Source organism: Gadus morhua, chromosome 17 (assembly GCF_902167405.1).
Source record: "Gadus morhua chromosome 17, gadMor3.0, whole genome shotgun sequence".
NCBI classification, from domain to species: Eukaryota; Metazoa; Chordata; class Actinopteri; order Gadiformes; family Gadidae; genus Gadus; species Gadus morhua.
In genome coordinates this window covers 1,839,285-1,910,606 of record NC_044064.1, presented here as the reverse complement: position 1 = coordinate 1,910,606, position 71,322 = coordinate 1,839,285, and the positions used below count along the sequence as shown (strand labels likewise).

General features: G+C 43.0%; 4 protein-coding genes and 1 long non-coding RNA gene across 9 annotated transcripts; 1 reads left to right on the top strand and 4 right to left on the bottom strand.

Moving 5' to 3' along the window:
* Positions 1 to 26,495: 26,495 nt before the first annotated feature.
* On the bottom strand, positions 26,496 to 27,804 carry LOC115529854 (uncharacterized). The gene is made up of 2 exons (XR_003973660.1): positions 26,775 to 27,804; positions 26,496 to 26,678 (listed from the first exon to the last, which is right to left on the bottom strand). It is a non-coding gene; the product is annotated as an uncharacterized LOC115529854 (long non-coding RNA).
* A 4,700-nt stretch (positions 27,805 to 32,504) lies between these two features.
* Positions 32,505 to 38,826, bottom strand: LOC115529269 (protein transport protein Sec24D-like). 2 transcript variants are annotated; one of them, XM_030337868.1, is made up of 8 exons: positions 38,455 to 38,826; positions 37,844 to 38,014; positions 37,214 to 37,310; positions 36,620 to 36,765; positions 36,046 to 36,184; positions 34,716 to 34,834; positions 34,119 to 34,208; positions 32,505 to 32,660 (listed from the first exon to the last, which is right to left on the bottom strand). In XM_030337868.1, the coding sequence occupies exons 1-8, from the start codon at positions 38,809 to 38,811 to the stop codon at positions 32,520 to 32,522; spliced, it is 1,260 nt and encodes a 419-aa protein (XP_030193728.1). In that variant the 5' UTR covers positions 38,812 to 38,826; the 3' UTR covers positions 32,505 to 32,519. The 2 variants fall into 2 exon arrangements, with proteins under 2 accessions (XP_030193728.1, XP_030193729.1); XM_030337869.1 differs by lacking the exon at positions 32,505 to 32,660 and adding an exon at positions 33,544 to 33,841.
* A 680-nt stretch (positions 38,827 to 39,506) lies between these two features.
* Positions 39,507 to 42,888, bottom strand: LOC115529277 (la-related protein 7-like). Its single transcript, XM_030337887.1, has 3 exons — positions 41,994 to 42,888; positions 40,732 to 40,891; positions 39,507 to 40,627 (listed from the first exon to the last, which is right to left on the bottom strand). The coding sequence occupies exons 1-3, from the start codon at positions 42,090 to 42,092 to the stop codon at positions 40,614 to 40,616; spliced, it is 273 nt and encodes a 90-aa protein (XP_030193747.1). The 5' UTR covers positions 42,093 to 42,888; the 3' UTR covers positions 39,507 to 40,613.
* Positions 42,889 to 46,053: 3,165 nt separating this feature from the next.
* LOC115529270 (major histocompatibility complex class I-related gene protein) lies at positions 46,054 to 70,472 on the top strand. Of its 4 annotated transcripts, none has more exons than XM_030337872.1 (8): positions 46,054 to 46,228; positions 47,413 to 47,682; positions 51,353 to 51,631; positions 67,009 to 67,308; positions 68,473 to 68,571; positions 68,823 to 68,849; positions 69,460 to 69,527; positions 69,766 to 70,472. In XM_030337872.1, exons 1-8 carry the CDS (start codon positions 46,174 to 46,176, stop codon positions 69,775 to 69,777), a joined length of 1,110 nt encoding a protein of 369 aa, XP_030193732.1. In that variant the 5' UTR covers positions 46,054 to 46,173; the 3' UTR covers positions 69,778 to 70,472. The 4 variants fall into 4 exon arrangements, with proteins under 4 accessions (XP_030193732.1, XP_030193730.1, XP_030193733.1 ...); XM_030337870.1 differs by having other exon boundaries at positions 67,009 to 67,335; XM_030337873.1 differs by lacking the exon at positions 67,009 to 67,308 and adding an exon at positions 53,998 to 54,297 and having other exon boundaries at positions 46,055 to 46,228.
* LOC115529278 (la-related protein 7-like) lies at positions 61,842 to 64,755 on the bottom strand. The gene is made up of 3 exons (XM_030337889.1): positions 64,438 to 64,755; positions 62,514 to 62,673; positions 61,842 to 62,329 (listed from the first exon to the last, which is right to left on the bottom strand). Exons 1-3 carry the CDS (start codon positions 64,534 to 64,536, stop codon positions 62,316 to 62,318), a joined length of 273 nt encoding a protein of 90 aa, XP_030193749.1. The 5' UTR covers positions 64,537 to 64,755; the 3' UTR covers positions 61,842 to 62,315.
* Positions 70,473 to 71,322: the final 850 nt, after the last annotated feature.

Genomic DNA, 71,322 nt, shown 5'->3' with positions numbered 1-71,322 from the left:
AGAGAGACAGTCAGACGATAAAAGAGAGAGAGAGAGACGGTGAAAAAGAGAGAGGGACATTGAAATAGAGATGGTGACAGATAGAGAGGGTAAAAGAGAGAGACGGTCAGACGACAAAAGAGAGAGAGAGAGACGGTGACATAGCGAGAGAGAAAGAGAGAGAGAGAGAGAGAGAGGGAGAGAGAGAGAGAGAGAGACGGTGACATTGCAAGAGAGAGAGAGAGAGGGACGGTGAAAGAGAGCGAGAGGGTGACAGAGCTAGAGAGAAACAGCGGGAGGGTAAAAGTGTCATGGCAGGCTCTCCTCTGGCCCCTAACCTTGGGACAGATGGCTCGCTCTGACCTTTGCCCCGACTAATGAGCAGGTCTGGGAGCGCGGCGCAGGTCTGTGGGTCAGGGGGGCCATGGGGACTCTGTGGGGGGGGGGGGGGCATGGGGACTCTGTGGGGGGTGGGGGGGCAGGGTCTGGCTGTCGGGGGGCCGCAAGGGGGGCGCTGCACCCCCGACCTCAGAGTGGATGTGAAATGGCACACTGTAAACTGTGTTTTGCTTCGTAAAGTTAGGGGCCGGTCCGCTGGCTGCTCACGGACCCACTGGGTCAGAGTGGCAGACTTTTAAACCAGCTTTCCTTAGCAGGACAATGGACTTGATAGATGGAACATCCTGAGCATAAAAAAGCGTTTTTTTGTCCGTAATTCTTATCTAAGTGATTAATTGCCGTGGGCATGAACTTTTATTTCATTCTCACTACATGTCAGATGTTTTCCTAGTACAGAAACACAAGGGGAAAAAAAGGGAAAGTTAAATTAAATGTAAGACGGAAGTTGATGACTCACCACCGTCATCTTTAAACTAGAGTTCAATTTCCACCAGAAACGCAGTAAACACACAATGGTCGTTCCCTCCCGGCAGTGATTCATCACACAGAATGTATAGACGGAAATAACGTACTGGTACCTCAAAGGCCGTCTGTAATCCTACCCTTGGCGATGCGTCTCCGCCCCGGACTCCGCCCCCCCGTCTGTCCGTCTGTCCCGGCGCCGTCTTGTGACACACGTTCGCCGTCGTCGTTCACACGCCGGTTTTACTCGCGGCCGAGCGGAATGAGCGACGTTCCGATCGCTCCCGTGATGTTTCAGCGGACAGGCAGCGCTGCCTCGTTTTTAAGGAGTACAGGTGTGAAATGTGAGGGGAGGGGGAGTGACGGGTACAATCCTATGATGAACGATCAGAGAGAACTACACACAGACCCCCGCTGCCCGGCCCGCTGTACATCAATACTTAATGTGTCGGTGATGCATCGTGTTTTGTACTCTCCGCTCGCGTCGTACCCCCCCCCTCCCTCATCCCCCCACCGGGCCCGCCCCCGCCGCCCCTCAAGTCTGGGGGTGTTTTGGATGCAACTAGCCCCCGGTCCAATCCATGCGAGACGGAAACTTTTTCAACTTTATTGCCTTGCGCCACGTGCTGTTAGTGTGTGTGCATGTTTGTGTGTGTGTGTGTGTGTGTGTGTGTGTGTGTGTGTGTGTGTGTGTGTGTGTGTGTGTGTGTGTTTTTGGTTGCGTGTGGTTGCACCTGCGTGGGTCTGTGTGTGTGTATGTGTCTTTGTGTGTGTCCGTGCGTGCATGTGTGTGTGTGTGTGTGTGTGCACGTGTGTGTGTGTGTCTGCGCGTGCACTTGCGCTTGTGTGTATATGTGTGCGTGCGTGACTGTGCATATGAGTTGTTCCACCTGTGTGCGTGCATGTGTGTGTCTGTGTGTGGGTGGCTGTACCCGTGTGTCTGTCTGCGTGGCCACCGCCGGCGGGGCTGGGGTCAGACCTCGGCAGCGTCTCTGATTGACGGTATATCTCCCGGACGCACGCGTGAGCCCCAGCTAGCTGGGAGACTCACTGCTGGGTGGTGTTGTGACGGTGGTTGTTGTGACACCCCAAGAAGCTGCTTCAAGATCTACACCCTCCAGAGGTATTCAGCGCGGGGGCCGCGGGTAGGGTGGGGGGTTGGGGGGGGGATGCTGTCTTCAGCATGACTTTTGATAGAGAGGGGGTATTTGTGGTCAGGGTTCGCTCGTATGGATTCACTTTTCCGAAGGGGGAGCGTTCCTGGTGATTTCTCATCGATGTTCAATCTGAGAGGGAATGTGGAGTATGAATTGATCCATCCTAAAAAACAGAGCAAGATCGTACAAGTAGCTGAATATGAATAATATCACTGTTCCAACAATATTATGGTATCATTTCCTGCATGAACCTGCTGATGGATGGTTTAAGATCAGATCTTTAATAAGCCCAGACAGGGCAATTGGGTGGTGCAACACAGTGCAGGACTGTAATAAGAGTCCTGTACTTATTAACATTGTGGAGAATTATGATGCTCATTATTATGCATGTTATCATCCTAGTTAACCAGATGGTTGCATCTGAATAAGCATCACACGCCCACAATATGCGCACACACGCATTCACACCATGAAAGACAGCAACCCTTTCGTAAAATTTAAGACGTGCAGTGATATAAATCGAGGTAAAATACAACTTTCAACAGTCATTACGGTGTTGTTTTGTGTTTCGCCATTTAATCTGCGAAATAAGAAAACACCGTTTTTACACACTCTTTCCTCAACTACACGGCGATATACATAAACGTACGTCTAAATTAGGCATAATTTAGAACCTTTTGGCCTTCCGTAGTATCTTTCTTCTATCGAGGACAACTCGATAGAAGAAGGTACCCCAGAATATACTCCTCACTCACAGGATATGACATAAACTGCACCCAACTGGAGGCTTCACAGGCTGGTGTCCACAGCAGCATCGCTCTCTCTCTCTCTCGCCAGCCTCACTCTCTCGCCAGCCTCACTCACTCGCCAGCCTCACTCACTCACTCACTCACTCACTCACTCACTCACTCACTCACTCACTCACTCACTCCCTCTACCTTTTAAGCGATGAAACACTGCCATCTACGGAGCATACATCAAATAGACACCGATGGCTTCAGAAAGCGGTCATGCAGTGCAGGGATTGCATTTATTTCCCCCTATTTAGATAGCACTGCCTGCAGACATCTTAAAGGAGATAAACGGCATGTTCAATAATCATTGGGAACAGGGGGTGATCACAGACTGATGTGAGCAAAAGCCGTTTATTTTTTTTAACATTTCATTTTTTAAAGTGCACCCGATAAATGAACTGTTGAACCTACCGTTTTTGGGATTTATATATGTTTCCCAAGTTGCAGTGTATGAGAGAGAGAGAGAGAGAGAGAGAGAGAGAGAGAGAGAGAGAGAGAGAGAGAGAGAGAGAGAGAGAGAGAGAGAGAGAGAGAGAGAGAGAGAGAGAGAGAGAGAGAGAGAGAGAGATATGGAACAATTAGTTGCATGGGAAATCAACAGCAGAATTTCATCCCGTGGTTGTTGATATTATTTCTGACATTTGAGCGAGGGTTCGACAATAATGTGGGAGAGCTGCCATCTGTCAATCATACTTACTGGATGCAGTAAATATTTTCCACCTTGCACAGTAATCCAGCAACTTGGGATTCTTCACATCTTTCACATTGATTCCTGTAAAAGAAATATAGAAGTATAAGCATTTCACTCAACCTCTGCCAGCAAGGTTGGGTAAAGGCTGGGTTATAACGGCGGTCGGTGAAGGAGCGCCATCTTGTGGTGGGCACTGGTCGCCCTCAAAGGAAGAGATAATTCGCCAGCACCCTACACTGGATACATTGTAATGTCATGGATATGCTCTTTATTGATTATTTATCAGTGTGCAGTGGTGTGCACTCTGTTAATATTAATTTTACAATCTCCGTGGGTAATTGGAGAGAGCTGTGAGCTAACCTAAGGCACTGTTGTTTTTTATCGTCGTCATCATGGAAGCAAACGTAATGGCACGCCGTCGTTTTATTCCGGAAGTCATGAAAAAGACACAAGGGGATAAACTGTCGTTTTCTATCAATTCAAACTTAAGGGGCAAGAGTGGTGTTTTTTTTAGCTTAAAAACATAAGGGATAACGCTGTCTTTTTTTTTATCGGGCGTCATGAAAAAAAACTAAAGGGCTAGCACTGTCGTTTCTATTGGTCGTAATGAAAAAAACTTGAGACATAAGGGGAGATGACGAGACACTGTCATTTTCTATCAATTCAAACTTAAGGGACAACACTGGTGTTTTCTTATCTTAAAAACATAAGGGGTAAAACTTTTTTTTTATTGGTCATCATGGATAAAAAACGTAGGGGTGACACTTGTTTTTTATCCTTCATCAAGAAAAAAATGTATTCTTCGTAAATAAACGGTCGTTTTCTATCAATTCAAACGTAAGGAAAACACTGGTGTTTTCTTATCTTAAAAACATAAGGGGTAACACTGTTGTCTTAATCTTAATCTACATATACTTCCGTACATTCTGTATTTGTATCTGTCTGGGGGACTGGATGGCTGTGAATGAGTGCACTCATTCACAGCCATCCAGTTCCCCAGACAGTCATTCGAAATTAATGTGTGAGAGTATGGATCCCTTCACTAGGCAGATGTTCCCACCAACTACCGTGGAAGAAATAGAACACCTGTCCCCAGAACTACTGCGTGCAGTTCATGTCTTGTCCACCAAAAAGCAAGGTTTGACTGACTGTGGTTATTGGCGTTCGGGAATGTTTTTAATTTATAACTTTATTATATGAATAAAATCAATACTTTAAAAACAGCGGCGTTGCTGTTGTATTTTCGTCTTTAATGTGTAGTTATATGTTTTTAGAGCTTAACCGAAGTTCTCCTCGTATGTAATCTGGCCACAAAAAATATACTGCCCGCAGTTCTCGTTTTGTCCATCAGAGGGCAGGCGTTGACTGACTGTGAAACAAAGCGTGTGAGGGAATGCCTTTTAAGTTGTAACATTATTCCATTAACGAAGTCCAAATCGTAACTTGCTGTTTGGTTCATTTAATTGCATAAATAGTATTTCATGGAACACCAATCTCGAAACGTATGCTATGACAACGACCTACCTATGGGGACGATATATCCGGGGCACCGGTATTGCCGGATATCCGGGGCTAGAATTCCTCATACGTCGGCGTGTAATTGTTTACAGTCCGACGAGCAACTTTATACGCAAGTATTGAGTTGCAGCATATATTTTTATTTGCAGGCAAGTCTAACGTTGCTATAGTCGTTTTATCTATGCATATTTTTTTTTTTAATAGTTTTCTGTTCAAAGATCTCAACCGAAGTTCAACTCCTCTGATTTCGCCTTCCTTTGCCACAGAAATCCAATAGTATCCGGCTGCAGCCCCGGAGAACAACACCCTGGCTTGACAGAACACCCAGGCGGGACAGAAGTACAATTTATTTAACAAATAATCTACAGAAGTTTAAAAATATAGCTTCTTCATGCTAACTGCCATAAAGCCTAAAGAATCAAACAGTCAAATCAATATTAAGCCTATACAATATATTATTTGTATTCTGTCACTGGAAACGTCATTCACTTCTCTTTTTCGCCTCAGTCTGGAGACTGGTGGAAGTAGTCCAGCCGCCATTTGTTTGGCCTCCTCCATGAAGTGTGGGAACCTTCTGCCGGGCCTGTATAAATAAAGAGAAATTATTGTAGGAATTATACATATTTTGTTAATATTGGGGTTGAGGTATATATTCATATTTGAAAAAAAAAAAAAGGGTTAGTGTTTTTTAGTTAGTTGTGATCGCCGATGTCTTGCTTTCTTGTACTTTTGCCTCTGTAGTCTGTTTTGATGCTCGTCATTGTAGTCCTTTGCATAACCTGACCTTCTTTTCTCATATTACTATTCAGATGTAAAGCCGTTCCGCCGAATTCAACAACCGTAGAAACAGAGGAAAGGACACAACATTATCGAGACCAATCTCCTGGGCCCTGACAAACCAGTGAAACGGATAAGTCTGATGAATTTGACCACGGGTCGAACCAATGATGGGGCAAGAGTGGTGTTTTTTTTGCTTAAATACATAAGGGGTAACGCTGTCTTCTTTTTTATCGGGCGTAATGAAAAAAAACTAAAGGGCTAACACTGTCGTTTTTATTGGTCGTCATGAAAAAAACATGAGACATAAGGGGTAACTCTGTCATTTTCTATCAATTCAAACTTAACGGACAACAATGGTGTTTTCTTATCTTCAAAACATAAGGGGTAACACTGTTGTTTTTTATCGGTCGTCATTGAAAAAACATAAGGGGTAACACTGGTTTTTTATCGGTTGTCATGGAAAAAATCATAAGGGGTAACACTGTCGTTTTTTAGCAGTCGTCATTGAAAAAAACATAAGGGGTAACACTGTCGTTTTTTATCGGTCGTCATTGAAAAAAACATAAGGGGTAACACTGTTGTTTTTTAATCGGCCGTCATGAAAAAAACATAAAGGCTAATAATACTGTCTTTTATCGGTCATGAAAAAAACCTAGGGGGTAACACTGTCGTTTTTTTCGATAGTCATGAAAAAAAACATAAGGGGTAACACTGGTTTTTTATTGGTCATCAAGAAAAAAACATAAGGGATAACACTGTCGTTTTTTATTGGTCGTCATGAAAAAAAACATAATGGGTAACACGGTCGTTTTTTATTGGTCGTCATGAAAAAAAAAATTAGGGGTAACACTGTCGTTTTTTATTGGTCATCATGAAAAAAAACAGAAGGGGTAACACTGTTGTTTTTTAGTCGGCCGTCATGAAAAAAACATAATGGCTAATAATACTGTCGTCTTTTATCGGTCATGAAAAAAACCTAGGGGGTAACACTGTCGTTTTTTATCGGTCGTCATGAAAAAAAACATAAGGGGTAACACTGTTTTTTTATCGGTCGTCATGGAAAAAATCATAAGGGGTAACACTGTCGTTTTTTAGCGGTCGTCATTGAAAAAAACAGGGGTAACACTGTTGGTTTTTATCGGTCGTCATGGAAAAAAACATAAGGGGTAACACTGTGGTTTTTTATCGGTCATCATGGAAAAAAACATAAGGGGTAACACTGCTGTTTTTTATCGGTCGTCATGGAAAAAAACATGAGGGGTAACACTGTCGTTTTTAATTGGTCGTCATGAAAAAAAACAAAAGGGGTAACACTGTCGTTTTTAATTGGTCGTCATGAAAAAAAACATAAGGGGTAACACTGTCGTTTTTTATTGGTCTTCATGAAAAAAAACATAAGGGGTAACACTGTCGTTTTTTATTAGTCTTCATGAAAAAAACATAAGGGGTAACACTGTTGTTTTTTATTGGTAGTCATGAAAAAAAACATAAGGGGTAACACTGTTGTTTTTTATCGGTCGTCATGAAAAAAAACATAAGGGGTTACACTATTGTTTTTCATTGGTCTTCATGCAATAAAACATAAGGGGTAACACTGTCGTTTTTTATTGGTCGTCATGAAAAAAACATAAGGGGTAACACTGTGGTTTTTTATCGGTCATCATGGAAAAAAACATAAGGGGTGACACTGTTGTTTTTTATTGGTGGTCATGAAAAAAAACATGAGGGGTAACACTGTCGTTTTTAATTGGTCGTCATGAAAAAATAAATAAGGGGTAACACTGTCGTTTTTTATTGGTCGTCATGAAAAAAAACATAAGTGGTAACACTGTCGTTTTTTATTGGTCGTCATGAAAAAAACATAAGGGGTAACACTGTGGTTTTTTATTGGTCGTCATGAAAAAAAACATAAGGGGTAACACTTGTTTTTTATTGGTCGTCATGAAAAAAAACATAAGGGATAACACTGTTGCTTTTTATTGGCAGTCATGAAAAAACTACCAATAAAAAAACGACAAAAAAAAAACATAAGGGGTAACACTGTCGTTTTTTATTGGTCGTCAAAACTTGTGGTTTTTTATTGGTCGTCATGAAAAAAAACATAAGGGGTAACACTGTCGTTTCTTATTGGTCGTCATGAAAAAAAACATAAGGGGTAACGCTGTTGTTTTTTATTGGTAGTCATGAAAAAAAACATAAGGGGTAACGCTGTTGTTTTTTATTGGTCGTCATGAAAAAAAACATAAGGGGTAACACTGTCGTTTTTTATTGGTTGTCATGAAAAAAAACATAAGGGGTAACACTGTTGTTTTTTATTGGTCGTCATGAAAAAAACATAAGGGGTAACACTGTTATGTTTTTGATTGGTCGTCATGAAAAAAAACATAAGGGGTAACACTGTTGTTTTTTATTAGTCGTCATGAAAAAAACATAAGGGGTAACACTGTTGTTTTTTATTGGTCGTCATGAAAAAAACATAAGGGGTAACACTGTGGTTTTTTATTGGTCGTCATGAAAAAAAACATAAGGGGTAACACTGTCGTTTCTTATTGGTCGTCATGAAAAAAAACATAAGGGGTAACACTGTCGTTTTTTATTAGTCGTCATGAAAAAAACATAAGGGGTAACACTGTCGTTTTTTATTGGTCGTCATGAAAAAAAACATAAGGGGTAACACTGTCGTTTTTAATTGGTCGTCATGAAAAAAAACTTATGGGGTAACACTGTCGTTTTTTATCGGTCGTCATGAAAAAAAACATAAGGGGTTACACTTGTTTTTTATTGGTCGTCATGAAAAAAAACATAAGGGGTAACACTGTTGCTTTTTATTGGCAGTCATGAAAAAACTACCAATAAAAAAACGACAAAAAAAAAACATAAGGGGTAACACTGTCGTTTTTTATTGGTCGTCATGAAAAAAAACATAAGGGGTAACACTGTTTTTTATTGGTCGTCATAAAAAAACATAAGGGGGTAACACTGTCGTTTTTTATTGGTCGTCATGAATAAAAACATAAGGGCTAACACTGTCGTTTTTAATTGGTCGTCATGAAAAAATAAATAAGGGGTAACACTGTCGTTTTTTATTGGTCGTCATGAAAAAAAACATAAGTGGTAACACTGTCGTTTTTTATTGGTCGTCATGAAAAAAAACATAAGGGGTAACACTGTCGTTTCTTATTGGTCGTCATGAAAAAAAACATAAGGGGTAACACTTGTTTTTTATTGGTCGTCATGAAAAAAACATAAGGGGTAACACTGTCGTTTTTTATTGGTCGTCATGAAAAAAAACATAAGGGGTAACGCTGTTGTTTTTTATTGGTAGTCATGAAAAAAAACATAAGGGGTTACACTGTCGTTTTTAATTGGTCAAAACGACAATGAAAAAAAACATAAGGGGTTACACTGTCGTTTTTAATTGGTCGTCATGAAAAAAAACATAAGGGGTAACACTGTCGTTTTTTATTGGTCTTCATGAAAAAAAACATAAGGGGTAATACTGTCGTTTTTTATTAGTCGTCATGAAAAAAACATAAGGGGTAACACTGTTGTTTTTTATTGGTAGTCATGAAAAAAAACATAAGGGGTAAAACTGTTGTTTTTTATCGGTCGTCATGAAAAAAAACATAAGGGGTTACACTATTGTTTTTCATTGGTCTTCATGCAATAAAACATAAGGGGTAACACTGTCGTTTTTTATTGGTCGTCATGAAAAAAACATAAGGGGTAACACTGTGGTTTTTTATCGGTCATCATGGAAAAAAACATAAGGGGTGACACTGTTGTTTTTTATTGGTGGTCATGAAAAAAAACATGAGGGGTAACACTGTCGTTTTTAATTGGTCGTCATGAAAAAATAAATAAGGGGTAACACTGTCGTTTTTTATTGGTCGTCATGAAAAAAAACATAAGTGGTAACACTGTCGTTTTTTATTGGTCGTCATGAAAAAAACATAAGGGGTAACACTGTGGTTTTTTATTGGTCGTCATGAAAAAAAACATAAGGGGTAACACTTGTTTTTTATTGGTCGTCATGAAAAAAAACATAAGGGGTAACACTGTTGCTTTTTATTGGCAGTCATGAAAAAACTACCAATAAAAAAACGACAAAAAAAAAACATAAGGGGTAACACTGTCGTTTTTTATTGGTCGTCAAAACTTGTGGTTTTTTATTGGTCGTCATGAAAAAAAACATAAGGGGTAACACTGTGGTTTTTTATTGGTCGTCATGAAAAGAAACATAAGGGGTAACACTGTCGTTTTTTATTGGTCGTCATGAAAAAAAACATAAGGGGTAACACTGTCGTTTTTAATTGGTCGTCATGAAAAAAAACTTATGGGGTAACACTGTCGTTTTTTATCGGTCGTCATGAAAAAAAACATAAGGGGTTACACTTGTTTTTTATTGGTCGTCATGAAAAAAAACATAAGGGGTAACACTGTTGCTTTTTATTGGCAGTCATGAAAAAACTACCAATAAAAAAACGACAAAAAAAAAACATAAGGGGTAACACTGTCGTTTTTTATTGGTCGTCATGAAAAAAAACATAAGGGGTAGCACTGTTGTTTTTTATTGGTCGTCATAAAAAAACATAAGGGGGTAACACTGTCGTTTTTTATTGGTCGTCATGAATAAAAACATAAGGGCTAACACTGTCGTTTTTTATTGGTCATCATGAAAAAAACATAAGGAGTAACACTGTCGTTTTTTATTGGTCGTCATGAAAAAAAACATAAGGGGTAACACTGTTGTTTTTTATTGGTAGTCATGAAAAAACTACCAATAAAAAAACGACAAAAAAAAAACATAAGGGGTAACACTGTCGTTTTTTATTGGTTGTCATGAAAAAAAACATAAGGGGTAACACTGTTGTTTTTTATTGGTCGTCTTGAAAAAAACATAAGGGGTAACACTGTTATGTTTTTGATTGGTCGTCATGAAAAAAAACATAAGGGGTAACACTGTCGTTTCTTATTGGTCGTCATGAAAAAAACATAAGGGGTAACACTGGTTTTTTATGGGTCATCATGGAAAAAAACAGGGGTGACACTGTTGTTTTTTATTGGTAGTCATGAAAAAAAACATGAGGGGTAACACTGTCGTTTTTAATTGGTCGTCATGAAAAAAAACATAAGGGGTAAGTAACACTGTCGTTTTTTATTGGTCGTCATGAAAAAAAACAAAAGGGGTAACACTGTCGTTTTTAATTGGTCGTCATGAAAAAAAACATAAGGGGTAACACTGTCGTTTTTTTTATTGGTCGTCGTGAAAAAAAACAAAAGGGGGTAACACTGTCGTTTTTAATTGGTCGTCATGAAAAAAAACATAAGGGGTAACACCGTCGTTTTTTATTGGTCTTCATGAAAAAAAACATAAGGGGTAACACTGTCGTTTTTTATTAGTCGTCATGAAAAAAACATAAGGGGTAACACTGTTGTTTTTTATTGGTAGTCATGAAAAAAAACATAAGGGGTAACACTGTTGTTTTTTATCGGTCGTCATGAAAAAAAACATAAGGGGTTACACTATTGTTTTTCATTGGTCTTCATGCAATAAAACCTAAGGGGTAACACTGTCGTTTTTTATTGGTCGTCATGAAAAAAAACATAAGGGGTAACACTGTGGTTTTTTATCGGTCATCATGGAAAAAAACATAAGGGGTGACACTGTTGTTTTTTATTGGTGGTCATGAAAAAAAACATGAGGGGTAACACTGTCGTTTTTAATTGGTCGTCATGACAAAATAAATAAGGGGTAACACTGTCGTTTTTTATTGGTCGTCATGAAAAAAAACATAAGTGGTAACACTGTCGTTTTTTATTGGTCGTCATGAAAAAAACATAAGGGGTAACACTGTGGTTTTTTATTGGTCGTCATGAAAAAAAACATAAGGGGTAACACTTGTTTTTTATTGGTCGTCATGAAAAAAAACATAAGGGGTAACACTGTTGCTTTTTATTGGCAGTCATGAAAAAACTACCAATAAAAAAACGACAAAAAAAAAACATAAGGGGTAACACTGTCGTTTTTTATTGGTCGTCAAAACTTGTGGTTTTTTATTGGTCGTCATGAAAAAAAACATAAGGGGTAACACTGTGGTTTTTTATTGGTCGTCATGAAAAAAAACATAAGGGGTAACACTTTCGTTTTTTATTGGTCGTCATGAAAAAAAACATAAGGGGTAACACTGTCGTTTTTAATTGGTCGTCATGAAAAAAAACTTATGGGGTAACACTGTCGTTTTTTATCGGTCGTCATGAAAAAAAACATAAGGGGTTACACTTGTTTTTTATTGGTCGTCATGAAAAAAAACATAAGGGGTAACACTGTTGCTTTTTATTGGCAGTCATGAAAAAACTACCAATAAAAAAACGACAAAAAAAAAACATAAGGGGTAACACTGTCGTTTTTTATTGGTCGTCATGAAAAAAAACATAAGGGGTAACACTGTTGTTTTTTATTGGTCGTCATAAAAAAACATAAGGGGGTAACACTGTCGTTTTTTATTGGTCGTCATGAATAAAAACATAAGGGCTAACACTGTCGTTTTTTATTGGTCATCATGAAAAAAACATAAGGAGTAACACTGTCGTTTTTTATTGGTCGTCATGAAAAAAAACATAAGGGGTAACACTGTCGTTTTTTATTAGTCGTCATGAAAAAAACATAAGGGGTAACACTGTTGTTTTTTATTGGTAGTCATGAAAAAAAACATAAGGGGTAACACTGTTGTTTTTTATCGGTCGTCATGAAAAAAAACATAAGGGGTTACACTATTGTTTTTCATTGGTCTTCATGCAATAAAACCTAAGGGGTAACACTGTCGTTTTTTATTGGTCGTCATGAAAAAAAACATAAGGGGTAACACTGTGGTTTTTTATCGGTCATCATGGAAAAAAACATAAGGGGTGACACTGTTGTTTTTTATTGGTGGTCATGAAAAAAAACATGAGGGGTAACACTGTCGTTTTTAATTGGTCGTCATGACAAAATAAATAAGGGGTAACACTGTCGTTTTTTATTGGTCGTCATGAAAAAAAACATAAGTGGTAACACTGTCGTTTTTTATTGGTCGTCATGAAAAAAACATAAGGGGTAACACTGTGGTTTTTTATTGGTCGTCATGAAAAAAAACATAAGGGGTAACACTTGTTTTTTATTGGTCGTCATGAAAAAAAACATAAGGGGTAACACTGTTGCTTTTTATTGGCAGTCATGAAAAAACTACCAATAAAAAAACGACAAAAAAAAAACATAAGGGGTAACACTGTCGTTTTTTATTGGTCGTCAAAACTTGTGGTTTTTTATTGGTCGTCATGAAAAAAAACATAAGGGGTAACACTGTGGTTTTTTATTGGTCGTCATGAAAAAAAACATAAGGGGTAACACTTTCGTTTTTTATTGGTCGTCATGAAAAAAAACATAAGGGGTAACACTGTCGTTTTTAATTGGTCGTCATGAAAAAAAACTTATGGGGTAACACTGTCGTTTTTTATCGGTCGTCATGAAAAAAAACATAAGGGGTTACACTTGTTTTTTATTGGTCGTCATGAAAAAAAACATAAGGGGTAACACTGTTGCTTTTTATTGGCAGTCATGAAAAAACTACCAATAAAAAAACGACAAAAAAAAAACATAAGGGGTAACACTGTCGTTTTTTATTGGTCGTCATGAAAAAAAACATAAGGGGTAACACTGTTGTTTTTTATTGGTCGTCATAAAAAAACATAAGGGGGTAACACTGTCGTTTTTTATTGGTCGTCATGAATAAAAACATAAGGGCTAACACTGTCGTTTTTTATTGGTCATCATGAAAAAAACATAAGGAGTAACACTGTCGTTTTTTATTGGTCGTCATGAAAAAAAACATAAGGGGTAACACTGTTGTTTTTTATTGGTAGTCATGAAAAAACTACCAATAAAAAAACGACAAAAAAAAAACATAAGGGGTAACACTGTCGTTTTTTATTGGTTGTCATGAAAAAAAACATAAGGGGTAACACTGTTGTTTTTTATTGGTCGTCTTGAAAAAAACATAAGGGGTAACACTGTTATGTTTTTGATTGGTCGTCATGAAAAAACTACCAATAAAAAAACGAAAAAAAAAAACACAAGGGGTAACACTGTCGTTTTTTATTGGTTGTCATGAAAAAAAACATAAGGGGTAACACTGTTGTTTTTTATTGGTGGTCATGAAAAAAAACATAAGTGGTAACACTGTCGTTTTTTTATTGGTCGTCATGAAAAAAACATAAGGGGTAACACTGTGGTTTTTTATTGGTCGTCATGAAAAAAAACATAATGGGTAACACTTGTTTTTTATTGGTCGTCATGAAAAAAAACATAAGGGGTAACACTGTTGCTTTTTATTGGCAGTCATGAAAAAACTACCAATAAAAAAACGACAAAAAAAAAACATAAGGGGTAACACTGTCGTTTTTTATTGGTCGTCAAAACTTGTGGTTTTTTATTGGTCGTCATGAAAAAAAACATAAGGGGTAACACTGTCGTTTCTTATTGGTCGTCATGAAAAAAAACATAAGGGGTAACACTGTCGTTTTTTATTAGTCGTCATGAAAAAAACATAAGGGGTAACACTGTCGTTTTTTATTGGTCGTCATGAAAAAAAACATAAGGGGTAACGCTGTTGTTTTTTATTGGTAGTCATGAAAAAAAACATAAGGGGTTACACTGTCGTTTTTAATTGGTCGTCATGAAAAAAAACATAAGGGGTAACACTGTCGTTTTTTATTGGTCTTCATGAAAAAAAACATAAGGGGTAACACTGTCGTTTTTTATTAGTCGTCATGAAAAAAACATAAGGGGTAACACTGTTGTTTTTTATTGGTAGTCATGAAAAAAAACATAAGGGGTAACACTGTTGTTTTTTATCGGTCGTCATGAAAAAAAACATAAGGGGTTACACTATTGTTTTTCATTGGTCTTCATGCAATAAAACATAAGGGGTAACACTGTCGTTTTTTATTGGTCGTCATGAAAAAAACATAAGGGGTAACACTGGTTTTTTATCGGTCATCATGGAAAAAAACATAAGGGGTGACACTGTTGTTTTTTATTGGTGGTCATGAAAAAAAACATGAGGGGTAACACTGTCGTTTTTAATTGGTCGTCATGAAAAAATAAATAAGGGGTAACACTGTCGTTTTTTATTGGTCGTCATGAAAAAAAACATAAGTGGTAACACTGTCGTTTTTTATTGGTCGTCATGAAAAAAACATAAGGGGTAACACTGTGGTTTTTTATTGGTCGTCATGAAAAAAAACATAAGGGGTAACACTTGTTTTTTATTGGTCGTCATGTTGCTTTTTATTGGCAGTCATGAAAAAACTACCAATAAAAAAACGACAAAAAAAAAACATAGGGGGAACACTGTCGTTTTTTATTGGTCGTCAAAACTTGTGGTTTTTTATTGGTCGTCATGAAAAAAAACATAAGGGGCAACACTGTCGTTTCTTATTGGTCGTCATGAAAAAAAACATAAGGGGTAACACTGTCGTTTTTTATTAGTCGTCATGAAAAAAACATAAGGGGTAACACTGTCGTTTTTTATTGGTCGTCATGAAAAAAAACATAAGGGGTAACGCTGTTGTTTTTTATTGGTAGTCATGAAAAAAAACATGAGGGGTTACACTGTCGTTTTTAATTGGTCGTCATGAAAAAAAACATAAGGGGTAACACTGTCGTTTTTTATTGGTCGTCATGAAAAAAAACATTAGGGGTTACACTCTTGTTTTTTATTGGTCCTCATGAAAAAAAACATAAGGGGTAACACTGTTGTTTTTTATCGGTCGTCATGAAAAAAAACATAAGGGGTTACACTATTGTTTTTCATTGGTCTTCATGCAATAAAACATAAGGGGTAACACTGTCGTTTTTTATTGGTCGTCATGAAAAAAACATAAGGGGTAACACTGTGGTTTTTTATCGGTCATCATGGAAAAAAACATAAGGGGTGACACTGTTGTTTTTTATTGGTGGTCATGAAAAAAAACATGAGGGGTAACACTGTCGTTTTTAATTGGTCGTCATGAAAAAATAAATAAGGGGTAACACTGTCGTTTTTTATTGGTCGTCATGAAAAAAACATAAGGGGTAACACTGTGGTTTTTTATTGGTCGTCATGAAAAAAAACATAAGGGGTAACACTTGTTTTTTATTGGTCGTCATGAAAAAAAACATAAGGGGTAACACTGTTGCTTTTTATTGGCAGTCATGAAAAAACTACCAATAAAAAAACGACAAAAAAAAAACATAGGGGGAACACTGTCGTTTTTTATTGGTCGTCAAAACTTGTGGTTTTTTATTGGTCGTCATGAAAAAAAACATAAGGGGCAACACTGTCGTTTCTTATTGGTCGTCATGAAAAAAAACATAAGGGGTAACACTGTCGTTTTTTATTAGTCGTCATGAAAAAAACATAAGGGGTAACACTGTCGTTTTTTATTGGTCGTCATGAAAAAAAACATAAGGGGTAACGCTGTTGTTTTTTATTGGTAGTCATGAAAAAAAACATGAGGGGTTACACTGTCGTTTTTAATTGGTCGTCATGAAAAAAAACATAAGGGGTAACACTGTCGTTTTTTATTGGTCGTCATGAAAAAAAACATTAGGGGTTACACTCTTGTTTTTTATTGGTCCTCATGAAAAAAAACATAAGGGGTAACACTGTTGTTTTTTATCGGTCGTCATGAAAAAAAACATAAGGGGTTACACTATTGTTTTTCATTGGTCTTCATGCAATAAAACATAAGGGGTAACACTGTCGTTTTTTATTGGTCGTCATGAAAAAAACATAAGGGGTAACACTGTGGTTTTTTATCGGTCATCATGGAAAAAAACATAAGGGGTGACACTGTTGTTTTTTATTGGTGGTCATGAAAAAAAACATGAGGGGTAACACTGTCGTTTTTAATTGGTCGTCATGAAAAAATAAATAAGGGGTAACACTGTCGTTTTTTATTGGTCGTCATGAAAAAAAACATAAGTGGTAACACTGTCGTTTTTTATTGGTCGTCATGAAAAAAACATAAGGGGTAACACTGTGGTTTTTTATTGGTCGTCATGAAAAAAAACATAAGGGGTAACACTTGTTTTTTATTAGTCGTCATGAAAAAAACATAAGGGGTTGCACTCTTGTTTTTTATTGGTCCTCATGAAATAAAACATAAGGGGTAACACTGTCTTTTTTTATTTGTCGTCATGAAAAAAAACCTATGGGGTAACACTGTCGTTTTTTATTGGTCGTCATGAAAAAAAACATAAGGGGTAACACTGGTGCTTTTTATTGGTAGTCATGAAAAAACTACCAATAAAAAAATGACAAAAAAAAAACATAAGGGGTAACACTAGTTTTTTTATTGGTCGTCATGGAAAAAACATAAGGGGTAACACTGTTAGGTTTTTGATTGGTCGTCATGAAAAAAAACATAAGGGGTAACACTGTTGTTTTTTATTAGTCGTCATGAAAAAAACATAAGGGGTAACACTGTTTTTTATTAGTCGTCATGAAAAAAACATAAGGGGTAACACTGTCGTTTTTTATTGGTCGTCATGAAAAAAACATAATGGGTAACACTGGTTTTTTATTGGTCGTCATGAAAAAAAACATAAGGGGTAACACTTGTTTTTTTTTGGTCGTGTTATGACTATGGTCATTTCTTGTGTTCGGTCTGCTGTGTGCTTGTGTGCCCTGTGCTTTTTTCTCTTTCTCCTGACATGCATAAATGAGTGTGCCGGGACGCGGAGATGATTGGTGGACGAGGTTCGAGCCCTGGCCTGTGGTTGGCTGCAGCCGGGAACTAACCACTACAAAGGAGCCAAGATGGCGGCCGTCTGGGGGCAGCCGGTTTTTCCCCCGTCCTCTTCCTCTTCCAACCGGCCACTTTGTCGTTCGGTCTCGTGGGACATTACCTAATAGTTGATAGTTAACGTGTGTGATCGTAAGGGTGGACTGCCAGTTTTGTTTACGGTGTTTTCTCTTGTTTTACTTAGATAGGGAGGTAAGATTTGTAGTTTGTTTTCTTAAGGCTAGTTTCTTACTTTCTAGATAGGTTTGTGTTATTTGTTATTTTGGCCTTGGTCCGCCCTGAAGTTTATCTTGTATATCTATAGATTTATTTACTACCTTGCATAAATAAATCTTTCCTTCACACAACTGATGATTTGGGTTGTGGCTACTTGGGAGTTGGGGAAGACGGGGGCTCATTCATGTTAGGCCCTAGGCACCCCTAGACTGGGGCGTAACATGAATGAGCCCCCGAAAAAAAACATAAGGGGTAACACTGTTGCTTTTTATTGGCAGTCATGAAAAAACTACCAATAAAAAAACGACAAAAAAAACATAAGGGGTAACACTGTTTGTTATTGGTCGTCATGATATAAAACATAAGATGCAACACTGTCGTTTTTTATTGGTCGTCATGAAAAAAAAAATAAGGGGTAACACTTGTTTTTTATTGGTCGTCATGAAAAAAAACATAAGGGGTAACACTGTTTGTTATTGGTCGTCATGAAATAAAACATAAGATGCAACACTGTCGTTTTTTATTGGTCGTCATGAAAAAAAACATAGGGGGTAACACTGGTGCTTTTTATTGGTAGTCATGAAAAAACTACCAATAAAAAAATGACAAAAAAAAACATAAGGGGTAACACTGTTGTTTTTTATTGGCAGGAGTTATAATTTGTGACGGGGGAGGAGTTATGTTTTGTGGGAGGAGTTATAATGTGTGACGGGATGGAGTTATGTTTTGTGGGAGGGTTTATAATTTGTGACGGGGGAGGAGTTATGTTTTGTGGGAGGAGCTATAATGTGTGACGGGGGAGGAGTTATGTTTTGTGGGAGGAGCTATAATGTGTGACGGGGGAGGGGTTGTGTTTTGTGGGAGGGCTTATAATTTGTGACGGGGGAGGAGTTATGTTTTGTGGGAGGAGCTATAATGTGTGACAGGGGAGGAGTTATGTTTTGTGGGAGGAGTTATAATGTGTTAATTTGGAATTATCAGTGTTGATTTGTGGGAGGAGCTATAATGTGTGACGGGGAGGAGTTATGTTTTGTGGGAGGAGCTATAATGTGTTACGGGGGAGGAGTTATGTTTTGTGGGAGGAGCTATAATGTGTGACGGGGGAGGAGTTATGTTTTGTGGGAGGAGCTATAATGTGTTACGGGGAGGAGTTATGTTTCGTGGGAGGAGTTATAATGTGTTAATTTTGAATAACCAGTGTTGATTTGTGGGAGGAGCTATAATGTGTGACGGGGGAGGAGTTATGTTTTGTGGGAGGAGCTATAATGTTTGACGGGGAGGAGTTATGTTTTGTGGGAGGAGCTATAATGTGTTACGGGGAGGAGTTATGTTTTGTGGGAGGAGCTATAATGTGTGACGGGGGAGGAGTTATGTTTTGTGGGAGGAGTTATAATGTGTTAATTTTGAATAACCAGTGTTGATTTGTGGGAGGAGTTAATCGGTGTTACGGGGGAGGAGTTATGTTTTGTGGGAGGAGTTATAATGTGTTACGGGGGAGGAGTTATGTTTTGTGGGAGGAGCTATAATGTGTGACGGGGGAGGAGTTATGTTTTGTGGGAGGAGTTATAATGTGTTAATTTTGAATAACCAGTGTTGATTTGTGGGAGGAGTTAATCGGTGTTACGGGGGAGGAGTTATGTTTTGTGGGAGGAGCTATAATGTGTTACGGGGGAGGAGTTATGTTTTGTGGGAGGAGCTATAATGTTTGACGGGGAGGAGTTATGTTTTGTGGGAGGAGCTATAATGTGTGACGGGGGAGGAGTTATGTTTTGTGGGAGGAGTTAATCGGTGTTAATTTAGAAGAATCGGTGTTGATTTGTGGGAGGAGCTATACTTTGAGACGGGGGAGGAGTTATGTTTTGTGGGAGGAGCTGTAATGTGTTACGGGGAGGAGTTATGTTTTGTGGGAGGAGTTAATCTGTGTTACGGGGGAGGAGTTATGTTTTGTGGGAGGAGCTATAATGTGCGACGGGGAGGAGTTATGTTTTGTGGGAGGAGTTATAATGTGTTAATTTTGAATAACCAGTGTTGATTTGTGGGAGGAGCTATAATTTGATGTTATGTTTTGTGGGAGGAGCTATAATGTGTGACGGGGGAGGAGTTATGTTTTGTGGGAGGAGCTATAATGTTTGACGGGGAGGAGTTATGTTTTGTGGGAGGAGCTATAATGTGTTACGGGAGGAGTTATGTTTTGTGGGAGGAGCTATAATGTGTGACGGGGGAGGAGTTATGTTTTGTGGGAGGAGTTATAATGTGTTAATTTTGAATAACCAGTGTTGATTTGTGGGAGGAGTTAATCGGTGTTACGGGGGAGGAGTTATGTTTTGTGGGAGGAGTTAATCGGTGTTAATTTAGAAGAATCGGTGTTGATTTGTGGGAGGAGCTATACTTTGAGACGGGGGAGGAGTTATGTTTTGTGGGAGGAGCTGTAATGTGTTACGGGGAGGAGTTATGTTTTGTGGGATGAGCTATAACATGAGTTATGTTTTGTGGGAGGAGTTAATCTGTGTTACGGGGGAGGAGTTATGTTTTGTGGGAGGAGCTATAATGTGCGACGGGGAGGAGTTATGTTTTGTGGGAGGAGTTATAATGTGTTAATTTTGAATAACCAGTGTTGATTTGTGGGAGGAGCTATAATTTGATGTTATGTTTTGTGGGAGGAGTTAATCTGTGTGACGGGGGAGGAGTTATGTTTTGTGGGAGGAGTTATAATGTGTTAATTTTGAATAACCAGTGTTGATTTGTGGGAGGAGCTATAATGTGTGACGGGGGAGGAGTTATGTTTTGTGGGAGGAGTTATTATTTGTGACGGGGGAGGAGTTATGTTTTGTGGGAGGAGTTATAATTTGTTACGGGGGAAGAGCTATGTTTTGTGGGAGGAGTTAGTCTGTGTTAATTTGGAATAATCGGTGTTGATTTGTGGGAGGAGCTATAATGTGTGACGGGGGAGGAGTTGTTTTTATCAAATGAAACGTAAAGGGTAATACTGTCGTTTTTTATCTGTCGTCATGAAAAATCCATAAGGGGTAACACTGTCGAAATGTATCGAATAAAACATAGGGGGTAACACTGTCGTTTTTATCAAATGAAACATGAGGGGTTTTTTATTGGTCGTCATGGAAAAAAACACAAGGGGTAACGCTGTTATTTTTTATTGGTCGTCATGAAAAAAATCATAAGGGGTAACAACAACATGACTTAATTCACAATAATTAATTTGCACAAACAGTCATTCCGAATGAATGGGTGAGTGGGAATGACCAAGATTAACTGGTAGTTGAAGTTAGAATAGACAGACATAAGAACAGGAGGATTTCTGCAACCCACCGAAAAGTGTGACCCCAGGGGGCGCTGTTGCATATGTTCTGCAATCTGCACGAATTTGAAGCGTAGACAGGCACGTAAAAAACATAAATCTCCCCCCAACCCCTTGCCTTAATAAAGGTGCTTAATAAATACATTTGATTTGATTAGCATTTTACAGACCCATACAATGGATAGGGCGTTTAGTACGGTCCATCACCGTTGCTACTTTACCCATAAACAGCTACAGTAAGTGTTAAATTACGCTGATTTACCTTTGAGCATTTTACTATTATAGGCTACTTCGTAAAATGCTGTTTAGAATTAATGTTAGCATCAAGAAAAGAAAGACGTCAGTACTGACCCTAACCAGGCACACATTAACCTATACCGTAAAACCATAGAGGAAACAGCATAATGGTGAAACACCCAACCCATGTATATTTTTAACTTATTTTTCAAATTTTACATACCTATGTATTCCTTTCCAAAAAAAATGTCTTTAACAATGACGTTTCTCATATACAGTGGAAAGAATACGTTTATGCACCCATGCTAAAGTTTACCAAAAAGGAATACCTTAATTAAACAAATGAGGAAAAATCCCACCTTTAAGGCCACCAATTTTCTTTATGAATGAATAATGTATCGTAAGTGGCCTAAAAGGATGGATTTTTCCTCATTTGTCAATCGATTTCCAAAAGATGATTTTTTTATTCCTCTTTTTAGTCAACTTTAGCATGGGTGCATAAACTTATTGTTACCACTGTATCTCACAAAACATATTTACTCTTGGACTTCAGTACACAATCCAACAGAGCCATCAAGCTCCCATTCTCCTTTCAGGAAAAGACAATTGTGTAACCAGGTTGTGTTCTTGTCCATGCCTCTCTCCCCAGACGCCTCGACATATGCACATTTTCTGTTCAACGCCTTCGACACGGACCACAATGGATCTGTGAGTTTTGAGGTGAGATTTGAGTGGCCGTAATGGAAGAACACGTCCAATCCTTAAAGGATGTACAACCTTTTGTATGGTTTTGGATAATTTACATTTAGGGCATTTAGTTCATTTGTCAGAAGATAGGTACAGTAAGCATGTTCATAGAAACAAGTGCCAAGCACTTGTTTCTAGGAACCTGTAATTCCCCGTAAACAACAAAGATGGCTAGGTTGAGTTGCTAAAAGATGCCAAGTACTGTTTGTAGTACTATTATAGGATCATGCTTACATTTTTTTTAAAACATTCTTACTAGAACATCCAAGTTCTGTTGAAGCCAATCTTTATTCAACTGTGCCTAGTATTTAACATGCATAAATGAATTCGTTACTTTGATGGTGAAATCAAGCTCTGTGGTGAGGATATGTGATTAAAAACAAGCACGAAAAGCTAAGTCGTTTTAGTAGATGCCTCGTTTGAAAGTGAGCAACAGCGAACAGTGTGGCACATGTGTTTCATTTATATATATTTTTAATTTGACAACTTGGGACTTCTCTACCTGTTATTTCATCCCGCAGGACGATAACATCATGCGGCCGATGCATCTGTTTGAAAACGTCATCTAAACCGTGGAGATGATATGACCGCCGAGGCTATGGTGTGGGGGGGGGGGGGGGACGCCGTCGTGGTCTTCATCCTCATAATCTTCGCCCGGGCTCCACTCTGCCCGGACTGGACTGTAGGGAGCAGACCCACGTTTCAACGTTTCACGCCCACGGGTCTGAAGAGAGAATTTAAATGGAGCGGCTCAGTGGAAAGTCTCAAAATGACATTATATTAATAATTAACATTTCTAGATCAATGTTCAACACTTTGTTTCATTCCTGAATGGTACACGTGTTGCCTGGGAGGAATACCTTTCACAACAAGGAATAATTACTATGTTTACGGTCACATTGTGTTTCTTTGCAAGCGATAACCCGGGTCAGCTTTCAGCATTATTGACCGAGGAGTTTTATCAATAAGATGAGTGTGTAGTTTGAGAACAAGAGTCATAGCAAGAGATTATTTATTTTTCTGTTGGCCTTAGTATTTGCTTTGAAGGATCAAAATCACTGTGATATAATCCATTCATAATTAACATTAAGGAAATAACTAACGATCATCCTATTCATTTTATATTTGAAACTCAGTTTCCGTCCGATTTTCAACGTTTCTGGAACGTTCTTACCATAAGTTACACGATGTTGTCTGTACTGTGTTCCCCAAAGTGAGCATTCACAGAACTTAGATTGTACAATTTTTTATATTGTACATATTATAGATGATTTAATTTCTTTAGATAAAAACCTCTATGAAAAACTTTTGAACTTTATTCGTGTTTACTTGCCAACTAGAATGAGACCGCGCAGAAATTGTGTGAAATCAGACCTTTCAATTCTAACTGTATCAACAGAAGCACAGGGATACATATAAATATATATTTACCATGAGTATACAATTAAACAATATCTTAACCAGAGATAGGCTGCTTTCAATGTTTTTCATTTAATCTGATGCGTATTACCTTGATGCAATGATGCATACTTTCCGTAATTCCTCTGAGTTTCAAAAGGGTTCATTTTGCTGTTTTTCCCCGAAAGGCAATGGTTTGAGTTTATTTATATGGCATTGTTGCCATTGGTTAATCGATTGCCAGTTGTACAGTATTACAAGCGATTATCTTGCAGCCTTTTTAAATGTTGGCTACACGTACTTATTTGCGTGTTTTAGTGAGCGTGTTGTTTGAACGATTGTTTTCAGTCAGTCTCTTACTATGTGGTAGGCTAGTTTGTATGGGTCTCTTTCGATCTTGGGTAAATGTGCTTTTGGCTTTTTGCCTCATGACCTCTCATCCTTTTTCCTTGCCATGTTGGTATGGAGTACTAATCCGAGCAGAAGGCCTGCTGGCTAAACCTTTACTTTATTTGATACTTGATGTTAACAGTTGACAAATGGCCCTCTGTCTCAATTAGAAAACTGTATTCATATAATTTAGATACCAGCTGTGTTGGTTCTCACAAATGCTTTTAACCACGAAAAGTTAGTTTTTAGGAAATGCAAACGGATAGAACACTACATTAATTTCTGAATGAGGCATGCTCGTTATTGATTAAGCATGCATTTCCCTTTTGAGAGGAGTACTTGAAATTGTGTTTCTGAGCAGAGGTAACGTGTTCATTGTTAAGTCATAAGAGATGACTCGTCTTTTTCATTGGGTTGTTTTGTTTTGTTTTTTATGCCTTGACCCTTAAGGAAATGTGAATTTGATCGACACATCTCTATTTAAAATTTGATATGTATTTGTGTTTGTTTGAGAAAATGGTTGAATCTACTACGGCTGGTGTTTCATCCCATGACTTTCATGTAAGACTGTTTTGGAAATCAAAACATTTCTGGAGGTGGTACATTTAAATATTTAATCATAATACTTTGCGCCTGATTTGTTAACTCATTTACAAAATATTTTCAGGCTGGACAATTTCTTGATAAGGGACTCATTACCAATCAGAAATAGTTGTATAACCACATTTGTCGATATTTTTTTCTAGTTCAGCCCCTCACATGATACGATTTTGCCCTAACAACATTTGTTGGTTTGGGCCTGGGGTTATTCAAGAAAAAACAATTAAAACAGAAACAAAACTTCGTTTTTGGTTTATTATTGTGCTTAAATTAACTAACGTGACGAGACAAAAATTGGTGCGACACTGCCATCTTGTGGTGCTGCGGATATTACACCCAACTGGAGATTGGACTCACTAGAGTTCAAGCTGATGGGGAGCATGTTGAAAACGGGAAATTATTCTGAATAGGGCTGCATTAAATCCGGGGTAAGTTTGTGAATTAGACTACAATACTAAAGGATGTACACCGACAGACATTTATGTCCAGTTGTGTAGAGTACATTTTATAAGAACAACAATAAACCGATGAGAATGTCTCCGTCTCTGTGAAGCCGATCCACAGGGATACTAAACTGTCTTGGGGCCCTGAGCTATGGTCCTTTGGGGCCACCCATCAAAGCCTACAGTAAGCTGTGTCGGGTGACTAGTGTAAGAGTATGAAACGTAAATCGTAAATCTGACCAGTCGACCACAACAAAGAGGAGAGAGGTTATCGTAGCAAGAGAGCTGCAATTTGTCCATCCCAGACAATGGGTTTGAATCCCGCCACGGGTATCGATGGTGTACTGCAGAGCTGTTCTATTAATAAACGTGACATGGGTTTAAATCTCACAGATGGCCGTATCCATCAAAATGCAATCTTCGAAAAGTTGCAATGTCATTTGAATTGCAAAGTCAATCATAACCTCTCACCTTCTTTCAGAGTGCCTCTCAGTGGGGCGGTAGAGCCAGCTGCCGTTGGTCAAAACTGCATAGGCTACCTGGGACCAAGTCCTGTGAAGAGCACTCATTTTATTTTTAACAGGTGAAGTACATGGGTTGCATCCATGATTGCATTAGTCACCACCGGTTCTCCCGTCGGTTTAGTGGTTATAACACACACACACACACACACACACACACACACACACACACACACACACACACACACACACACACACACACACACACACACACACACACACACACACACACACACACACACACACACACACACCCCCCCTTAAGGGAAAAAAATAAATAAAATACAGTGTCAATATTTTTGTTCAGGATTTTAATAAAAACAAAAACTGGATGGGAATTTGATAGAAATGTACATTTGCAAACCATTCAGCTCAGCAGTCCACTATTCTTTAATTCCGTCTTTCCAATTGCACTGAAATCGCTGGGCTTCCTTTCGACGTACAGAAGAGTAAAGGTACTTTTACCTGAGACACGTTTGCATACAACCCCATAGAGTGGACCGTGTTTTTATACCGTTTAAGGCTGGTGGTAATATAGCCAGTGGCGGCGCCAGAGATTTTTTTCTGGTGGTGCTATGGGGGTGCTCGGCGTTTTACTGAGGGTGCTATGAAATTAGGGTGATATCATATGAGTCTCATTTTTCTCTACTACAACACCTCCCCACCATATCGTCACATATGTTTACACGTTTGCTCTCTAACGGGTCTTTGGGGTACATAAAAAGCGCCATTCAAATCGATCGTATTATTATTGTCAGTAGGCTACTTCTGACGGACGCGCACAAAGCCGCGTTCACATCCGACGGTCAAAATGGATGCAGCATGTTATAGATAACGTAATCCGAAATACTTCACTTACTTCAGTGTGTGGATTAAAGTTTGCGCCAGATGACTACCAGGTCACCACTACCATGAGCGACAAATTAAACTAAACATACCAAGTTCAATACACTTCTAACTAAAGACGGCAGATTAGAACGTCAGATATAATTAATTTAAACAGGCAAAGAGTCAGAAATGCTTTCAAATAGATTATATTATTTTAGGTCACAATCAAAACATGAAACCAAACAGTAGGCACTCAAAACCACAATAATAAGATATCAAAAAGTGTATCAAAAAGTGCACACAAAACTATGCTTAAAATCCTTAAGAAAAACCAAAATCCAGGCAAGCCAGCAGATCAGGTGTCAGTTTCCACCTAAACAAGAACAATGTGACAGAAAAACACATTGTAAACCCAATTGCAAAAACCCAGCAGAATGCAACAGACAACACGGAAAAATCGTTCACTTACCTACGTCTTCATAACAGGACAATGCGCCTGTTGTTGTGGTTGAGAGCGAAGGCATCTATGATCCTGTCGATGTCCAAAGCCCGTGCTCGCAGAGGGTTAATCGCCAGAAGTGCAAGGTCACTGGTTCGGCCATCCCCACTGCTATTCCTCAGGTAGCTCTTCAAGCGACGCAGACAAGAAAAACTGCGCTCGCAGCTCGCAGATGTTACAGGCAGGGTCAGAGATATGGAGATCAATTTGTAGAGGTCCACGAAGGCGTCTTTGTAAGGCCGCATAAGGGATAGGAACTCCTGGTTGCTGTTAATGGTGCATCCTTGCTCTTCCTTCCTTTTCAGGAGCCGGCGAACTTGATGGAGTTCTGCACACAAATTCTCCTCGCTGACCCCATAATGGCGAGCCATGGGCAGAATAACTTGCTTGTCAAGGAATGATGGGTGATTAGGGCTTAGGGCTGGCAAGCCTGCCAGTACACCATTTGCTTCGATGGAAAAGCGTCGCCGGAGTTCCATTAACAACCTGTCTAAGACAGGATAGAATGACTGAGTTTTCAGTTCATCCATGCTGCCCATGCCTGGTCTTTCTATCGGGGCCTCCACAATAAAGCCCTCCAGATGTTTAGCTGTTTGGGTCTGCCTTTTCTCACGATGTACAGTAGCTATCCCGGTATTAACGCACATGTCTCCTGCCTGCTTACGGATTGCTGCCCAGTTGTCATCTGTACGTTTCTCCGATATGGCCGTGATCACAGATTGGGCCAGGTCATCCGCTGTCAAGAGATCGAAATTGGGAGACTGTAGCGCATCGGACATGAATTTGGTAGTTCTAAAAACATCCTCAAAAAGAATTAAATGCAGAACAAACTGCTCATCCATAAGGGAACTGACAGATTTAGCCTCTGTCCTCCGTTTCGCATTCTTGTCGCGAACAGTGTCACGCAGGGTAGCGATGATAGCCGGGAGAGTTCTCTTGACTGCACAGATAGCATCATACTGGCATGCCCAGCGAGTGTCACTCAGTCTCTTCAGCTCTATGCGCTATGCCGTTGAAAGTTCCCTTTGTTTCTTCAGAAAGAGATCGTGCACCACTGACCCCGAAAAAAACTTGTACAGTGTTTGCAACGTCTCAAAAAACTCAGCGGCAGCATCTACATTATGCACACAGTCCACCAACACCAGGTTAAGCCTATGAGCATGGCAGTGTATATAAACTGCTTGCGGCACCTCTCTTCTGAAAAGTTCTTGGACTCCGTTGTTACATCCAGACATGACTGAGGCACCATCATAGCACTGGCCAACACAACAATTCAGGTCAATACCGCACCGACTGAGCGTCTGCTTGATGCTTGCAAAGAGCGAGTTTGCGTCTAGTCCATCAGCTGGGGTGAAATGCAAGAATTCCTCCACCACTCTCTCTGATTCCGTGTTCAAATAACGCACGATCACTGAAATTTGCTCTTTTTTGCTGATGTCTTTGCTTTCATCCACCAAAATGGCAAAATGTTCAGCGTCCTTAACCTCATCCCTTAATTGTTTCCTAATCATTTCTGCCATTACATTGATGATCTCATTCTGCACGTCATGGTGCACATACTTTGCATTTGACGGGTTGTTATCTGACTTTTTCTGAACGGTTTTGTCAAATTTTCCAATTACAGACAGCAACTCGCGGAAATTACCCCTGTTTGCTGAATCCTCATCTTCAATGTGGCCTCGCTGTGCGATCCCCTGACAGGCAGTATAGCGCAAGCTTTCCACAACGCCCATCATGTACCTTCTGTTTTCCTGGATCAATACCGAATGTCCTTTATCCAGCATATTTGTTATTTTTGAACCGCTTTTTGCTTTTAGCTTAAACTCAGTCCATGCCTCCATGGCAAATTTGTGTCCCATACTTTCGTGATGGCCCTTAAAAGATGCTGTTGCTTTCCGCCAGTTATGAAAGCCACTGGTTGTATACGTTGGCTCCCGATGAAACCCGTGCCCTCCTCCACCGAGAAAATGCCTGCAGGCAAAGCAAAAGACGGCATCCTGGGATACACTGTATTCCAACCACGGATATGGTTCCATCCAGCCCTTGCAGAAACTTCTTTGCTGGACTCCAAACATCCGAGTTGGATATTTGTGTAATGTTGGTATTTTCGGACCATCCTGGGCGTTCATGCTTAAGTCACCCAGGGTGCTAGCATCATGGCTAGCAGCGGCGCCCTCAGTAGAGGTGAAGGGTTGACTACTTGGACCAGGACTTTCCTCTTCTTGTTCTACATCAGAATCATCCACTACCTCCTGCCTTTTTTCTTCCTCTTGAACGTCTCCTTCAACTCGAGGATTTTTTCGGATCAAATACCGATCCATTTTCGTGATTTTGTGACCACTTGATTTAAAATTAATTGACCGATCGCCAGGATTACTGTTACTTAGCCGTTAGCCTACTACTCATTTGAACAATCACGTTCACGCACGCGGCACGCCACGCCACGTGTCTGTGTCGTGCTACGTGAACAATCTGTTTATTTCAATCTGTTATTTTCTTTTGTGATTAAAATATTATTATCACACAATACATTTTATTAAGAACTCAGAATGATTTTTTTTTTTTTTTCTTATTTTACCATTATTTTCTTGGGGGTGCTATGGGGGTGCTATGGCCAATCTAGGGGGTGCTCTAGCACCCCCTAGCCCCCCCCTGGCGCCGTGCTCAGTGGAGCCTGAACAGAAAACAAAAATCAATCTACCCTCACCTGAAAGCATCCTCACCTAACTGTTATTCACGAAAAACGGTGAAACAGAAAGTAGAATCAAAGGAAAGCTTAGTTTATCATGTAGCCTAATCAATGAGCTTATTGGAAAGTTGTCTCCATGAAGTGTGTAAAATGTGTGCTATATTATATAGCACACATTTTACACACTTCATGGAGACAACTTTCCAATAAGCTCATTGATTAGGCTACATGATAAACTAAGCTTTCCTTTGTTTAGATCAAATGCCTTGTCATATCACTTAGACAGAAGAAACAGCATGTGGAGGATTGCAAATAATAATTAATACCTCTAACGGTAAAAGACATAGCACAATGCTTTAGTTGGAGAAAATTAAAATATATATATACATTATTGGAATGTATAATTGCGTGGTGAAAGTTGTTATTACATTATGGTTTGGCAGTTTGGCACTGATAAGTGATTGGGTTTATAGCTGGTGGGAGAATAACCCATTGCTACAGCAATGGTGCTCAGTGGAGCCTGAACAGAAAACAAAAATCAATCTACCCTCACCTGAAAGCATCCTCACCTAACTGTTATTCACGAAAAACGGTGAAACAGAAAGTAGAATCAAACGCCTTGATTCTTCCGTTTAAGGTTTTTATCTCATTGGAGGAGTTCAGGGCTGAACTTCCTTTCAGGTTCAATAAGCGGACCCCAGGTGTGTCGCATCAGCGCTTAATCAGCACCCAATCAGCCCGGTTCTACGTGCAGTAGCACTGTTTCACCTATGGAGGGAGCCCTCTGCAACGCAAATCAATGTGGCGTTCTGTTGCTACTTTTCGCCTGATAGCTCACGTATATTCAACCGAAACAAATCGTAATACTTTTTCTAAATAAGTGTGCCTCTGGTTGCCAAGGAAAACATGTAATTATCGCAAAAAAGTATTTGAAATACGAATGAATATCTTTTTCAGTCACATTTGGGTCGTCAATTAGTTCCATAGCATTGGATTTAACACTAAAATACATTCTGGAAACCTATTTCCTTTTCCATTCTAGTATCGTCAGAGCCCGAGTCGCGTCACAGTGCTTAAATTTGCATACGCAATCTGATTGGATGACGGAACCGTCGCTGCCGAAAAAGTTGAACATTTTTCAACTTTCTGACGGTGGCGAACGCTCCAACTGAACGGACGGATCCACAATGCATTGCGCGTCCGTCCCCATTCAAAGTCAATGAGCAACGGTCAACTGACGGAGGTAGTGGGCACGGGGCGTAAAGGGTTCGAGAGAGAGAGCGATAGAGCGATAGAGAGACAGAGAGACAGGGAGACAAAGAGAGAGAGACAGAGAGAGACATTCTCTGCCCAAAAAAAGGGTTTTGGTAATCTTTCACAAAGTATAACGTTATATTGCACAAGGCGATTGGCTAGGAGGGCGGCCGGGTGGGGTGAGGTGGGCTCTGATTGGTTCATTATGATGGTCCCGCCTCTCCCTCTTCCTCCTTGTGAATCTCCAGGACGGAAACCAAAACTACAAGGTTCCTCAGTCCAGAGCAGAAATGACCTTGTTCCTGTGGGGTTCAACCAGTAAAGGTGCGGCCACACCAGACGCGTATCTCGCGTACTTCGCGTATGAAATCGCCATTTTCTCCATAGGGAACCATTGGTTTACGCGCGTATTACGCGTATTACGCGTATTAAGCAACATTTTACGCGCGTATAGCGCGTATGTGGCGCGTATATTTACGCGCAATACGCGCTATACGCGCGTATATCGCGTATATCGCGTACATTTCAAGAGTTCAAAAAATTGAACTTTTTACGCGAAGTACGCGAGATACGCGTCTGACGAGACACGCATTGCCCAATCAGCGTTGAGCTTGACCCGACGTCACTGGCAGAGAGTAGTGAGCTTGGACAGAAGCATACGGCCGACATCTTTCTTTATTCTGTGTGGAAATAGTAACATAGTTACGCAATTAAATGCTTTTATGGAAACATTTCTAGGGAGAAATGTGCATTTTACTTTCATAATGTTCACTCGGTGAATGTGAAGGATGTTTGGTTTGATAGTTATGACGAAGAGGGAACGCTCCGTTCACTTGCATGGACAGAGTCTCTGGTTACTAAGCAACCTCAACGTCTTGGCGGACTATTTCTCTGCTGGGAAACACACCAGACACACCATGTGAAGTTATTTAACCCGATTATTGTTATTTATATCCGAGATTATTTAATCTAACCCGATCTAAACTCTATCACCCAAACACGGCGGCGTTGGGGTTTCCTACCTCGGACTCCAGCGCAGCCACGGCCGACAACTTTCTTTATTCTGGGTGGAAATAGTAACATAGTTACGCCATTAAATGCGTTTATGGAAACATTTTTAGCGAGAAATGTGCATTTTACTTTCGTAATGTTCGCTCGGTGAATGTGAAGGATGTTTGGTTTGATAGTTATGACGAAGAGGGAACGCTCCGTTCACTTGCATGGACATGGACTCATCTAGGCGAGTGACGTATGCGCGTATTGCGCGTATGCGACCATTTTTTGACACAAAATGGTCAAGCAACATTTTACGCGCGTATCTCGCGTAAAAATTACGCGAGATACGCGTCTGGTGTGGCCGCACCATTAGAACCAGTAAGAACCAGAGCTTGTTCTCCAAGGCAGCTTCAGTCCACAGTCCACAGGATCAGCATCAACAGGGCTCCCCAGTCCCCCCCCAACCCCGCAGACACCCGCTGTCTGTCTGCTCCTTTCTGAACCCTAAACCGTTGATACGGACCCTGTGGAGGTGGGGTCCCCTGACGTCAACACTCAGTCACTCACACACACATTCTCAGCTACACACACTCGCAGGCACACACAGACTCACAGACACACACACTCTCAGGCTGACAAACACATGCACACACTCGCTCACAGACACACACACCCATACACACACTCAAGCGCGCACTCAGGGGTTGTGCGAACGACGGACGGACAGCCTGGGGTTGCCAGGTTACGGTTGGGTGTGGCGGGGGTGGTGGGCGGAGTTAGATGAGCAGCGTCCTGATCTCGCGGTGGACGTAGCACAGGAAGTCCATGTAGGAGGCGCCGCCGTACAGCCCCTTGTCCTCCACCAGGAACTGACGGAACAGCACCTCCAGCTTGTCCTTGGATCGCACGATCTGCAGCTGATGGGGAGGGGGAGGGGGAGGGGGGGGAGTGAGGAGCCGCGCAGGAGTACATCGAGGACAGTGTGGTCATGGTGGGTCAAACCACTGGTTATATAGGGTTAGAAGGTTCTGGGTTCAAACCCCGCATCCATGAGACGGATGGCCCAAACCCTTATCTTGATTAATTTAGTGGTCAATTAATCAATCGTCATTCTTTTTCTGCATAAACAAATATTGAGGATGCAGAATGTTTTATTTGCGGGTAAGGCTTTCACGTAATGTGATTTTTATTTCATTATTAAATTATTGACACAATATCGAAAAATTATCTGTTCCTGCTAAGCTACTGCAGCAATGTGTTTACCTGCTCTGGCCACTAGGGGGAGGCAAAGAGTCTTCGGCCGTGTTTGATTGAAACGTGATTTCCTCTGTTACAGACCAGCGCTAGCGTTTGTTAAGAGGTAGGCTATTTCATCCCAATCCATTCATGGAAGTTAATCATCGCAATCATGTCAAACACACAGATTACCAACAATCACTTATTGTTATGTTGTCATACACAATTTATATATATATATATATATATATATATATATATATATATATATATATATGTAACGGTGCGGCTGCCCGTTACCACAGGCAATGGACAAAAACAGGACTGACACCGGGATTTACAAGTACCCTTTTATTTAACACACACAGAACATTCAAACACATTCATGACGCCACCTGCAACACACAAAAAACACACGTTATGAGGAAGCCGGTCAGGGGACACGGTACAAACAAGGACAACGTAAAAACACTCACGTTACGGTTGCGCTGGCTTCCGGGTGCCGGGGGCTGCGGGAGGACCCGACGTGAAGTCCGGAAGAACATTTGTGCGGTGTGGGGGTGACGTCAGACGGGCGAGACCAAGTGTGTGCGAGGAGAGGGGTGTGTTGGGGTACTTGGGGAATATTTAAGGTGTCAGGGAAGTAGAGGGTAAGGATAGGTTTTAGACGAATAGGTCTGGGGTAAGGTGGGTAACTAGGGGTGGGTATAGGTAAATCAGAAATGTGTAGGGGAGGGTTAATTGAATTAAGAGGGGTATGGGTCAGGCCGGGTAGGATATATTCAGGTCCACATCATGTAGGTGGGGCAGAAGGGTCTGAGGTGAGCTGGTGACAACACCTGGCCCTTAGGCCAGCCAAGGGCTTCATTAGTGCCGAGGGGAAGACGTTTTTTTGGATTATTGAATGTTTAGATGTTGAGTTATTTTGAATTATTGATTTCGGTTTTTGTTCATTCATTTTTGCCTCCATACGGACCATGTTTTGTACCTGAATAAATTCAGGCCAATGGCCTTGCTCACATCCCACCACTGCCTCCAATCCTTCCACCGCCGCAAGGCTCATCTTGGTAACAATATATATATATATACAATATATATAATAATGTTTTCCTAGTATGGGACAGCACCCAGGACCTTACCTTCATGGAGTTGGGTCTCTGCTGCATCAGGCTGCTGATGATGGCCCGGACCTTCCTGGACTGGGGACTGTCCAACTCTGGCAGCACATTCTGGAACCAACGCACCCCAGCACACATGAGTGGGCCATCCCAAAGAGGTTATCCATCACCAGTGGGTTCAATCCCGTGGGCTAAGCCCGGGGCTTTACCAGGCAGCAGAGACTCAGAGATACAGGTGACGTGTTCAGGTGGGGATCCAGGAAACCAGGAAAGCTGGTATGAGGGTATCGGGGTATGAGGGTAGAGGAGCGGGCTAGGCAAAGCACCTGAACCTCTTATTTCACTGCAGAGCTGACCCGAGCAGACGCACATGGGCCTACACCTGCATGCACTTATCCCGCGGAGAGCGTTTACAGCACTGATTCATTCCACGTCTCGAAAAACAACGGGAGAGAGAGAAAAGCGCGAGTAATCTTCCTGATTCATTATCCGTGACAAGTTGTTTTAGGTTCTGAAGAAGGGGAGGGGGGGGGGGGGGGGGGGGGAGTGGATTCCAGGTGAGTTAAATCGTGAGACACAGTTTCTTGTATTTGAGAGCGAGGTCAGTGGTCCACCGACCTGGCTGGCGGCAGAGGGGCTGGCACAGTTCTTGCGGTAGCAGGCCAGCATGTGGGCGGTCTGGTTGACCAGGATCTCCCGGACGCTCTTCAGTGGCTGCTTCAGGATGGCACGGTAGGCTGGGGAACACCGGGATGATAAACAGTTGTTAGCTTCAGGATGGCGCGGTAGGCTAGGGAACACCGAGATAATAATCATTTATTAGTCATCGGTGTTTATATTATTGACTGTAACAAGGCGCTTGACACCAGGGGAATAGAGACGTTGTAAAACGAAGTAATCTCCAAATGAGTTTAAATGTGTTAAATATTAATAAAGAAAAACAATACATACAATGTGAATAAAAACAACAAACTGAACTTATTCAAGTCAAGTTTATTAAAACCATTCACATGTTTTGTGTAAGAGCCCGCTTTACGAAAAAAGTTAACTGCCTTGGCGTTTTCATCCACCAATTAAAACCGTCGTGGATGGCAGTAAAGGGTTAAACGGACATCGTTGCAGTTTCGCAGGGATTTCTCTCCTGATATTGTAGGAGATGTCATCCGCAGTCATCTTTACGAGGAGAGCATGTGGTCCCGGTTACCAGGAGAGATATTATTCCCAGTGGCTGGTAAGCCGACGAGCAGCCATGTTAAACCAGACTTTATGGTGATTGAGTGGCAAGGAGAAGGAGTAGGGGGGTCAGCCTGGGGCCAAACCCAGGCCCCCGCATTACAGTGTGGGGCTGTCTGTCAGCACGTCTTAGGTATGATGAACGTGCGTCTGAAATAAAGCACTGCTCAGACTCCTTTTCTCATTATTACTGCTACTTGGACAACGTTTGCTAAAGCCTCTGGCAGGTCAACTTGTACTTGTTCTTGTTTTTCTAAACGGGAAGGTGTTTGAGAAGTCATTCCGGCATTGCTAAAACGGCAATATATATCAATTAATACTGTTAATATTGAGATATGATCACGCTTTAATTCATCTGGCATAATGTATCTTCTAACTAAAAACAACAAATGAACATCTCAACTGGCTCGGTTATGACGTCTCGATGACTGATTAACTTCTAATTCAATTGTTGGCGTAGTGGAATATATATCCGTAATTTTATCATCACTATGAAGGTATTAAGGCTGCAAACGAAGCGAACGCATACATTTTAATGACTGGTATTTTCCAACTGACATTTCTAACCGACATATTCAAACTCAAATTGAGGTTCAAATAAGCTGAGGAACGCAGAAGAGTTACTGCGGTGTGGAAACGCAAATGGAAACGCAAATCTTTAAAACCTTGGGTGAGGAGAGGGGTTGGGAACGAACAGAGAGAGTTGGATGGTCACCTGTTTTGGCGAAGAAGTTGATGAGCGAGTCCGTCTCGCAGCTCTTGAACAGCTCCATCAGCTGGGAGCTGCAGTTCAGACTGAGGTTGTGGACGCGCAGACGCCTCTGGCCCCCGGCGGTGGTGTAGAGCAAGGCACACTGGGTAACACGGACAGACGGACACGGGTTTACAACAACAGCGGACGACACGATTGTTATAAACGAAGCGCTGGTGATGTATCGTGTCTGATGATGTGGTGCTGCTGTGTAGCTCAACTGGTAGAGCAAGGCATTAACATCGCCAGGGTTGGAGGTTTCATTCCCACCGGGGCTGTTTTACGCTGACAATGTTTGATAAGGTGTTGTGAGACACTTTTGATCAGATTATCCACCAAATGGTTTAAAAGATAATAACTAACCCATGGCTAGCAAACATTTGCTGGGCGGATTATTATTGTGTTTTGATGCATTCCTGTAACAAAACAGACCTGTAGATTATATTTCCCATTCATCGGTTTGCTGAGCGTGCGTTGTGCGCGCGTTGTGCGTGCGCTGCATGTGCGATGTGCGTGCGGTCCCCCGTGACGCGCGTACCTGCATGAAGGCGCCTGTCTCCTCGCTGAGCGTGTCGTCGTGCTTCAGCTCCACGGTGATGGCGTGGTCACAGTCCACCGCAGCCAGCTCCACGTCCGTCGTGTTGTTCATGTACACGCCGCCGAAGAAGTCCGTCGCCCGGAAGCCTGGCGGGACGGCGACAGAGGTTGACACGTTGAGTTACTGCGGGTTGACTGTTAAACGGGAGGTTGCTAGTTCGACCCCCTGGCTCCTCATAGCTCGGTGACGCGGTGCCCCTGAGCGAGCCTTGCATTGTAGGCACCGACGTGGATGTGTGTGTACATGGATGTAGGTCGCTTTGGATAAAAGTGTCTGCTTAACGCCCTAAGGGTAAGCTATACTTGAGGATGTGGTTTGACCTTGGATGCTTTTTATTTTGAGTTGAAACTCACACTGCTCAAGAGAAACCCTGCCTAAAAAAAATACTTTAACTTTTACTCCCATTTTCACAGTTATTGTTCGCATTAGGGCATTTTATCTAAAATGATTGTTATAGTATCCAGGTTGAAAAATCCTTGGCATCACCTTTAATATAATTCCCATATTTTTTCAGGTTTACAGGTTTTTGCATACCTGTGCTGGTGCGGACGCGCATGATGGCGTCAAACCCGATGGGCTTCTCCACATCCTTCCTCAGGTCCCTCAAGAAGTGTTCCCCGTCGGTCTCCACCTAGGAACCCAAATTAGCGTTCAGGCTGCGGTTAGAGGAGGTGCGTGCGTCTACCGTTTAGAGGAGGTGCGTGCGTGTACCGTTTAGAGGAGGTGCGTGCGTGTACCGTTTCACTGCACATGCTTGTTGAATTTTCATGGAATTCAATTTTGTTTGGATTCTTTTTCATAAACTGTGTTGACGACTGTGATAAACAGTCTTTTGAATCCTAATTAATTACTACTCTTTCTTGATCACTTGAGGCCAACTACTGAGTAAATATAATATTAAAGCAAAGCTAAGCGTTGTTTTTTTACATCTTATCTAAAGTCTGCTTCAAGTGCACATGCCTGGCCTGTAGCCAGAGACAATAGCCTAACTAGAAAGTATCCACAGTTTCATTAATAGATTGTTTTCCCATTTCGGGCCACAAAAACATCCATGTTTTAATAGATTGTAATGTGTTCTAAACGCACAGACACACACGCACAGACACACACACACGCACACACACCCGACCCACCAACCCACCCACACACCCAACACACACACACCTGGAAGTTGCTGTACTTGTAGACGGCGCCCCCGGTGTGCGCAGGCACATCCCCCATGGTGGCGATGTCCAGGTACTGGCTGGAGAACAGGAAGAGGTCCACGCTGCAGCCCTGAGCTACACAGTCCTTGGACAGCTGCTCGTACATGCCCTTCACCGGGTGGAACAGCGTCTGATTGGGCGGCAGACACATCAATCAGTCAACCGGTCAACCGGTCAACCAATCACAACCCTTTATCTGTCCCCGGGGGAAATTTTGCTGAGATGCGTACGGTAAGCAATTTCTGTAACAATGCAGGAACTATTGAGAAAAAAACATGAATCTAAAAATGAGCTGTACACATTTTACCAGTATACCACTTAAAATGGAAAGATCAGCATTCCTTGATACGCTAAATGAATACGCAAGGAGCGTTTGAGGATAATGATAATGATAGAGATACAAATGAAATGGGATAATTATAAGATGAGATGTAAACATGTTTAAAAATAACTTCATAAGTAATTAAGCACATAAGTCAAATACAAAATAGAACAGATATGTTGAATCAGTGCATAACCTTGACCAGCTTGAGCCGAACTGAGAGTAGAAGCAGTGACCCCGAGCCTCACCTTCTCCTTGTCCGTGCTGACCAGCTTCTTATCGTCTCGGTTCTTCAACTTCCCAGGTGCCTCAGCGGTCGGGATGGAGGCGTGGAAGATGAAGAGCTTCCCGCTGCACTCAGCCGCAGAGAGAGAGAGAGAGAGAGAGAGAGAGAGAGAGAGAGAGAGAGAGAGAGAGAGAGAGAGAGAGAGAGAGAGAGAGAGAGAGAGAGAGAGAGAGGCGCCGTGGCCCCGCCCCCGCAGGAGCTGGAGCGGCCCCCCACCGCCCGGACCCCCACGGCGCGCCGCCTCGTACACGCCCAAGGCGGCCCGGCGCTCGCTGCGCTGTAAGCCCCGCCCGCGGCCCCTGAACACCGGGCCCCCCATGGAGAAGGACGCCGTCTACAGGACCAGCTTCACGGCCCCACGGGGCCCCGTGAGGGACGGCGCCGCAACACCCCCCCCCGGGGTTCCCGTTCCACTCGGGGGACCCCGGGGGGCGCAGGATGTACAGGACGGCGCCCGCGGAGAGGGGCGTGGCCGGGGCGGGGCGTGGCCCGGACGAGGAGGCGTCGCCGTCGGGCGGAGGAGGAGGTCGAGGGGTCACGGTGGGGTCTTGGAGGTCAGGCTCAGGGACCGCCGCTCTGCTGATGCAATAAGTAATGAACCAGCTTAGGGGGTCACTGCAGCTGGCGACCTTTGACCCCATGTTTAGACCTTCGCACACGACGGGGTGCAAAGGTCAAATAAAATGACCTTTCAACTGCACTGTGTTGTAGAAGAAAGAAAACAGTTTGTATTATAGACCACACTAATGAACATTTTCATGTGATATTTTAATTATTAACACCAAACTATTCAAATATTGTGTTTAAGCTGACATTAACAATTATTCTTAAAATGCACATATTGTCACAACTTGCACTAACTGTTCAAATAAGTTCGAAGAACGTATTTAAATAAAAAATGTATGAAACCAGTCACTACCAAAATGATACATCTGATGTTTGACGTTTATTGCTATAAAAAAAATTGACTTTTCAGCGACCAAGAAATTGGATGACAAGGCTGCCTCAACAAAGGCAGCCTTGTACCTTATATATACACACAACATGTACGACTGGGAAAACATTTGACAAAAAGGCTCGGGCCATGATGATCTTCTCCGCCTTCGAGATGAGCTACGATTGACAGCACAGGAAGTTATGTTAGAAGAAATGTATGTTAGTGTGGAGAAAAGTCAAACGTTTGTGTTGAAATATGAAACGATGTTACAAGAACATGGCCAACATGTCAAGTATTTAAAGCACAGGTATTAATATTAAGATGCCGTGAACAGGTAAAGGGGTGGTATTGTGCCACCAGGTGTGAGTGTGATTAGCCATGACAAGCCGTTTGAAGACCGGCCGTTGCCTGTGTCTTAGGGACATTAGTGATGGACTTCGTGATTATTTTCCTTGATTCAGTCCACGTCGGTCAGTTCGCCAAGAAGAATCGTTCAGAATCGTTGGTTCAGTCGCGTTTCCGGAAGCAGTCAACCATGGAATGCACGGTTCTCAGCTGATTCAGACTCAGCTCCTCTCCCTCGTTCTCAAACAATCGTGCACGGTCCTCAACGGTCCTCAATCAACACACAACGTTACAATTAAGTTCCCTTCAGCTGAGGAGCGCATCATGTTCAGAATCGGGATGTTGTTGCCCAGGTCAGTCCCTCTTCACCGCTCTGCTAACTTAACACAGTGACCAGTGAGTCAGCGAGTGGGAGTCGCGTCTGGGAGAACGAACGATAGAGACGAACGAGAGAACTGAAACGTGGAATCAAGTCGGTTCGTTCTTCATAAAGAGTCGTTCCTTCAAACTGATTATTTTGCAAACGACCCATCACTAAGTGAAATCACAAGTGGGCGTGTCCACCTAGACTTTTGCTGGATGCACCCCTTGAACGCACATTCCAAGCCGCCATATTGGTGAATCCCATTTGCCCACCATACAATCCCATTGCCCACCGTATAACACACACACACATAACGACAATAGAGAGTGTTAAAGGAGATATCACCTGCATGCATTTCCAACCAGACATGGAGTTCATATTTGTATTTTTCTCCCACCTTTTCTGTACCTTGTTTCTTTTCCCTCGGACGGTTCAACTTCACTTGGCGGTCCACCAAAATCTTCTGCCAATACCTTTACTCATGATCACCTAAAGAAATGACAAAAAACATCAACGCCAAAACGTAAACATGCGAGCGGTGAGCCTTTGAAGGAACCGATAGATCTTTGTATCTCTGAGGAACCGGTTCTCACCGGAGAGCAGATCCAGCGTCCAGCCGTGTTCCTTGGCGACGGCCGAGCGGTCGTTGACGACGGCCTGGGCTTCCTCGGGGGTCTTGAAGCGGACGTGTCCTTCACTGTCTCCCTCCAGTGTGTCCACACAGGCCACCGTAGATATTGTAGAGAGGGCGTCCTGTAGAAATAAGAACAGACAGACACTGGGATGGAATCACCGTGCATGTGGCTGGAGCAAACATTTATTGCAGTTCATTAAAAATAGATATAATAATTGAGAATGATCAGTCGTTACCAGGGCTGTAGTGGGCGGGGCACGCGGGGGGACGCCGGCCACACACTTTTTTCAGCATGTTACAAAAAAAAATTATATATTAAAAATGATATATATATTTGTTTTACTACGGCAGCGCCGTCTGCTCAGTGTGTGGTGACTGCAGGCCCAGCCTCTCTGTAAAGTGGTGGTAGCGTGGCGATGCCTGGAGCTTTGGTTACTTTGGATTTGCTCCATCAATGTGTTGAGTGAAATGGGTGTTGGTCTCTAGACCTGTTGGTAGGCCTATTGTTTTAATACGTGGGGGAATGTAAGTATTATTAAACCTGTTGATTTTTACAATTGAGATTAACTCAAGTTTCCATATTTGGCAAGTTACAACACTGAACTCACTGAACACTGAACAACTCTGAATGTGCGTGAACACGGGATTCCTTTTTGATGACGTCATACACAGTCCCCCCCCCCACTAAAAAAATCCCCTCTACACCACTGCTGCATAGGGTGTTTGATTTAACGACAATAAAAAACATGCATTGGCCGTAGTTTATCAAGATTATTTTACAATGTTGTGTTGCGTTGTGGTGTAATTAACTGTATTGCAAAGGTTAACAACAAACCTTTGACCCTGGTTCTAACTTTAAATTTGGTTTGTCATTGAAGTCAGATCGTTGCGTTTCATTGTGTACTAAAGGTGAGATTATTGTGTTGTGTACTAAAATTCAGGTTGTTGTATTGTGGTGTGTTGTGTACTAAAGTGAGATCATCTTTGTGTTGTGTACTACAGTGATATCATCATTGTGTTGCACAAAGTGAGATCATCGTTGTGTTGTGTGGTTGTGTACTAAAGTGGGATCATCGTTGTGTTGTGTTGTTGTGTACTAAAGTGAGATCATCATTGTGTTGTGTTGTGTTCTCCAGGTGGAGCAGGGTAAAGAGACAACACCATCACCAGCTACATTCTCCTAAACTGCCAACACACTAAATAGCGTCCAATGAGTTTGACCTGTAATGGTCTGTGTCCAAAAAGCGTCTTGTTCCAGCGTCTTGTTCCAGCGTCTGCTTTCCTTCTGTGCGGCCGCTCCCAGCTTCTGGTTGAAAACATCTCGACCTTTCAAAAACGCGCTGGTGTCACAAAGTTAAACTAACGAATCATATGAGATGGGCAGACCAGTCCGCCCAGTATAGTTTGAAACTGGTATACAAACTTGGAATAAGAAGGCCTGTGTGTGAATCACAAGCTGTTTATAGAGGAAGTTCTCCACGAATAGTCAAATCTCCTAAACTGTATGCCTCCTTTACTTAACCTTTGTGGAAAACGGCATCGGGTCAAGGAGAGATTAATAGGTGCTTCCTTTTGAACACAGGAAAAGACAGCACTGCGCGGGCACACACACACACACACACACACACACACACACACACACACACACACACACACACACACACACACACACACACACACACACACACACACACACACACACACACGCTCCACATCTACGTTGTTTCCTGGTAAAAGAGGACCCAAAGTGTGTATATATCTTGAGCAGTAATTGATAAATGTTCAGGCGCAGTAAACCGATATCCCGCCCGCGTCGCCTCGTCTGAACCCACGCGGAGGAGAGTCACTTCTCTTTCAGAAGACCACGTGATTTATTTGATATCACTACTGCTGACCTAGAAAATAAACAAACTACATTTATAGACAATTGGTCAATACATATTAATGAGACGCCTACATGGTTGGGTTCTCCAATGACATGCGAATTTGAAGCGTTCATGAGCGATAACATCCCACAAAATAATATCTCATAAAGCCGCCCCAGTGTAACATGAGCCACTATGGCTCAGATTAGATAAGCCCTCCCACTTTATGACTCAGAGGAGATAACCCCTCGCACTGTCACTCTTCATCCACAGGCCGTGACTGCCCTCTAGTGGATGAAATGAGAGCAGAGGAAGACGGGGTGGGGTGGGCCTACAATTGGTGACCAGTATGAATAAATGTTGCTGTTTAAGATAATGCTTTATAATGCCACTGTTACTGATAGTTACTGATGTTATTATCAAGATTTTGCTGTTTCGGGTGGATAATTCTCTATGTAATCTAAATCTACAGTTGGTTTGTAAAATAACCAATGTTACGAACACATTACAGTTATACCTAAAGCAGCTGTTGCTGTTTTAGGTGGATATTGTGATTGCACCAAACAATTAAATCAATGAAGTATTGTAAAACTTTGTGTTGAATGAAAAGTTGTTTTATTTGCACACTAACAGTTAACGTTAAAACATACAGACGCAGGCGTATTGCCTCCAAATGTATGCTAGGTAATAAATATTTTAATCGCATAGCTGCCCACAGAATCGATGCGTCCTCATCAATCACTTGTCAACAGTGCAGAATTCGGCAAACCACCCTGAGCACTGAGCTGAGTTGACTTGACCTGTGAGACTGGACTCTGACTGCCTGCTGTGAGACTGGACTCAGACTCCCTGCTGTGAGACTGGACTCTGACTCCCTGCTGTGAGACTGGACTCTGACTCCCTGCTGTGAGACTGGACTCTGACTCCCTGCTGTGAGACTGGACTCTGACTCCCTGCTGTGAGACTGGACTCAGACTCCCTGCTGTGAGACTGGACTCTGACTCCCTGCTGTGAGACTGGACTCTGACTCCCTGCTGTGAGACTGGACTCTGACTACCTGCTGTGAGACTGTTCTGGACTTGACCAACTTGACACTTGAATGCTGGGAGACTCGGGTCTCTTTCTCTGGAGACAGAAAGGAAAGATGCGGTCAGAATCCACAAAGGCTGTTTTAAACGATCAGTGTATCATATCATCACTGCATGCATCGTTAGTCTGTTGCATCGTTATTCCAAAAAAACAATGCTTCCAAATCCATCCCTTCTTTGAACTGGTCTGCTGCCACCAGCCCAGATAACGGGAATGAATCCATGTGCCGGGCTAAGATAGGCCTAGTGTTGATGATGAATCGAACATCGGAATAATAAAAAACATGACAAGAGAACGAAGTACGACAGACAAGAAGTGACACAACAACAAGCAAATAAATCATTGACTGAAAAGTGTGTGTGTGTGTGTGTGTGTGTGTGTGTGTGTGTGTGTGTGTGTGTGTGTGTGTGTGTGTGTGTGTGTGTGTGTGTGTGTGTGTGTGTGTGTAGTCCACCGCCCTGGGCCCCGTTTCCCGAAAGCGTCGTTAGCCTAAGTGGATCCTGAAGTGCGTCGAAAGGGCATCGTAGAGTTTTCACCGCGTTTCCCGAAAGCATCGTTGGTCACGAACGTCTTGAAAACGCTCGTAGCTAACGAGTACTCCAGGGGTGCTCGTAGGTACTCGTAGGACGCTAAGAGCATCGTCAGCTATAGCCTCAGTGGCGTCACCATCGGACATTCCGTATATTGGATGCGTTTTATTAAAACGCATTGCGCCTTTATGTTCTTAGTTTGGTAATTAATAAAGATTATTAATTAATTTATTAATAAAGATGTTAAAATGGCCAAAATAAAACGGGACAGTCCAGAAAATGTTTGCGCAGGCAGGGCACTCAAAATGTGTGAGAGAAAGTGGGGGGATTTGTGCAGACTGACATAGGCTACTCATAAAACGTAGCATAAAATAATGTAAATTTTTTTTTCAATTAAACAAATTAAAAAAAATAAAAAATAACGAAATTAAAGAAATTAAAAAAAATAAAAAATAAAGAAATAAAAAAAATTATAAAAAAGCAAACAAGCAAAGAAGCAGGCAAAAGGCTGGGATATGGTGGGGATTGGTCACGTTGACGGGAATGTTTAGTGACATGAGGGAGGGTGGAGGGGGTTAAAAAAAGTCTCAATCACTATTCGACGCGCATGAAAACCAGCCGCGTAGTTATGAGGGAGGCCGTCCTCACACCGATCTTCCTCATCGTCATCGTCCTCAACGTCCTCCGGTTCAAGCAATGCCACCCCAGCCTTAGCTGCAATGTTGTGCAACATAGCCGTCACACATATCACGGCGCATGACTTGGCCGGCGAAAACTGGAGCCCTCCGCCTGACTTGTGAAGGCATCTAAAGCGCAACTTCCACCTCCCGATCGTGCGCTCAACGATGCACCGGGCCAGACGGTGGGCTTCGTTGTATTCCTCATCATGGACGTCTCCCGGGTTATTCACAGGTGTGAAGAGGAATTATTTCAGGGGGGAAAATGCCGTGAAACGCACAGTGCATTCAGGATTAGGACTGATGTATGTCAGTTTAAGCCTAATCAATTGTGTTTTAATGTCTTTAGCATTCATATAATTGCAGTCTATTTTTTTTGTAGGCTACTCTGCTGTTGTCCTTGATGGGGATATATTTTAACCCTTTTTAACACAATTTTTCTGCGACATTCCTGCGTCTCCCCCTCCTACGGAGCCCATTTCAGCACCGTGTCAGTAGACAGTTACAATCCTACGACGTCGTGAGTGCAGCGAATGCGCGTTCACGTTAAGAGGAGTTTCGGGAAACGCTCCAAAGAAATTGACGATGGATCGCAAGATCCATCGGGAGAATGATCGTACGAGCGAAGATCCATCGTTATCGGGAAACGGGGCCCTGACCAGCGTTGCTGTGACTAGAGTTCATATTTCTAATGATCTTCCTCCACTAGCGTCCTGATATCAGATGTCTTATGCTGACGGACAAAATACACACACAAATACACACACACATACACGCACACACTCACACAACTATCATTCTACGCACGTACACTCGATACACATTTAGCTGAACTGTAAATATATAAACATCATATAGATGAGGATAGATATAGTTCAACATTATGATGAACATAAGGTATGTCTAAACATTATATTTCTCTGGCCATTATTTATAAGTGAAGATGAACATGATATTGTAAGAATAATTATTTCAGGGTTACATGAAACTTGATCGCAGTTACAGTGCGCGTGCGTGCGTGCGCGTGTGCGTGTGTGTGTGTTTTTAAGTTAGTTTCACTTTAGGTTCTCCTGGTAACTAATGACGTCAAAGCCGTATTGAATTCCTATTGGTCCAGACCAGCCTCTCCCTCTCGCGCCGTCTCTTGTTCGCAGGTTTCCTGGTCAGTCCGTCTGATGCTGGAGTCGGATTCGCCTCTCTGTGGATAATCGCATCGTGCTATTCTTCTGATTACATCGATATGAAGGCGCTAATAGGGCTGCTGCTGTTGGTCTTTGGTCACGATGTGTCCTCAGGTAAGACTGATTACAGTTTTAAATTTTCGAAATGATCTTTCCAAAGTTTCGTTTCTGGTTGCTGAAGAGACGACGCTTAGATTCCCTAATTTGGTTGAAAAGCATTTGATTATCCTCTCTAATAAATTCAATTAATCCACAGCATAATTCATCTTTTACAATGAATATTTAAACTAATATAAGAGCATTTATTTTGGGTTCAACTGTGAAAACGAAACCAACGCACTGGGTTGATGACGTCGTTCCTTAATGTAAAATCTATTATCAGATCCAAACATTAAACTTCAGTTAGGAGGGAATCCAATGTGTACTTTTAGTCTACTAATGTGTACTTTAAGTGTACTCCTAAGTATTATATTACCACTCTTAACAATCTTATTATTAACTTTCTTGGAGAATCATCGCGCGCGCGCGTAAACAACAAACACACACACACACACACACACACACACACACACACACACACACACACACACACACACACACACACACACACACACACACACACACACACACACACACACACGACGCAACAATATAATTATTATCGTTGCTATCAATATATTATGAAATATAATAATTATTTTGTTATATTAATTATTATCATTCCAATGATAGCAATCTGAAGATAGTTAAAATGCCGTCATTGAATACAGAAATTCACCAATATACTTATAATTATAAAAACATTGGAATAGTTATTTAAATAATCGTTTATTATTATATAATGGATAGTATTAACCTGTCTGTCTCTCTGACTGTCCTGTACTGTATTAACCTGTCCGTCCGTCTAGAGTGATGTACTGTATTAACCCAGTGTTTCCCCCAGTACTGTGTTGTTAAGGCGGCCGCTTAACAACAATAGGGCCCCGCCTTGACTACCAATGTATATAAAGAAAAAAAGCTTCTTTTTTTTATTATAAATATTTTTTCATTATTATGCATTAACAAAGTAGAAAACTCTCGTAGGGAAAGAAAACATACTTCAGTCAGGTGTAAAAAATAAAGATCAATAATGCATCAGTAATACTGAACAATGGTCGTGCCATAAAGCTTTTTGAATGGAATTGAAACGGAGCCCCCCCCCGCTCCTTGACCACCTTGACTGAGACATTTACTGGGGGAAACAAACTACAGTGATGTACTGTATTAACCTGTCTGTCTGTCTGTCTGTCTGTCTACAGTGATCCACTCTCGGCGGTTATTCGACACGGCGTCGTCTGGACTCTCAACCTTCCCAGAGTTTGTGACTGTTGAGATGGTGGATGAGGTTCAGGTTGAGTACTATGACAGCAACACCCAGAGACTCATACCCAAACAGGACTGGGTGGACCAGGCCAACAGAGACAAAGACCCCGACTACCTGGAGAGGGAAACTGAAAGGAGGAAGGGTCACCAGCAGGTCTTCAAAGCCAGCATGGGGATTCTGAAGAGGCGCTTTAACCAGACAGGAGGTACGTTTATATCTAATGTCTGACCTCTCACATGGAGATAGCCATCATTTAACCCCAGAATAAAGTTTAACCACACCCCTAAACACACACACCCCCACACACCCCCACCCCCACACACACACACCCACACACCCCCACACCCACCCCCACCCCCACACACACCCACCCACCCACACACCCACCCACACACACCCACACACCCCCACACACACCCACCCACCCACACCCCCACACCCACCCCCACCCCCACACACACACACACACACACACACCCCCACCCCCACCCCCACACACACACACACACACACACACACACACACACACACACACACACCCCCACACACTCGTATTCATGTAGGTTCTAAGCCAGGGGTCACCAACACCGTGCCCGCGGGCACCAGGGCGCCCCCAAGGACCACATGAGGCGCCCGCAGGCCGGTTCTGAAAACAGCACTACTCATTCCTGAACAACTCTTTCCCACCTTTTTTAAGTCTTGATTTAATCAAAATGTCTTCACATAGATGAGTATCATTAATCAATAATCATTACAAGTAATATATAACTAAAGGCAAACTGAGCAAATTTGTTATTTCAGAAGAGTATATAGAACTGGGTCCCCTTCGTATGACTCAGTGCCCATGAAGTAGTTCTCAGGTTCAAAAAGGTTGGTGACCCCTGGTCTAAGCAGTGTAGCAGTACTCAGAGTAGCAGCACTCAGCGTAGTAGTACTCAGTGTAGAAGTGCAGTGTGGTAGTACTCAGTGTAGAAGTACTCTGTGTAGAAAAATGTGTTTATTAATTGATGAGACCAAGGCCTGCTTTGTGTGTAGTACTCAGTGTAGAAGTACTCTGTGTAGAAAAATGTGTTTATTAATTGACAAGACCAAGGCCTGCTATGTGGGTTCTTGTGTCCAAAATCCAAATATTAAATGAATATTATATAATCACAGTATAATCTACTGCTAGATATGTCTCATCAAAATTAATGAAAATTATTCTAAAATATTGTATTCAAAAGGACAAAATGGCCAACTCCAAAATACAAATAAAATTAAATGCACAAAAAATGTTACATGACATTTAGTTAAAGCAGTGAACGTGTACTAATATTATAAAATGCCCCCGGAGTGATTAATAAAGTCACATCTTCTTTAATCAAGGACACGTTTCGCGGGTCTACCGGCTGCAAATACCGGCACGTAACCAGCAGGTGGTGCTGCTGTGCTGCCGTGTTTCTAAACAGAATATTTGTTGCACTCCGTTGGTTCTTCATTCCCCAATACGAACACACCCACACACACACACATGTCCAGAAGTACGTATATATATATATATATATATATATATACACACACACACACACACACACACACACACACACACACACACAACACACACACACATATATATATACTCTGCTCAAAAAAATAAAGGGAACACTAAGAAATGCCACCCCACACCATTACTGACCCACCGCCAAACCGGTCATGCTGGAGGATGTTGTAGGCACTAGAACGTTCTCCACGGCGTCTCCAGACTCTGTCGCGTCTGTCACATGTGCTCAGTGTGAACCTGCTTTCATCTGTGAAGAGCACAGGGCGCCAGTGGCGAATTTGCCAATCTTGGTGTTCTCTGGCAAATGCCAAACGTCCTGCACGGTGTTGGGCGTTGTAAGCACAACCCCCACCTGTGGACGTCGGGCCCTCATACCACCCTCATGGAGTTTGTTTCTGACCGTTTGAGCAGACACATGCACATTTGTGGCCTGCTGGAGGTCATTTTGCAGGGCTCTGGCAGTGCTCCTCCTGTTCCTCCTTGCACAAAGGTGGAGGTAGCGGTCCTGCTGCTGGGTTGTTGCCCTCCTACGGCCTCCTCCACGTCTCCTGATGTACTGGCCTGTCTCCTGGTAGCGCCTCCATGCTCTGGACACTACGCTGACAGACACAGCAAACCTTCTTGCCACAGCTCGTATTGATGTGCCATCCTGGATGAGCTGCACTATCTGAGCCACTTGTGTGGGTTGTAGACTCCGTCTCATGCTACCACTAGAGTGAAAGCACCGCCAGCATTCAAAAGTGACCAAAACATCAGCCAGAAAGCATAGGAACTGAGAGGTGGTCTGTGGTCACCACCTGCAGAACCACTCCTTTATTGGGGGTGTCTTGCTAATTGCCTATCATTTCCACCTGTTGTCTATTCCAGTTGCACAACAGCATGTTGAATTGATTGTCAATCAGTGTTGCTTCCTAAGTGGACAGTTAGATTTCACAGAAGCGTGATTGACTTGGAGTTACATTGTGTTGTTTAAGTGTTCCCTTTATGTTTTTTTTTTGTGTTTTTTTACGCACACACAAACATCTCATCTGTGTTCGAATGTATTGAATGACCAGGGCACAGTAGCCCGTCTTCAGTCCTCCTGATTCAGAGGGGTCCCTGTCCCTACCCTCAGCTCCTCTGAACAGCGATGCTCCTTTCAGTGCAGCAGTTTCCTGGTGCCGTACGTTTTCCTCCAGATCAGTAACGCGTCTTCCTACAGTTCAGCAGACATGTCTTTAACCCTGGAGGTGATTGGGACTGTCTGGTGATCCGTTAAAGATAACCTCTGAACTGCTGAGGGAAGCCTCCTCTATATATCCACGGGTAGGGGCTGTAGGGTGGTGTAGGGGGTGTAGGGTGGTGTAGGGTGGTGTAGGGGGTGTAGGGTGGTGTAGGGGCTGTAGGGTGGTGTAGGGGGTGTAGGGGGTGTAGGGTGGTGTAGGGGCTGTAGGGTGGTGTAGGGGCTGTAGGGTGGTGTAGGGTGGTGTAGGGGGTGTAGGGTGGTGTAGGGGCTGTAGGGTGGTGTAGGGGGTGTAGGGTGGTGTAGGGGGTGTAGGGTGGTGTAGGGTGGTGTAGGGTGTTTAGGGTGGTGTAGGGGGGCGTAGGGGCTGTAGGGTGGTGTAGGGGCTGTAGGGTGGTGTAGGGGGTGTAGGTTGGTGTAGGGGCTGTAGGGTGGTGTAGGGGCTGTAGGGTGGTGTAGGGGCTGTAGGGTGGTGTAGGGGCTGTAGGGGGGTGTAGGGGCTGTAGGGGCGTGTAGGGGGTGTAGGGGGGTGTAGGGTGGTGTAGGGGCTGTAGGGTGGAGTAGGGGGTGTAGGGTGGTGTAGGGGGTGTAGGGTGGTGTAGGGTGGTGTAGGGGCTGTAGGGTGTGTAGGGTGGTGTAGGGGCTGTAGGGTGTGTAGGGTGGTGTAGGGGCTGTAGGGTGGAGTAGGGGCTGTAGGGTGGTGTAGGGGCTGTAGGGGGTATAGGGTGGTGGAGGGTGGTGTAGGGTCTGTAGGGTGGTGTAGTTTGAGACTCATTAATTAGTCCAGTATCATTTTAAACTAATTATTATCCTGTTAACCATTCTACATTATCCAGGTGTGTGGTGACTCCATCACATAAAGACGTGTGTTCTGAAGAGGCTCCTGTTTGTAGTCTCATGTTCTTTAGAGTTTCTGCAGAGCTTCACCCCGACAGTTAATGATTCTCTCTCTCTCTCTCTCTCTCTCTCTCTCTCTCTCTCTCTCTCTCTCTCTCTCTCTCTCTCTCTCTCTCTCTCTCTCTCTCTCTCTCTCTCTCTCTCTCTCTCTCTCTCTCTCTCTCTCTCTCTCTCTCTCTCTCTCTCTCTCTCTCTCTCTCTCTCTCTCTCTCTCAGGTGTCCACGTATATCAGAAGATGTTTGGTTGTGAGTGGGATGATGAGGATGGTACTACTGAGGGTTATAACCAGTATGGTTATGATGGAGAAGACTTCATATCGTTGGACCTGAAGACCCTGACCTGGGTCGCTCCAGTGCATCAGGCTCTCACCACCAAACACAAATGGGAAGGGTTAAGAGGTTGGAATCAAGAGTTGAAGAACTACTACGCCAAGGAGTGTGTTGATTGGCTGAAGAAGTACCTGGCCTATGGGAAGAGCGCTCTGCAGAGAACAGGTAGAGTCACATGACCTGGTGGGCGTTGACGGACTCATGTCCCCGAGTCCCTGTTCTCTCTCTCTCTCCCCCCCCTCTATCTCTCTCTCTCTCTCTCTCTCTCTCTCCCCCCCCCCCCCCGACCAAAATATTTGAAGTCCTAAAAAACACACCTGTTTTATTGCTCTGTCTCAACCCTACATCTCAACCCTAACCCTCATTGCTCAATCTCATTGCTACCCCTCATTGCTACCCCTTAACGGCCCCCTACCAAATGGGACAACCCTACCCTGTGACGTCATCATAGCCTCCCCGTGCCCCCTAGCAGATAACCAGACCCCTGGTAATGTTACAAGAGACAGACTGGCTGCCATTGTCTCGGGCAACGAGCAAGACCCATTGTAAAGATGTTTAACCTGAAATGGTATTTATATTTTGTAATTGGCATGTTTAAATAAAGGGTTAAAAAATAATAATACTGTTAAAGGTGGTATTAGCCAGACTGGCCACACTCACACTGGCAGATTTGAGCACGGTTAGGTGCTAAAACGGCCACGGCCACGGCCAGATGGCCTAGTGAGTGCACCCTTAGATAATAATCGGTTAAGAACAAGAACACTTTAGAAGAAACACTTTATTTAAATAAGAAACACTGAACCACACATCTAAAAATACAAACACACGCATCTAAAAATACACACACACGCACACCTAAAAACACACACACACACACACACACACACACACACACACACACACACACACACACACACACACACACACACACACACACACACACACACACACACACACACACACACACACACACACACACTCTCTCTCAGCTTTTGAGAGAATGGTGGAGAATCACATCTTCTCCACCATTCCGCCAACTTTGCCTCGCTCTCCTCATGCCTCGCCTGCCCCCTGGCACTCTCCTCTTGGAAGTCTGGGGTGGTGGAAGAGGTGCCTGGGGTGGAGGAGCATGAGGGAGAGGTGGGGGGGCTGGTGGCAGTGGACTCAACGAAGTCCTGAAAGAAAACGAATAAGAAGGAAACAGAAATTATATGCCAGAACTGGTTGATATGGCCATATGTTATGTACAATATATAATAGCTATGTACACAATATAGTACTGCCAAAAAATACATTGATTAACCATGTAATATTACTAATATAATATAATATATTAGTATAATAATACTTATACAATATTACTAATATAATATATATGTTAGTATATATAATATCACTTATAGAATATTAATAATTAATAACTAATAATATTACTAAAATTACTTTCTATATTAGATAAGAGTTTATTGTTTACTGTTTACTGTTTTTTGTTTACTTTTTATAGTTAGTTAAGAGTTTATTGTTTATCTTATATTATATTATAATTATTGTTTACTGTTTACTTTTTATTTTACTTTTTATAGTTATCTTAGAGTGTATTGTTTATCTTATATTGTATATAATTTAATATTGTGTTGTGTTTCTTTCTGTAAGCTACTGGACAATCAATTTCCTTGAGGGAGTCATCCCAAAAGGATCAATAAAGCCTAATCTAATCTAATCTAATCTAATATATTAGTATAGTAAAGCTTATTTTTAACCTGGAGTCACTAGAACATGGAAGATCTGGATATCATACGACATGATATCCAGCCCGGTCTGCAGCCCGGTCTGCAGCCCGGTCTGCAGCCCGGTCGACGGACGGGATGCAGAGCCCGTGATCGGGCATGCATCCCGGCCGAGAACCGGGGTCGGGCGGCCTGCGAAAGTCGGCCGGGGAGTTTCGCGATCTTCCGCGAAAATCGGCCACAGACTTTCGCAATCTTCCGAGAGTCCTTGGCCGGGCTTCGAAGCCCGCGGCCGGGCTGCAGAGTATAATTAATAAAAATAATTACTAGTTAATTACAGAGAAAATACTTACATTTGTGTTTTTCCAATCCTGTCGCATCTTTTCGTCCTCCATCTTGCCTAGGATATTTCTTGATTTTCCGTTTTCTCGCAAAGTATTGTGGGAGCAAGTCAGAACTGAATCGCTTTGAGGGTGCCCATCGAAAATCTCAATTTTGAGGGGATGTTAGCCCTCCCCCCTACCCCTTAAGCTACATTTAAACAGTATTGGGACATGACTCCACGGCGCGTGAACGCGCAACAGCGAGGGCTAGGGTTGAGATTTTCTATGTAGCAAAGGAATGAGATTGGTATCTCTCTCTCTCTCTCTCTCTCTCTCTCTCTCTCTCTCTCTCTCTCTCTCTCTCTCTCTCTCTCTCTCTCTCTCTCTCTCTCTCTCTCTCTCTCTCTCTCTCTCTCTCTCTCTCTCTCTCTCTCTCTCTCTCTCTCTCTCTCTCTCTCTCTCTCTCTCTCTCTCTCTCCAGAGCGTCCGCGGGTGTCTCTTCTCCAGAGGAGCCCCTCCTCCCCAGTGGTGTGCCATGCTACAGGCTTCTTCCCTAACAGGGTGGTGGTGTTCTGGAGGAGAGACGGCCAGGAGCTCCATGAGCAGGTGGACCCCGGGGAGGTCCTCCCCAACCACGACGGGACCTTCCAGGTCAGCGTGGACCTGGACCTCACGGCCGTCCCACAGGAGGACTGGCGGAGGTACGAGTGTGTGGTCCAGCTGAAAGGCATCGAGGACATCTCCACCCCCCTGGACCCCGCCCACATCAGGACCAACCGGGGTAAGACTGGTGTTGGAGGGGATGGATGTGGGGAACACATGTCTCACCACCTCCACCTGACCTCATCCCAACCTCTGCCAGGGGCCTCTACCCAGGCGCGTCGGTAGACCGGGGCATTCGAGGCTATAGCCCCGGATCTTTTGGGAATAGCCCCGGATCACTGTGCCGTCAAAAATTAAATAAAAAAACATAATAATGATGAAAATAGCCCCGTAGAGTTTACTTCTTTGTGGTTGCATTACCAGCAGACGCAGATGCAACATTGTAGCCATTGAAAACCGGAAATTTCTGACGTGTCCATCTATGGGCAGATTTAGAATTATTTGTTGCAAAATGTTGCAAATTCAACGTCAGGATTCTTTCTTCTCTGCACAGCGCATATCGTCGATATTGCTGTTTCGTGCTGCCAGCCTTTTAGTGAGATCAGAGAGTGTTGAGAAGGACAGTAATACAATATCTTTGGTAAGATGGATATAAGAAGTGAGACCCGCAGTGAATTCAACCCGGTCCACCTGACATCGGGTAGGTGCAAGACAGTGGTACCGTAAAACTTCTACAGCCCGGGATTTATTTGTTTCAATCACTGAACTTTCGAACAAAACTGTTGTTCAGCAAAGATGGGAAATGTTATCAAATGTATTATTGAAACCAGCATGATGACCAGGCAATGTTGACCAGGCAATCGAATAGCGCCCGCCCACACACACACACACACACACACACACACACACCCACCCCCCCCCCCCGGTGGGCCGTTAACGTTCCGGGGCCGCCGGGCTGATTACTGCGGGATATCAATATTGCGTTTATAAAAGTTTCTTGCAGCGCCGTCCGGCAGCCTGAGCTGTGCAACCGCAACCTCTCACTCACTAACACACGCAACACTCACAAACTGTCAACGTAGGCATAAAAGTTATGAGATTTGAGTATTCCTAGAGTGCCTGGGTCTACCTGGACACTGCTGAAGCTACTGGGTAAACACACAGCACTCCGGATTAGCTCAGTGCAGCAGAACAAGGTGGATTGTGGGTAAATGAGTTCTATGAATGGGGCTAAGCTCAGATCAGTCCCTGAGTGACCCTGAGCTCCAGAACAGGTTCTAGAGGAATAGTTACACTGAGGCTGTGTTAGTTTTGATTGTAGCATCACGTGACCATAGACATGTGCAGTTCAATGATGGAGGGATCATCTATTATTACACACCTGATTTTATTTTCTTGATTTTCTTTCAGAGGGCAGTCACATCCTTGCTTTCATCCTCACTGGTGTTGCTGTTCTTGCTGTTGTTGTTGCTGCTGTTGTTGGAATCTTTCTGTACCAGAAGAGGAACGGTGAGTGAATCAAACTCTCCAGGAGGACTGACACCTGATCTCCACCTGCTCCTACTTCCTGTCCCCTTCCTGGACTCTGATTGGTTGTCTTCACACACTGGTGGTCTGGTTGTATAAACCTCCACCTCTGAATGATGAACCTCCTCCAATGTCGTGTCCATAGAGATGTTGTGGCATTAAGAATATGAAAGTCTAATAACATGAGGATATTCATGAGGTTACAACACTAATCATTTCTCTTGATCCTTAGATTCAGACAAGCGTCACAAACCAGTTGGTGAGTAAAATGTGTTTTTACTGCAGTTCTGCTCTTATGATTAACGCCACTACCAACATAGAGATCTTGGTGACTTGTCTAGCTCACTGGACTATACAGCTCTATAGATCTAGATACATCTAGCTCACTGGACCATACAGCTCTATAGATCTAGATACATCTAGCTCACTGGACTATACAGCTCTATAGATCTAGATACATCTAGCTCACTGGACTATATAACTCTATAGATCTAGATACATCTAGCTCACTGGACTATACAGCTCTATAGATCTAGATACATCTAGCTAACTGGACTATACAGCTCTATAGAGCTAGGTACATCTAGGTCAGTCATTCACCTCCTCCCATTCTGCTACTTCCCAGGTTCTGACACCAGCTCTGAGAACACTGAGGGGCAGAAGCTGGCTCCTGAGGCCCAACCTCTGACCACAGTCAGTATTTCATCAATTTACAATACTTATTCTGAGTAATATATTTACAGTTATATTTATTAGCAGCCTACTTCTTCACAGCGATAGTAATACTAATATATGAACAGTACTTCATGACAGTAATAGATTAACATTCATATTTTAACGGTACAGTAATATGTTAACAGTACATCATCACAGTGATAGTGTGGTTAATGTTTAATGCTGACTTGTGCTTCCTTGGTGTTTAGGGTCAAAGTTAAATCATGAAGAGGCTTCTCACGTTCAGCTTCCTAAACCAGGATGGAGTGCATCGCTGTTCATTTATAATCCTAACAATCAGGCTTGGGACTTCATCTAACTGCAGGGTCTGCATTTGCTAAATTACAATATTCATACTTGACTCTATTTTGATAACAATCATCAATCTGTAAGAAGTGTAAATCAATTACATTTCTATTTGTGATAGATTTGATTAACTCTGCTGCTTCACGTTAAAACCTTTTAATTATGTTATATTGTTTAGTAATATTTAAGTTTCAAATAATGTTCAAAGATTCTGAATCAAGATTTTGGACAGTGAGATTTTGTCAAGTTTCAATACAATAATCGATTAATTTAATGTGTTTCATTAAAATATATTATTTGAGCCTTCTGGTAGCTTGAGAACTGCATTGTTATAGGCTACCACAATCGTGCTAGGCCGCTTTAGCCTTAAATCTCTTTGTTGTATTTTCTGTGTTCTTTGGGGAATTGGATAGTATACTTGGGTTATTCTGTCAATAAAATACATAAAAATTGTTTTAGCCTATATATATATTTAATATACTTATCGTTAGGACAAATATGAACTAATTGATTTTAAAATAATGTGAAGTTGAATTAAAAAATACAAAGAATAATTATGCTGAATTATTATCTAAAGTTAGAAAAATATGCGAAGCGATGTGTTACATATACGTTCACAAAAACATTGAATGGCAATTATGATTTTAGGTTATTTAGATAGGTATTTAGCCTTTCATTTATTCAGTATTTGATAATATCCTATGATATTCAATATGAACACAATTAGGCCTATACTAAATGTAGTTAGCTTCAACATCATGAAAACAGAGATATAATCTTTCTGCAGATCAAATAATGGAATTTACAAATCCTTATTCAGTTCCCCGCCCAGCTATCGTGTAGGACCAAGATGGCTGCCGAGTGATTTAAGGTGCGTTCACGGTCCTGGTGATAACGCGACGGCTCGCCACTGATGACGCTCACGCTGACACGTGTTCCCGACAGCGACCGTGCACGTGCTCTGCGTTGGGAATCTAAAAGATCTTAACAGCAGTTTTTTTTTTGCTAGATACAAAAAAAATCAGAACTAATCAGAACTTAGTAGGATCAGTTTCAAGTTCGAAGGTCTTTATTTCCTTGTAGCCTACCACCTACTATCCTTTTGCTTTTCTTTATGAGAAGCACATTGTATTGCCACTGTATGAAAGGCTACACATGCCCTCATCTAGAGATGGTTTACCAGTGCTCGATGCCAACAGACGGTTACGACGTCAATCAATAGTATTGATATAATTGTTGATTAGGCTATTTTATATTAAGTAAAACGTTCATGTTCCGCCATGGTCATATGCGTCACTAGTAAACCATATGTCACCAACTGGGCAACTGTTATCAAAATCTGGCCCCAGTTGCCGAACAGAAGTAGAATCATAAGAGGGTCTTGAAGTGTCGTTCACGAGAACTTTCCGATGTCGCGAAAATGTTTTCCCCATAATTCCCAGCGATGTTAATGCAACATAAGGCCCAGGACTGATCTGACCGGTTTGGAGACAGTCTGCCTGGGCGACCTGATTGGCTGCCTGGGTCACATGGTGTGCTGAGTGTTGGCTGTGGAAAGCCCCGGTAGCTGCAGCACCACAACACCAACTGTACAAACTGCCACAACACGGCCTCCATCTTGTCTCCTGACGTCAAAAGAACCGCCGAATGGCGGCTGTGGTCCCATAGCAGGGGCGTAGTTGGGGGGGGGGGGGACCGTCTGCTCAGTGTGTGGTGACAACAGGCCCAGCCTCTCTGTAAAGTGGTGGTTGGTCGGCGATGTTAACAACTTTGTTTATTTTGGATTTACGCCATAAATGTGTTGAGTGACATGATTGTTGGTCTAGACCTGTAGGTAGGCCTATTGTTTTAATATGTGGGGTAATGAGAAAGATGCAGCATTGTTAAACAAGTTGATTTTTACAATTGAGATTAGCTCCAGTTTCCATATTTGGCAAGCAACACAGATCAATCTTCTTCTGAATGTGTGCGTGCGTGTGCTCGTGCAGGCTGGATTCCTTTTTGATGACGTCATAAATGTATTCATTGATTAAAGGAACCAAACCAAAACTATATCCGCCACCACAAGCCTCACAAAACAAACATAATATTTAAATTCCAACTACAACAAATATGTTTACAGTAAACTAAAATAAGTGATATGCAGTAAGATCAAATGAAGATCATAACCGATGAAATTATTTAATCATTCTTTATTTAATCAAACTAAGCTTATCATTTAATCTGCATTGCATTGGCCATGCGCAAGGAGGAAAGTAGTGAAAATAAATCAAACTTTTGACTCAATTGACTTGTGTAGATGCACTACCAGTAGCACTATCGAGTTATCACATGCAAGCTAACAGAATGACTCATCTAACCCCACATGAAATGCTTACAGGTCGACCCATGCCTTCACCTACATTTCAGGGCCCATAAGGGGCTTCAATCAGAGCAATTAGAAACAGAATTAAGAAACTGCCATACATGAGTTTATATTCCAACAAGAGAAACACAAAGTTCCAGAGCCAGAGGAGCCAGATGCAGACACGCCTGGAGCCACTAACTACCCAGGACCAGACCCGGCCGCGCCAGGAGCAACAGCCACACCATGCAATCAAATAGCGGCAGGGTTTGAATCTGTTCTGTTCTGAAGGTTCACCATTAACAGAAATGTTGATTGGATCAATTATAGATAATCAACAACGGATTGTGAATTTTACCACGGGCGCAGTAAAAGGACTATCAGAACAATTAGATGAGCCGTGGACATGTTATTGGCAGAGCGAGGAGGGGTGTGTGGATGATAGGGACGACATGTGGTACTTTTATCCCCAACAACACAGCTCCGGATGGGTTGGTGGCCAGGACGCTGGCAGGGTTACAGTCCCTCAGATTAGAGATGGCAGAGAACTTGGGAATAATGACGCTTTCACCGAACGATGGGGAACCTGTTTGCGGTGAGCACTCCAGGAGCACCAAGTGCCATCCAAGCTTACATGGAGATCAAGTGTGAACCCGTGAACACAGACGAGGATTCACCAGAGGGGCCCCGAGCTGATCCGGTTGGACGGTTGGGAACATGTTCCTAACTTCTGGTACGGGCGAGTTGACGATTGGACGCCAGGAGGAGGCTCACATGTGGTCGTGCAAGAAAGGGACGAACATTGGACTCATAAACGACAGCACCTGATGACAGCAAACAGGAGCAACGACTACAACAATGTCCAAAACCCCAAACATACATACAGCGCACCAATACAAGAAGATCACCTGAATCATTCAAAATCTATGCATATCTGAAGGGACTTTTTTAATCTAAAATGTATTCTTATGTCACTTATTTTCTTGGTGTTTCCTTTCAATGCATGCTGAAAGTGTAACACTTTGTGTCACACATAGTAACAATTATTTGATGTGTTTTCTATGATTGAGCTGATATGTGTTCCTTTTTGAATCTATGATTGATGATGGATGACAAAATTATTTTTTGACCACTGATTTAGTGATGATTGATTGACTTGGTGATGTATGTCTACTGCTTTGTTGTTGAGTGAGGCTTGCAGCCCACTGTGTATTCCATGTGACTATACTTTTATACATTTTATACTTTTATATGGCTTGTAGAAAGGTCATCTGTGATGACCAAGGAGGGAATTGTGACATACATTCACACACTCATACTGACAGGCCACATACGTCCTTGGAGCCTAGAGAAGCTAAGCCTCCAGGCGTGCCGATACAATCCCCCTCCTTTAGCTTCACAGATATCATACCAAACCTTCACCAATTAAAGTGAATGACAAGCGATCCTGACTCAGCGACCTTTTCCCAAAGAACAGAGCGGTACTCACCACAAGTCCTCAGCCGCCGTAGGCCAACCGCTCCGTGTCCCGCCGCACCGGCGCCTCGTCTCCAGGCGACCCGCCCGCGCCTTAAGTCCAGCCTTTCAACTCCACCGTGTACATACGAATACAAAAGGTCCTCTCCTCGAAGACGCCCAGCAGCGTTTGTCCATCGGGTTACTTTCACTCACCGAATCTCACCTGCTGACCCAGGGACTCTCCGCTCAGCCTCAAACTCTGAGCCCCCCTCGCCCACTCAGCTGCTGATACTTAGCAGTGATGAGCCCCTCAACACCGCCCCCTCTGGGGGATGTCAGTACTGACGCTAACCCTAAGCACCCTGAAGCTAACCCTGTTCCTAGTAGCACATGTTGGCACCCTTACAGACTTGTTATGATATTACATATTTGGAGACTAATTCCTCACAAATAAACAGTCCAAAGTGTCCAGTGTGAGGAACGCGGATGAGGGGTCCCCCTCCCAGGGACGGTTAGGGGGCTTTCCCGAACGCACCCGAGGCGGTCCGGAGTGGGATGGGGGGTCCAACAGGCAGCCTATTGCGTTTAGCCCCCAAACACAATTTGCCTCCATGGCTTTTGTTGTAGGCCGAAAACAACACGACAGAAACCACCACGCCCGGACCACCACGGCGCGCCGCCTCGTACACGCCCAAGGCGGCCCAGCGCTCGCTGAGCTGTAAGCCCCGCCCCCGGCCCCTGAACACCGGGCCCCCCATGGAGAAGGCCTCCGTCTACAGGGCCAGCTTCACGGCCCCACGGGGCCCCGTGAGGGACGGCGCCGCCACCCCCCCCCCCCCGGGGTTCAGGTTCCACTCGGGGGACCCCGGGGGGGGGGGGGTGTACAGGACGGCGCCCGCGGAGAGGGGCGTGGCCGGGGCGGGGCGCGGCCCGGACGAGGAGGCGTCGCCGTCGGGCGGAGGAGGAGGTCGAGGGGTCACGGTGGGGTCATGGAGGTCAGGCTCAGGGACCGCCGCTCTGCTGATGCAATAAGTAATGAACCAGCTTAGGGGGTCACTGCAGCTGCTGACCTTTGACCCCGTGTTTAGACCTCCTCACACGACGGGGTGCAAAGGTCAAATAAAATGATGTTTCAACTGCACTGTGTTGTAGAAGAAAGAAAACAGTTTGTATTATAGACCACACTAATGAACATTGTCATTTTTTTTTTAAATTATTAACACCAAACTATTCAAATATTGTGTTTAAGCTGACATTAAGAATTATTCTTAAAATGCACATAATGGCACAACTTGCACTAACTGTTAAAATAAGTTCAAAGAACGTATTTAAATACACTTTTTAATAAACCAGTCACTGCCGAAATAAGACAACTGATGTTTGACGTTTATTGCTATACTTTTTTTTTGTGAACAGCGAGTCAGTGAGTGGGAGTCGAGTCTGGGAGAACGAACTATAGAGACGAACAAGAGAGAACTGAAACGTGGAATCAAGTCGGTTCGTTCTTGTTAAAGAGTCGTTCCTTCAAACTGATTCGGTCGCAAACGACCCATCACTAAGTGACATCACAAGTGGGCGTGTCCACCTAGACTTTTGCTGGATGTACCCCTTTAAGAAAACGCACATTCCAAGCCGCCATATTGGTGAATCCCATTTGCCCACCGTACAATCCCATTGCCCACCGTATAACCCACACACAACAACAATAGAGAGTGTTAAAGGAGATATCCCCTGCATGTATTTCCAACCAGACATGGAGTTCATATTTGTATTTTTCTCCCACCTTTTCTGTTCCTCGTTTCTTTCAACTTCACTTGGCGGTCCACCAAAATCTTCTGCCAATACCTTTACTCATGATCACCTAAAGAAATTACAAAAAAACATCAACGCCAAAACATAAACATGCGAGTACTTATTACTTACAAATGTACTTATTGTAAGTAGTTTTGGATAAAAGCGTCTGCTAAATGCCCTAAATGTAATGCAAGTGATGAGTCTTTGAAGGAACCGATAGATCTTTATATCTCTAAGGAAGCGGTTCTCACCGGAGAGCAGATCCAGCGTCCAGCCGTGTTCCTTGGTGACGGCCGAGCGGTCGTTGACGACGGCCTGGGCTTCCTCGGGGGTCTTGAAGCGGATGTGTCCTTCACTGTCTCCCTCCAGTGTGTCCACGCAGGCCACCGTAGATATTGTAGAGAGGGCGTCCTGTAGAAATAAGAAAAGACAGACACTGGGATGGAATCACGGTGCATGTGGCTGGAGCGAACATTTATTACAGTTCATTAAAAATGTATCTAAGAATTGAGAATGATCAGTCGTTACCAGGGCTGTAGTGGGGGGGGCACACGGGGGGACGCCGTCCACACACTGTTTTCAGCATGTTACAAAAAAAAAGAATCTATAAAAAATATATATACATTTGTTTTCACTATGGCAGCGCCGTCTGCTCAGTGTGTGGTGACTGCAGGCCCAGCCTCTCTGTAAAGTGGTGGTAGCGTGGCGATGTCAGGAGCTCTGGTTACTTTGGATTTGCTGTTTGCTCCATCAATGTGTTGAGTGCAGGGGCGTAGGAACGTGTTTAACATTGGAGGGGACACATATCGGAAACCTGACAGATTCATTGATGGTTCGAAGAGAAATATGTCATAAATGAACTACACTGCAAAACATTCACAAATGTATTTGTTGATAGAACCAATGGTTCTATCAACATCCTTTCTGTACCGACAGCGATATATTGATGCACTTCTTGTGACAAATGTACTTGTAATTGTAAGTAGCTTTGGATAAAAGCGGCTGCTAAATGCCCTAAATGTAAACGTAAATGTAACTTGTTTTTAATCTCGAGTAGGCCTATGTGATATTATTCGAACATTTCCACTAACTGATTGGTGTGTGAAGGCAAACGAAAACGACATTAGAATGGATGTAATGAACTGATAAATATAAATTAGTGTGTAGAACTGATACAAATAAAAGCTAGATAGCACTGTAGTGTTATCCAACAGTGTCAAACGTGCCGTGACACACAAAAGGTTGAAAAACTATGGCCTAGGCAAAAGAGACAAAATGTTTTCTTCTCCTGTCATTTGCAGCCACGAAATGCTTGCAAATTGACTTCTTGTCAGTAAGTCAAGTCTATCCTGATGGACATGACAGACAGCAACATGGTTGAGTCTGTTTTGAGACATTGTGGACCGGAGCCAGGTTTTGAGCCTGCGGAGGACACTAAAACTTCTCTGCTATTCTACTGCCGTCTTTTCATTTTAACAGCTCTAACCTGTTGCGTTAGCTGCAGACACCCGCATCTCAAACAGTCTGAGCCGTTGATGGGATGCGGCAGCTTATGGCTGTCTTGCGAGACAACCGTATTCACGCGAGATCACGAGATCACGCGATTAGAGTTGCAGGCTGGCAGCGATCAGCAGCGGTGACAGCGGCGCTTACGTCCCCGATGGAAAGCAGGCAACTATTCTTCTAGGCAGCGATTCGAAGGCGTTTCCAGCCTGAAGTCCTTATAACTTCCAACCGCCCCCAACCCTACGCGCTGCCATACATGGGGCAGGTGACAAGACGCTGTGTTGCGCTTTCAAAATAAAAGCGAGTAAAATATAAAAAAAATATATATATATTTTGCGGTATAATTTTTGGGGGGGACAAATGCGCCTGTCTCGAAAATTGGAGGGGACACGTCCCCTCCGTCCCCCCCGGTTCCTACGCCCTTGGTTGAGTGACATGAGTTTTTGTCTAGACCTGTAGGTAGGCCTATTGTCTTAATACGTGGGGTAATGAGAAAGAAGCAGTATTATTAAACATGTTGATTTTTACAATTGAGATTAATTAAGATCATTGTATTGTGTTGTGTATCCCAGGTGGAGCAGCCGAGCAGGCAGGGTGAAGAGACAACACCATCACCAGCGACATTCTCCTAAACTGCCAACACACTAAATGGCGTCCAATGAGTTTGACCTGTAATGGTCTGTGTCCAAAAAGCGTCTTGTTCCAGCGTCTTGTTCCAGCGTCTGCTTTCCTTCTGTGCGGCCGCTCCCAGCTTCTGGTTGAAAACATCTCAACCTTTCAGAAATGCGCTTTTGTCACAAAGTTAAACTAACGAATCATATGAGATGGGCAGACCAGTCCGCCCAGTATAGTTTGAAACTGGTATACAAACTTGGAATAAGAAGGCCTGTGTGTGAATCACAAGCTGTTTATAGAGCAGGAAGTTCTCTACGAATAGTCAAATCTCCTAAACTTTATGCCTCCTTTACTTAACCTTTGTGGAAAACGGCATCGGGTCAAGGAGAGATGAATAGGTGCTTCCTTTCGAACACAGGAAAAGACAGCACTGTTAAAAATGATTTCAACTCCACTTTTCCTAAACGACGTCATTGCGCGACGGCGCGTATCGCTGACCAGCGTCTCTAGCGTGGAACTACAGTTTACCGAAGTTGGACCACAACAAGCGCTCTGTCGATCCATGCATTCTTATCGTATTGATTTCAATCAGGTTGTCACCGACAGTGAGAATCACTTATGTCGGATTTGACCAAAGGGAATATTTTGGGCAACTTGCAACACACACACACACAAACACACACACTCCACCACATCTCCGTTGTTTCCTGGTAAAAGAGGACCAAAACTGTGTATATCTTGTCACATGTAGGGGGCTGTAGGGGGTGTAGGGTGGTGTAGGGGCTGTAGGGTGGTGTAGGGGGTGTTGGGTGGTGTAGGGTGGTGTAGGGGCTGTAGGGGGTGTAGGGTGGTGTAGGGGCTGTAGGGTGGTGTAGGGGCTGTAGGGGGTGGAGGGTGGTGTAGGGTGATGTAGGGGCTGTAGGTTGGTGTAGGGGGTGTAGGGGCTGTAGGGGGTGTAGGGGGCTGTAGGGGGTGGAGGGTGGTGTAGGGGCTGTAGGGGGCTGTAGGGGGTGGAGGGTGGTGTAGGGGGGTGTAGGGTGGTGTAGGGGCTGTAGGGCGGTGTAGGGGCTGTAGGGCGGTGTAGGGGCTGTAGGGTGGTGTAGGGTGGTGTAGGGTGGTGTAGGGTGGTGTAGGGGCTGTAGGGTGGTGTAGGGGCTGTAGGGTGGTGTAGGGGGTGTAGGGGCTGTAGGGTGGTGTAAGGGCTGTAGGGGGTGTAGAGTGGTGTAGGGGGTGTAGGGTGGTGTAGGGTGGTGTAGGGGCTGTAGGGTGTTGTAGGGGCTCTAGGGCGGTGTAGGGGCTGTAGGGTGGTGTAGGGGGCTCTAGGGCGGTGTAGGGGCTGTAGGGCGGTGTAGGGGCTGTAGGGTGGTGTAGGGGCTGTAGGGTGGTGTAGGGTGGTGTAGGGTGGTGTAGGGGCTGTAGGGTGGTGTAGGGGCTGTAGGGTGGTGTAAGGGCTGTAGGGGGTGTAGAGTGGTGTAGGGGGTGTAGGGTGGTGTAGGGTGGTGTAGGGGCTGTAGGGTGTTGTAGGGTGGTGTAGGGGCTCTAGGGCGGTGTAGGGGCTGTAGGGTGGTGTAGGGTGGTGTAGTGCAGTGGAGGGTGGTGTAGTTTGAGACTCATTAATTAGTCCAGTATCATTTTAAACTAATTATTATCCTGTTAACCATTCTACATTATCCAGGTGTGTGGTGACTCCATCACTTAAAGACGTGTGTTCTGAAGAGACTCCTATTTGTAGTCTTTGTGGTCTCACGTCCTTTAGAGTTTCTGCAGAGCTTCACCTCAACAGTTAATGACTTCATGCTCAAAGAACAGCATTAGTTTGTCTGACATGATCTCTCTCTCTCTCTCTCTCTCTCTCTCTCTCTCTCTCTCTCTCTCTCTCTCTCTCTCTCTCTCTCTCTCTCTCTCTCTCTCTCTCTCTCTCTCTCTCTCTCTCTCTCTCTCTCTCTCTCTCTCTCTCTCTCTCAGGTGCCCACATTGTTCAGATGATGTATGGTTGTGAGTGGGATGATGAGGATGGAACTACTGAGGGTTATCAGCAGTATGGTTATGATGGAGAGGACTTCATATCGTTGGACCTGAAGACCATGACCTGGGTCGCTCCAGTGCATCAGGCTCTCACCACCAAACACAAATGGGAACAGAATAGAGCTTTAATGGAAGAGGAGAAGCACTACTACACCAAGGTGTGTGTTGATTGGCTGAAGAAGGTCCTGGCCTACGGGAAGAGCACTCTGCAGAGAACAGGTAGAGTCACATGACCTGGTGGGCGTTGACAGACTCATGTCTCTGAGTCCCTGTTCTCTCTCTCCCTCCCTCCCCCCCTCTCCCAACCCCTCTATCCCTCTCCCATCCCCTCTCCCTCTCCGTCAGCATAAGACATCTGATATATAATAAACAAACGAGACTAACATGACAAGAACACGTGCTTTACATTATAAAATTCTCTCTCTCTCTCTCTCTCTCTCTCTCTCTCTCTCTCTCTCTCTCTCTCTCTCTCTCTCTCTCTCTCTCTCTCTCTCTCTCTCTCTCTCTCTCTCTCTCTCTCTCTCTCTCTCTCTCTCTCTCTCTCTCTCTCTCCCCCCCCCTCTCTCTCCCCCCCCCCCCCCCCCCCCCCTCTCTCTCCAGAGCGTCCGCGGGTGTCTCTGCTCCAGAGGAGCCCCTCCTCCCCAGTGGTGTGCCATGCTACAGGCTTCTTCCCTAACAGGGTGGTGGTGTTCTGGAGGAGAGACGGCCAGGAGCTCCATGAGCAGGTGGACCCCGGGGAGGTCCTCCCCAACCACGACGGGACCTTCCAGGTCAGCGTGGACCTGGACCTCACGGCCGTCCCACAGGAGGACTGGCGGAGGTACGAGTGTGTGGTCCAGCTGAAAGGCATCGAGGACATCCCCACCCCCCTGGACCCCGCCCACATCAGGACCAACCGGGGTAAGACTGGTGTTGGAGGGGATGGAGGTTGGGAACACATGTCTCACCACTTCCACCTGACCCCATCCCAACCTCTGCCAGGAGCCTCTACCCAGGCGCGTCGGTAGACCGGGGCATTCGAGGCTATAGCCCCGGGTCTTTTGGGAATAGCCCCGGATCGCTGTGCCGTCAAATATAAAATAAAAAAACATAATAATGATGAAAATAGCCCCGTAGAGTTTACTTCTTTGTGGTTGCATTACCAGCAGACGCAGATGCAACATTGTAGACAGTGAAAACCGGAAATTTCTGACGTGTCCATATATGGGCAGATTTAGAATTATTTGTTGCAAAATGTTGCAAATTCAACGTCAGGATTCTTTCTTCTCTGCACAGCGCATATCGTCGATATTGCTGTTTCGTGCTGCCAGCCTTTTAGTGAGATCAGAGAGTGTTGAGAAGGACAGTAATACAATATCTTTGGTAAGATGGATATAAGAAGAGAGACCCGCAGTGAATTCAACCCGGTCCACCTGACATCGGGTAGGTGCATGACAGTGGTACCGTAAAACTTCTACAGCCCGGGATTGTATTTGTTTCAATCACTGAACTTTCGAACAAAACTGTTGTTCAGCAAAGATGGGAAATGTTATCAAATGTATTATTGAAACCAGCATGAATATTACCGTACATGTTGACCAGGCAATCGAATAGCGCCCGCCCGCCCACACACACACACACACACCCCCACACACACACACACACACACTTCCCGGTGGGCCGTTAACGTTCCGGGGCCGCCGGGCTGATTACTGCGGGATATCAATATTGCGTTTATAAAAGTTCCTTGCAGCGCCGTCCGGCAGCCTGAGCTGTGCAACCGCAACCTCTCACTCACTAACACACACAACACTCACAAACTGAGGCATAAAAGTTAGGAGATTTGAGTATTCCTAGAGTGCCTGGGTCTACCTGGACACTGCTGAAGCTACTGGGTAAACACACAGCTCTCCGGATTAGCTCAGTGCAGCAGAACACGATGGATTGTGGGTAAATGAGTTCAGGGTCAAAGGTTTGCTGTGTTAGTATTGATTGTAGCATCACGTGGCCATAGACATGTGGTTCAATGATGGAGGGATCATCTATTATTATACACCTGATTTTATTTTCTTGATTTTCTTTCAGAGGGCAATCACAACCTTGCTTTCATCCTCACTGGAGTTGCTGTTCTTGCTGTTGTTGTTGCTGCTGTTGTTGGAGTCTTTCTGTACCGTAAGAGGAACGGTGAGTGAATCAAACTCTCCAGGAGGACTGACACCTGATCTCCACCTGCTCCTACTTCCTGTCCCCTTCCTGGACTCTGATTGGTTGTCTTCACACATTGGTGGTCTGGTTGTATAAACCTCCACTTCTGAATGATAAACCTCCTCCAATGCCGTGTCCATAGAGATTTTGTGGCATTAAGAATATGAAAGTCTAATAACATGAGGATATTCACCACGGTTACAACACTAATCATTTCTCTTGATCCTTAGATTCAGACAAGCGTCACAAACCAGTTGGTGAGTAAAATGTGTTTTTACTGCAGTTCTGCTCTTATGATTAACGCCACTACCAACATAGAGATCTTGGTGACTTGTCTAGCTCACCTGACTATACAGCTCTATAGATCTAGATACATCTAGCTCACTGGACTATATAGATCTATAGATCTAGATACATCTAGCTCACTGGACTATACAGCTCTATAGATCTAGATACATTTAGCTCACTGGACTATACAGCTCTGTAGATCTAGATACATCTAGCTCACTGGACTATACAGCTCTATAGATCTAGATACATCTAGCTCACTGGACTACACCACTCTATAGATCTAGATACATCTAGCTCACTGGACTATACAGCTCTATAGATCTAGATACATCTAGCTCACTGGACTATACAGCTATAGATCTAGATACATCTAGCTCACTGGACTACACCGCTCTATAGATCTAGAAACATCTAGCTCACTGGACTATACAGCTCTATAGATCTAGATACATCTTGCTCACTGGACTACACCACTCTATAGATCTAGATACATCTAGCTCACTGGACCATACAGCTCTATAGAGCTAGGTACATCTAGGTCAGTCATTCACCTCCTCCCATTCTGCTACTTCCCAGGTTCTGACACCAGCTCTGAGAACACTGAGGGGCAGAAGCTGGCTCCTGAGGCCCAACCTCTGACCACAGTCAGTATTTCATCAATTTACAATACTTATTCTGAGTAATATATTTACAGTTATATTTATTAGCAGCCTACTTCTTCACAGCGATAGTAATACTAATATATGAACAGTGCTTCATGACAGTAATAGATTAACATTCATTTTATAACGGTACTTCATCGCAGTAATATGTTAACAGTACATCATCACAGTGATAGTGTGTTTAATGTTTAATCCTGACTTGTGCTTCCTTGCTGTTTAGGTTCAAAGTTAAATCATGAAGAGGCTTCTCACGTTCAGCTTCCTAAACCAGGATGGAGTGGATCGCGGTTCATTTATAATCCTTACAATCAGGCTGTGGTCTTCAGCTAACTGCAGAGTCTGCATTTGCTAAATTACAATATTCATACTTGACTCTATTTTGATAACAATCATCAATCTGTAAGAAGTGTAAATCAATTACATCTCTATTTGTGATAGATTTGATTAACTCTGCTGCTTCACGTAAACCTTTTAATTATGTTATATTGTTTAGTAATATTTAAGTTGTTCAAAGATTCTGAATCAAGATTTTGGACGGTGAGATTTTGTCAAGTTTCAATACAATAATCGATTAATTTAATTTGTTTCATTAAAATATATTATTTGAGCCTTCTGCTAGCTTGAGAACTGCATTGTTATAGGCTACCACAATCGTGCTAGGCCGCTTTAGCCTTAATTCTCTTTGTTGTATTTTCTGTGTTCTTTGGGGAATTGGATAGTATACTTGGGTTATTCTGTCAATAAAATGCATAAAAATTATTTTGGCCTATATATTTAATATACCTATCGTTAGGTTAGGTATACATACTTTGTTTAGAGGTTATGTTTATTATTAAAGGTTGTTAGGTTATAGGTAAATCCTTAGGATTAAATTGACAAATATGAACTAATTGATTTTAAAATAATATGAAGTTGAATTAAAAAATAATTATGCTGAATTATTATCTAAAGTTAGAAAAATATGAGAAGCGATGTGTTACATATACGTTCACAAAAACATTGAATGGCAACTATGATTTTAGATTATTTAGATAGGTATTGAGCCTTTCATTTATTCAGTATTTGATAATATCCTATGATATTCAATATGAACACAATTAGGCCTATACTAAATGGAGATAGCTTCAACATCATGAAAACAGAGATATAATCTTTCTGCAGATCAAATAATAGAATTTATAAACCCTTATTCAGTTACCCGCCCAGCTATCGTGTAGGACCAAGATGGCTGCTGAGTGATTTAAGGTGCGTTCACGGTCCTGGTGATAACGCGACGGCTCGCCACTGATGACGCTCACGCTGACACGTGTTCCCGACAGCGACCGTTCACGTGCACTGCGTTGGGAACCTAAAAGATCTCAACAGCAGGGTTTTTTTGTCAGATACAAAAAAAAGTCAGAACTAATCAGAACTTAGTAGGATCAGTTTCAAGTTCGAAGGTCATAATTTCCTTGTAGCCTACCAGCTACTATCCTTTTGCTTTTCTTTATGAGAAGCACATTGTATTGCCACTGTATGAAAGGCTACACATGCCCTTAGATGGTTTACAGACGGTTAGGGTTAGATGGGTCGAACAGACGGTTACGACGTCAATCAATAGTAAAGTATGTGATATGATGGTTGATTAGGCTATTTTATATTAAGTACTACAACGTTCATGTTCCGCCATGGTCATATGTGTCACTAGTAAACCATATGTCACCAACTGGGCAACTGTTATCAAAATCTGGCCCCAGTTGCCGAACAGAAGTAGAATCATAAGAGGGTCTTGAAGTGT

Coding starts and splice junctions, on each gene's coding strand:
- LOC115529269 (XM_030337868.1), bottom strand. CDS start 38,811: ATGGGGGGCCCGGTGTTCAGGGGCCGCGGGCGGGGCTTACAGCGCAGC. Junction 37,311..37,843: donor ACAAGTACAGCAACTTCCAG/GTGTGTGTGTGT, acceptor TTGGGTTCCTAG/GTGGAGACCGACGGGGAACA. Junction 34,835..36,045: donor CAACTTCTTCGCCAAAACAG/GTGACCATCCAA, acceptor GGTGTTCCCCAG/CCTACCGTGCCATCCTGAAG.
- LOC115529277 (XM_030337887.1), bottom strand. CDS start 42,092: ATGTTTTCAACCAGAAGCTGGGAGCGGCCGCACAGAAGGAAAGCAGAC. Junction 40,892..41,993: donor TTGGACACAGACCATTACAG/GTCAAACTCATT, acceptor TTATTTCTACAG/GACGCCCTCTCTACAATATC.
- LOC115529270 (XM_030337870.1), top strand. CDS start 46,174: ATGAAGGCGCTAATAGGGCTGCTGCTGTTGGTCTTTGGTCACGATGTG. Junction 46,229..47,412: donor TGGTCACGATGTGTCCTCAG/GTAAGACTGATT, acceptor GTCTGTCTACAG/TGATCCACTCTCGGCGGTTA. Junction 67,336..68,472: donor TGGTGTTGGAGGGGATGGAG/GTTGGGAACACA, acceptor ATTTTCTTTCAG/AGGGCAATCACAACCTTGCT.
- LOC115529278 (XM_030337889.1), bottom strand. CDS start 64,536: ATGTTTTCAACCAGAAGCTGGGAGCGGCCGCACAGAAGGAAAGCAGAC. Junction 62,674..64,437: donor TTGGACACAGACCATTACAG/GTCAAACTCATT, acceptor TTATTTCTACAG/GACGCCCTCTCTACAATATC.